At 41.5% G+C, this 72,089-nt stretch overlaps 1 protein-coding gene and 1 pseudogene across 1 annotated transcript; one reads left to right on the forward strand and one right to left on the reverse strand.

Moving 5' to 3' along the window:
- Positions 1-16,797: 16,797 nt before the first annotated feature.
- On the reverse strand, positions 16,798-17,223 carry LOC149024256 (protein LYK5 pseudogene; annotated as a pseudogene).
- Positions 17,224-19,810: 2,587 nt separating this feature from the next.
- Positions 19,811-21,782, forward strand: LOC149024257 (7-deoxyloganetic acid glucosyltransferase-like). The gene is made up of 2 exons (XM_089142918.1): positions 19,811-20,443; positions 20,530-21,782. Exons 1-2 carry the CDS (start codon positions 19,933-19,935, stop codon positions 21,450-21,452), a joined length of 1,434 nt encoding a protein of 477 aa, XP_088999044.1. The 5' UTR covers positions 19,811-19,932; the 3' UTR covers positions 21,453-21,782.
- Positions 21,783-72,089: the final 50,307 nt, after the last annotated feature.

The raw sequence follows: 72,089 nt of genomic DNA on the forward strand, positions 1-72,089 counted from the left end.
TAAAACAATAAGAATACTGAAGAAAAATGCATCTACGAAGACAGATTTTGGAGAATAATACTTACCGATTCAGGAATTTGGTCTTCTCCATCTTGTCGTCATAATCAAGCATTGTTGCCGGTTGCAATCATTTGCCGAAGTCTTCGTCCACTTCGACCGGTGTGGGATCTTCGATTCAGAGATAGAAGAAGATGAGGTCGAGCGATTCAGGTTTTCAATCAAATGATTCATAGTAGAAAAATGTACCATGCTACAAAAATCTCTAATGTTCTTCTAATGTTCTTCAATAGATCTTATCATTAAGAGAGAGAGAGAGAGAGAGAGAGAGGAAACCATGGATGAGAATTGGTGTTGATAGGGAAAGAGAGAGAAAGGTAAAGGAAAATTAGAAAATAGTGAACAAAGAAGACGTTGCAGGGTTTTTGAGTTTTTTTTTTTTTTTATGAGTAACCCGGCTTGTTTTCCAATTTGGTTCATTCATCTGAACCAAATTGTTTAACCGGTTTAATAGGAAAACAAAAGAAGATTAAATCAACGTTCCTGCTTCCTTGGTGACATGTGGTGGCCATCCAAGGAGCGGCCGCTAGATGGCCGCTCCTTGGTGGCCGCAGAGGATTAGATCCCCTCTAAATCACCACTATCTTTGACGACCTCTCAATCTCAGTCTCTCGATCTCCATATACCTCTCCCTCTCGAACTTGCTCTGAATCCCTCTCGATCTCTCTGAATCTATGTATTTGTTTTCTCATTGCAGAAATATCCCTATATCCCTCTCGAACTCGCTCTGAATCCCTCTCGATCTATCTGAATCTATGTATTTGTTCACTCATTGCAGAGAAGCCGAACAATGGTGAGAAGAAGGATGATGGGGGAAGAAGGAAGATGGATCGATAATGGTTTCTGATTTCTGATAGTGATGGTTCTTCGTCATGCATTGCGAAGGATGTACCAAGAAAATAAAGCGGGCTGTCAAGTATTTTCAAGGTATTAATCTCTCTCAATCTCTCTCCCAATCTCTCTCAATCTCTTCTTAGGTGAATGTATCATATATTTTAGGGTTTTTTATTTCTAATAGTGATAGTTCTTCCTTTTGCAACCGATTCACGAACCTTAGAGAAGCAATGGTTCTTTGTCACCCTTCTCCATACCAGATGCAGCAAATGTCACAGACATAGTTTGGAATGGATAATTGTCACCCTCCCCCTGGTTCTTTCTCCTAAACGAAATCTTTTGCAAATGCAGAATTTGCAAAATTGTGGATCTTTTGCAAAGATGGAACATCTCTCCTTTACTGTGAACCCTAACTTGTGAGGTAAAATTTGAACCTTGCGTGCAACTGCAAATCTTCATCTACTTCGCTAGAATCTCTGCAGCAACTCTTCCCAAAAGGTTTGTAGCCTTTTTGTTTTCAGGTATTTTTCCCTTTTGGTTTTGGATTTTTCATTTCCTAAAGAGTTTGTATGTTGTGGACTGCAAATCTTTCATCTTCTTCAAGAGTTCGTATGTTCGTAGAAGCTTTTTTTTTTTGGCTGCTTTGTCTCTCTCTCTCTCTCTCTCATTCTGAAGTTAACTTGTTCTCTTCTCTTAAGATGATGGAAACCCTAATTTCATGGATGGGTTATTTTGAGTTAGGGTTTATCTCTGCTCTGCTTCTCTTAATGGATTAGAAATTAAAATCCTTTCCGGGAAACAGAAGCTTTGACAGTAGATACTTTGAATTTAATTTCCAATTTGCCTATCTCTGGTTCTATGCAGTTCCAGTTTTATCTATTTGACGTTTTATAAGAGACAAGATTTTAGATGTTTACACGAAAAAATGTATTTCCACTGTTATTTTCATTTTCTTAATGATAAGAAAAGGTTTCAGTACTTCTTGGTTTGTCTTAATGGAAGTAAAAGGCCAAGAGATTGAAAATAATTACAGAGGTTTTGTTCATTCAGTCTTGGTCCTCAGGTCTGTATGGTTCATGGGTTTGAGGGTAATCAAACTCTTGCAAATGGCTTGATAATGTTGAAAGTCTTGAAGACATTGTAAACAATTATTTACAATTATTTCATCCATCAAAGACCTCCAAAATATATTAGGGTATCACACATTTTTAAACTAGATATTTAGAGAAGAAACAGAGCTGAATGTAGAGGGAGAGTGGGTGCTTAGAAGATCATTTGTACAAAACGTTCGGGGGAAGAAACTCCATCTCCACTAAACGCTCCAAATTTAATGGGTTTAAGTACTACCATTTGTACCACATTTTGTCTGAGATTTCTGGTTTTGTTGAATTATGTTTCATGTCATTGCTTACATGTCACTTGATAATACTAGAGCCCACAAGTCTAAATATTAGAGAGAAGAAAAGGAGAAGAGAATCAAATTAGAAATTAATGGGATGCTATTGATTAGAAGGGAGGAAAATGAATAGGGAACCCAAACCCCAAGATGAAAAAGTAGTATTTACAAGCTGAGAAGAGTTGAAATACAGGGATAAGATACTGATGCGTCCAAAATCTGCTCAGCCCTTAGATCTCCTCGTGATGACCTGCAAAACGAAAGCATCAGATGTGGCCCGACCGCGGGGGTCGGGAGTCCACCTCCGAAGGCTAAGTCAGTTGATGAACTTAATCACAAACGGCTCTGCTAGAAGCACATAGCTAAGGAATGAAGAACTGGGAAAGGTGATCTAGATCGTAAGCCGCTGATAGTTTAAGTCTATCAGTATGTATCTGAACCTGAGTCTCAGATTGTGTGTTTTCGATCCTCCTTACCTCGTATAGTAGTGAGGTTTATATAGAGTGTACCTTCAAATCTCCTTCGTTGGATGCACTTGAGCCTTCTTCGGGTAGTCGTTGGATCTTAACAGATAGATCCGTTGAGCAACAAACTTCTACTAGTTTGGACTAGTAGAGGACTCCTGAGATAACTCTGTAGGTTATGCGATGATTATCCCTTCGATAATGATTAGCCGCAGCCATTAATTTGAGTCTGCCATCATTAGGGTAATTACCCTAATCCATAAGTAGGATTAGGGCGTGCTTGTAGCTGAATCAGTTTTCTTCTTCAGCAAGCCATCTTCTGGATCCGGTTCGCTCGGGAGCGAGTCGGTTCCCTCTGCCTCGGCCGGGGTCAAGGGTCGAACCAGGTATGAACCCAGTTTGATCATAATTTCTCCGTATCACGAGCCCCCCAGACCAAGCGTTCGGTCGATCCCGAGGGCTTGGTTTTTAACTGGGTTCTTCGTCAGGCGATAGACTCTGCGTGCTCCATTAAATGTCATATCACATTTAATGCGGTGGTCACTTTTCCTCAACCGTTGTGAGGGTAAGGCCATGTGTCACCTTGCAGTTGATCTGTCGTGGCTCACGTAATCCAAGCGACGGTTTCCGAAAGCCTGTTTCGGATTCGTGAGTTCAAATTTTCCAAACGTCTTTCAATCTCAATCGTCGATTTTGAATCAATCTCGATCGTTCAAATTCTCGAACACTCGTGCGGGTGTTTTAAAAGCGGTTCGTTGTCTTCGTAGGTTTCATTCTTCCTGTCTGGAATTTGAAACTTTGTTGTCTGCTTCGTGCCCTCTTGCTCTCAAGCTTCTGCTCACTGAATCAGTAAGTTTACTGGTCTTTTTCTTTTTGTAGTCTACTGAAACAAGTAATGGTAGATAATGGGGCTTCTCTGGTACCCGGTGTTGGTAATAGTAGTGAAGCTTTTGCTTCTCCTGCTTCCGAACAGTCGGATAGTGATAACAAAACCCTAACTGGCCTCTCGCGCGAGTTTGCTGAAGTTTCTCAAAAAGGTTTAGAGAGAAAAACCGAAACTCCTCCTGCCTTCCTAGAGTCTGGATCTTCCAAGATTGTCGAGTCTTCTAGGTAGCCTCAAACTTCTAGGTCCGATGGTGGACCTGGCTCTGTTCCCTCCATTTATAATGTGGAACCCCTTCTTTCAGCCATCCAAAATTTTGATTTTCCTTCCTCTTATCAGGTTAGGGCTCCCCTTTCTGATGAGAGGGTTGATTCAACCCTTTCGAGTGAATTTTCTCTGTACATAGATGCACTGGAAAGCGGGGTTCGCTTTCCCTTTTTTAATCCTTTGTTCTCCGCAGTTCTGAATCATTGGGACATTTGTCCCGGAATGCTCCTTCCCAATAGCCGGCGTCTCATCGCCGGCTTCTTGGGTTTGTGTTTTGAACTTGGCATTACGCCATCTCTTTCTCTCTTTGTACATTTTCATGTTCTTTCTATCTCTCATCCTCCCGGATGGGTTTTTCTGTCCAAACGCAATAAGGCTGAACTTGATTGGAGGGGCAGCATCCTTGCCAAAGGAACTTGCCCTTCTAACCACAAAAGATGGCGCGAATGATACTTTTTCTGTCGAGCGCCTCCATCGGATCATAACTTCCCAACCGCCTGGAGGCGGTGTACTTCTTCTTCCGAGAATAACCGAGGCCTCCCCTTATCCAAAGAAGACGAGGCGGCCGTCAGGAAGATCAAATCCATTCCATGGTATCAAGAAATACATGGACTTGAGGTGGAGTATAACTCCATTCTTCAGTACTGGGGCTTGGCTCATTGTGAGCTTCTAACCATCATCCTTTAATTTTACTGAAGTGATATGTCTTTAATTCTGACCCTTGTTCTTCTTTGCAATGCCTCCAAGAATGAACCCCGAGAACTTGCGAGTGAAGGCCGCTAGGGCCGTTGCGACTGCCGAGCAACGATCACCCAGAGCCTTGACCGTAGATCAAGAGGCTTCTGTTCCCTCTCTCGACCCCTCTTATAGGGGTATCAGGGATATCAGGCCCGTGACTGATGCTTCGGGTAAAGGGAAGAAGCCAATGGTGGAGAGGTCTAATGTTTCCTCCTCCCCCCGAACCAAAAGGAGGCATGATATAATTGATGGTTCCTCCCATAAAAAATCCAAAGCTTCAACGGATTGTGAGGAGGTCTTCACACCCCAGTGGACCCTGAAGTTGACCGACAGGGTGACTCGGGACCCTGAGAAAGCTGCAGAGTGGAGCTCCCTCAGTCTTGTTCCTTCTGATCGCCAGGAATTTGAAGGCCTAGATGACGTTGCCCTTGTTAGTCAATCCACAAGGTACCGGTCTTCTTGCTTACTTATTTTTTCATAATTTCTTATGACTTCTTCTGATATTTTCCGCCTTCCCATGAATGTTGTGTTGAGCTTCTATCAACACATGGAAGCATTGAGCCGGGTTGGCCGCAACAGCTCTTTGCTGCAAACCTGTGAAGAGAACTTGGCCAAGGCCAATTCTAAGATAGACCGGCTGACTGCAGCTGCTGAGGAGCTGCAGAGAAAGCATGAGGAAGAAGTGATCTCCCTCAAGGATGCCCTTGATGCTTTGAAGGCTCGTGCCACTACTGCCGAGCGCGAGGCCAGGAAGCAAAAAGAAGCTGCCACGTTGTTCGGTGACAGGCTTGAATTTTAATGTACGAAGAACGAAGAATATCTGAAGTGGGCGGTCCCTAGCAAGCCCGATCATATCAAGCCAGAGCTTCGGAAGGAGTGTGTTCAGAAATACCTGAACAACGTATCTTTCTCCGAGCTGCTAGGTGCCTACAACATTCAAGCTTATCACTTGGGGCAGAACGACGTTTGGGAGCGAATTCTCGCATCAATCCCTTCCTTCAATACTGCTCCCTTTCGTGAGGTGTGTCATAGAGAGGTCTTCGGGAAATTAGGCATGGATCTCCCGGACTGGGCTCGGGAAGAAGATGATCCTTTTCTAGCTGACCCTCAATATGAGTCATACTTGGCGGATGAGCCGGCGCTTCCAGAGGAGAAATCACAAGCCGAGTCTCAAGCTGCTGCTATAGAGGACTCAGTCAATGTCATTCTTGAGGAAGGCTCTTCTCAAGATCCTGAGAAAAGTCCTCCCGACCAGGGTCCCTCGGGCAACAATGAAGAAGAGGCTTAGGGAGTTATCTTTTTTTTTTTTTTTTTTTTTGTAAAGATTGACCTCCTTGTTAATGAATAGACATTTCTTTTTCAGGTTGGCCTTTCCATTTCCCTGTCTCCTGCCGAAATCTTGTCTTGAACATCAAAGTATAAATGATAAAACTTATCACTCAACTTCACATTCTTCGACGAATAATAATCTTGTAGAAATATTGTGAAGATGCGTTTCGGAAAGATGCATTAATCTTCCCCACTACTTCATTTATTGCAAAGTCCACACGTTTCCCTTCTACGAAATCCAAACGTTTTCTTGCTTTTGTATACCATTCACTGTTTCCAATGAAACGGAAATACTCCCATTATTATAATGGTGGTGTGACGATTGGAGGTATCTCTGCATCGGTGCTCGCTTCCACATGTTTCCATGTGGCATCCCTCCGACCGTTGATCTTGCTTTCTGCGGATTTCGAAGCGTCATTTCGATTTGGGTCGTTGGTTGTCCTTAGTCTTCAACCGTCGTCTTAATACCTGAGGCTATTTAAAGCCTTCATGGGTACTCTCCATCTATCCTGCTATCTGCAAGTTAGATTTGCTAAAGCGCTAAAGCGACATTCCGTCCTTCTGCCTGCTTCTGTATTCCTCGTACTCCAACAATAGCTCTATCAACTTCTGAACAAGTGAGTTTTTTTTTTTTTTTCTGGTTACTCATCTCTTTCCCCACTTCCCCCCTGAGTAAACTGCACAGTAGTAGTACTTGGGGTTTAGTTCGGGTTTTTCTGAAGTGATAATGAACTAGGGTTTTCCCCTTTTTTTTGTCTTTGGATATCTGTACTGATACGGCTTTTCTGTTTGCATAGTGGCTCTCAAGATCAACCCGAACTTTATCAGAGCGAAATCTAGCAAGAAAATCGTTCCGTCGGTGGTGGTTGGGGCCAGTGAGGTGGTTTCAGCTAGTGAATCCTCCAAGCGTAAGGCGACTGCTGTTGGTGAATCTTCAAGTCAGATTCCCACAGTTTCTATTGATGCCGCCCATACGCCTCTTTTGCCCGAAGTGATCGCTCGTCTTTCCTAGGAAGATCTTGATCACTCCGTTGTTGATGGCGCTGCTGACGCCCCTGCTGCAGAGACCGTTGGTGTACCCCCGAAGGAGACTCTTCGGGCATCTGAGGCAACTATGTTGGTGTCTGATGAAGGTGTGGTCCCAGCAGGCGCTGCTCCTATTTCCAATTCTAGTGCTTGTTTGGCATCCTCCTCCTCTCCTTTGGAGTTGGAGGATTTTGCCACCAGGAAGCGTCGTCGGGTGACAGGTGATGCAGCTCATCCTTCTCTTGATGTAGCTCATCCTTCTCATCCTTCGCCCGAATTAGTGTCAAACGAGTTTGACAGAGCGTTGGAATGGTGCACTGCTGCTCGAATGACTTCTGAGAGCGCAGTTCTTTCCAAACTTCCAGATGAAGTCTTTACGAAGTCACTGGTGATGTAAATCTTTCTTCATTATCTTTTGATTCTGAATATTACTCTTCTGCTCCTTTTTAACTCGGAAGTTGTTTGCAGGAGTCTTACTGGTAACTTCCACAACCAAGTGGAAGCAGCCTCTAGACTCAATAGGTTAAGCAATGAAGTTTCCAGGCTTCGGGAATCTCTGAAGCTAAAGATGCTTGAGATTGCTTGCCTTAGGAAACTAGCTTGGGAGGTTGCAGGAGAAAAGAATTCGTTGATCGGTCGTCTTCGATCGGAATTGGATGATGCCAGGGAGAAGATCCGGCAACTGGAGCGAGCAGTTGGAAAGTCAGGAGCCAAAGGATCTGAAGCGTTACCACAAAGGCAAGCTGTCGTTCTTTTGCCCGAATCCCTTCCAACTGATGTTCGTAGAGCCTGCGTCTTCAAGTATTTACACAGTAAGCCCTTTGTTGATATGCTAAATGCTTATAACTTGCAGGCGTACCGGGATGGTGAGAACAAAGTATGGGAATCAATATTAAGGAAGGATCCTTATTTTGATACGACTCCCTACAGTGCTGTTTGTCATCCTGAAGTATTTACCGACCTGGGTATTCCTCCTCCTGACTGGACCAAAGATAATATTGATCCTCCACCTTCCGATCCAGATATTATGCATTATCTGGAAGATTCTCCTGTTTATTCTCCCCTGGAAGAAGTCAATTATGACGAGCTGGTCTTGAATGCAAGTTTGGTCGAGGACCATACTTCTCTTGGACAAGCTAGACAAAGAATATGAAATTGTGGAGGATTTTATGCATACCGAAATATTTTTTGTAATCCTCATTTCTCCTCTTCTTTTCCTTGAATCCACACCAATGGTTGACTCATATGTTTGTTCTAGCAATGTCGTGTCGATCTTGTATAACTTCTTAACAGTCACCGATGATGACTTTCTTTTTTGACCGAAGATTGTATCCAGCTCTTGTAATTCTTTCAATCTTTTGAAGAAATAAGAAATTAACTTCATCTTGAGCTTTGCTAGCCACTTGAATCGCTGTTGAATTAGGTCTTAGTTGTTTGAAACAATGCCTTTACTTAAAGATTTCGGGAGAAATACAATAAGTCTGAGAAGGAACTCACTCGGGTTTTAAACCGATGCCTTTACTTAAAGATTATTTTAAATTCAATAAGTCTTGAAGGAACTTACTCAGGTTTCAAACCGACACCTTGCAAAAGGAACTCACTCGGATTTTCATTCGATGCCTCGACTTAAGAAGATCCGAAAAAATTCCATAAGTGTTGAAGGACCCACACGAATTTTCATCCGATGCCTTATAGTTGGATCTTGTTCTTGAATGTGGTGTATGATGCCCCCCAATCAAAAAATAATTTGTTGAAAGCCAAAAATTGCATTGATTGAGTTGAAAATGTTTACATCGCGAACAAAATTTAAATCATTATTAAGGATAAAACTTTTTGAGATGCTTGGCATTCGACGACCGATCCAACTCTTTCTGGGTGTTGATGTTCTTCAGCCTGTAAGCTCCTGAACCAACTGGTTTTACAACCATATAAGGTCCTTCCCAGGAAGGGTCCAACTTTCTTTGGTGACGCGGGTCGGAAGCTAGGGTGTTTCTCAACACCAAATCTCCGGCTAAGTACCAGCGATTCTTCACTCGAGTATTATAATGAGACGCTATCCTTCTTTGATAATGTTGAGTTCGTGCTCTTGCCTTTGCCCGAACTTCGTCCAACAGATCAAGACTATCAAGCAGTCCTTGTTCATTTGCTTTTTCCTCAAACTCACGATCCCGTAATGTCCCCGCCATTATCTCCACTGGTGCCAATGCTTCGGATCCATATGCCAACCTGAATGGGGTTTCTCCTGTGGGTGTTCGAACCGTAGTTCTATAGGCCCACAGTACATTATGAAGTTCTTCGACCCAAGAAGCTTTGTCAGCTTCGAGTCTTCTCTTTATTCCTTCCAGTAGCGTTCGGTTAGTAACCTCTACCTGTTCATTGCTCTGGGGGTATGCCACTGAGGACATACGATGCTCGATCATATATGTTCCGCAAAATTGCTCAAATTGCGGACAGTCGAACTGAGTACCATGGTCAGTGACGATAATCTTTGGAATCCCAAAGCGATATATGATTGATTCAAGCACGAATTTCTCCACTTTTTTCTCAGTAATTGCTGCCAGTGCACTGGCTTCAACCCATTTCGTGAAGTAATCAATTGCTACTATCAGATATTCCCGTCCGCCTGACGCCTTGGTGAATTTGCCCATGATATCAATTCCCCACATCGCAAAGGGAATGGGATCGAGAATTGAAGTCATGGTTTCCGCCGGGCGCTTCGATACTGTAGCATGAATTTGACAGTTACCACACCGACGAACATTTTCCACAGCAGCCTCTTGGACCTTAGGCCAATATAACCCAAGTCTCAGAATTTTTTGAGCCAGGGCTCGTCCACCCATGTGAGCTCCACAAATTCCTTCATGAACCTCAGCCAAAGCTGATTTTGCTCCTTCGGGGCCTATACATCTCATAAGGGGTCCAGAATAAGATCTTTTGTATAATCTCCCATTCTGAATGATAAATCTAGCTGATCGTATCTTGATCAACTTTGTCTCTTTCGGATCCTCAGGTAATTTGTCATCTCTCAGATACTCGATTATCGGATCCGTCCAGCAACGCTCTGCTTGAATATAAGAAATTTCTTTCTCATGATAACTTGGAAAAGTTATTTCTTCAATATAGACCGAAGGGTCTAGATTCTTTTCTTTGGCATTGGCTAGTCGGGATAGCTCATTTGCCGGATAGCTCATTTGCCACTGAATTTTCATTCCTCGAAATCTGAGATATCTTCAAATTCCGAAATTGGTTTTGAAATGCCTGCACTATCTCTTGATATTTCTGCAAGCGTGGTTCTTTAATACCATACTCCCCCTGGACTTGGTTGACTATAAGTTGAGAGTCACTATAAATAGTAACATCTGCAATAGACAACGCTTTTGACAACCGAAGTCCAGCTATCAGAGCCTCATATTCTGCTTCGTTATTACTTGCTTCAAATGCAAATCTCAAAGCATATCGAATAATAAATCTTGCTGGACTTTTTAATAGAATTCCAGCTCCTGCTCCATCTTTATTACTCGAACCATCCACATATACCTCCCAAGTGGTTGGTATAATGGGATCCTCGATGGTGGATTCCACCGGTGCTGTAGTTTCTACTACAAAATCGGCTAATGCCTGAGCCTTGATTGCAGTTCTGGGCTTAAAGGTCACTTGGAACTCACTGAGTTCAATTGATCAGGACACCATCCTTCCAGACAAATCAAGTTTATTAAGAACTTTACTAAGAGGAAAAGTTGTAAATACCTCAATTGGATGAGCCTGAAAATATGGCCTTAGCTTCCTGGCGGCCATCATGAGAGCCAGAGCCTGCTTCTCAATCTGCGAATATCTTGTCTCCGCATCTAGCAACACGTGGTTTACATAGTAAATCGGCCACTGTTTTTTATCTTTTTCATGAACAAGTACCGCACTGACCGTTGAAAGGGACGTCGCTAAATATAGCTGTAATATTTCCCCATTTTCTGGTCTGGACAAGATCGGTGGTTGTCCAAGTGCTTCTTTTAACTCCTCGAAAGCTTTCTGGCACTCTTCAGTCCATTTTGCTTCCTTGCTGCCCTTCAAGTATTTAAGTGCCTTGAAGAAAGGCAAACATTTTTCTCCAGACTTGGAGATGAATCGATTCAAAGCAGCAACTCTCCCTATTAAACACTGCACATCACGAACAGTTTTGGGAGCCTCCATATCAACCAGAGCTTGTATTTTGGCAGGATTAGCCTCAATTCCCCTCTGTGATACCATGAAGCCCAAAAATTTGCCCGAGGAGACTCCAAAGGCGCACTTTTCTAGGTTTAGCTTCATTTGATACTTTCGCAGTACTGAAAATACCTCAGTCAAATCTGCAATATGATTTGCTTTTGTAAAGCTTTTCACTAGCATGTCGTCAACATAAGCTTCAACATTCTTTCCTATCAGCTCTGTGAAAATCTTGTTGACGGCCCTCTGATATGTTGCTCCTGCGTTCTTCAGGCCAAAAGGCATGACCTTATAATAATAGCTTTCACGATCAGTCATGAAAGTCAGTAACTTCTCATCCTCCTTATTCATAAGGATCTGATTATACCCTGAGTAGGCATCCATGAAACTTAGAGTTTCATATTCTGCAGTCGCATCTATCAAGAGGTCAATCCGAGGCAACGGATAGCAATCTTTAGGGCAAGCCTTGTTAAGATCTGTGTAGTCTGTACACATCCTCCACTTCCCATTCGCCTTTTTTACCATTACCACGTTGGCCAACCAAGTTGGGCATTCAATTGGTTCTATGAAACCAGAATTCTTAAGTTTTTCAACTTCGCTACGAACGGCTTCATACTTTTCAATGGAGAAATTTCTCCTTTTCTGTATCACTGGTTTCGCCTTAGGATCTATCCAGAGTTTATGCTCTGCGACAGCCCGATCGATTCCTCGGCATGTCTTCAGCAGACCATGCAAATACATCTTTATTCTGTTGAAGAAATAACTTCAACTTATCTTTAAATTCTTCCAGCTGTTCAGACCCGATATAAATAATCTTTTTCTCATCCTCGGTACATAGCTGGATTTGTTCCAGCTTCTCCACTGGTTCGGGTCTTTGCATCTCTGCTTCTTCCCGATCGTCTCGAACTTCTATAGGTAGGGCAGTTACCTTCCTCGGGCCCTCCTTGTCTTTTAAATAGGCAACGTAACATTGCCGAAAGAACCTCTGGTCAGAGGAGACTTGACCAATTCCCATATCAGTCGGGAATTTTATCTTCAGGTGTTTTGTCAAAACAATAGCACCTATCTTGGATAAAGATGGTCGCCCGAGGATAATATTATAAGCTGGCAGTTCCCGAACCACCAAAAAATTGATTCGGACGGTTGTTTCCTTAGGAAAACTTCCAATAGATAAGTCCAACTAGACCGATCCTTCCGCCACTGCAGATGACCCTACAAAACCATATAGATGTGTGGATGAAGGTTTCATCAAGTCCTGATCCACCTTCAATTTTTGATACACTTCGTAAGAAATTAGGTCAGCTGCAGACCCTGTATCAACCAAAACTCTATGCACTTCCCGACGTGCAATCTCTACCTTGATGACTATGGCATCATCATGAGGTAAACAAACGTCTCTTTCGTCCTCCTCGCTAAAGGTGATAGAATCTTCACCATTCAGCTTTTTTCGCTTCTGTGTCACTCCAGTTCCAACAAATTTGGATTTTGTTTTCAGACTCCGGAGTGATTCGGGCTCTGGTCCCCCAAAGATGGTAAGGATCGGTGACTGAGTAGCTTCAATCACCTCCTTGCCCTTCTTAGACTTCGGGGCCTCCCTTGATCATTCTGAACTAACCGAACGATCTCTTTTAGGAGCAACCGCATGTGGCTCACGTGGCTGCTCCCTTCTTCTGCTAACAAAACTGGACAAATGTCCTCGAGATATTAATCTCTCAATATCTGCTTTCAGATGACGACAGTCATTTGTATAATGACCATAGTCCTTGTGGAATCGGCAATACTTTTCTCGATCCTGCTGCTCTCCGGGTTTCAAAAGAATTTTAGGCGGCCACTTCAAGATATTTTTTCTTTTGATGATATTTAAAATATCAGCCCGAGGAACATTCAATGGAGTATACTCACTTTTACCGGGAAACCTTTGGCGCCAAGCCTGAGATTTTCCAACCCGATCACGGACATTTTTCTTTGGCTTCTGCTTCTGCTCAGAAGCCTTCTGTTCCTTATTGGAGACTTTATTATCTCCTTGGTGCGCGTCTAGAGTCTCCATGACTTCAACCTGCTTCTGGCATCTCTGTACCAACTCAGCATAAGTCGCAGGCATATCCTGTAGTAATAACTCCAGGAGTTTCCGATTAGTGAATCCCGTGAATAGAGCAGTTTTGGCTACTTACTCATCCAAATTTTCTATCTCCATCGTTACTTTGTTGAATCTTTTTAGAAACTCTCTGATTGATTCGTTCTTTCCTTGTCTGACAGTAAACAAGGTTTCTTCCGTTTTCTTGACCTGTATTCCACTCTGGAATCGCCCTATGAATTTGCGGGCCAATTCATCAAAGTTTACGATCCTTCCAGAGGGGAGGTTTGAAAACCACTTTTGTGCTGCTCCAGTTAAAGATGAACCAAAAACCCTGCAAATTTCATCAGAATTACCTAAAACTGCCATGGTCTATTGGTAATAGCCAATGTGAGCTGTTGGATATCCGGAGCCATCGAATGTAGAAAAGGTAGGCAAACGGAAGTTATGGGGAAACAGATATCCCGCAATTGGCTCAGCAAATGGGGTGTTCCGAATGACTGAGTAAATATCCTTAGCTATCCTGCCCTTAGCCAACTGCCCTAATTTCTCATTGATGTTGGCCAATTCCTAACCAATTTGGGTCGGGTGATCTTCAGCAATATGATCACGACCTCAATTAACACGATCATCCCGTGCTATCCGATCATCACGAACAACCCGTCCTTCCTGAACATTCCGCTCGTCGCGAACTACTCGATCATCGCAAACGGTTCTTCTAACAGTTGGTGAGTGAGTTCTTACCCCTGTATCCAACCTTGTATTTGAATCAGTTGTACTCTCTTGCGGTCTGTCGAACCGATTGTCTTGCCTAGGTTGATCATCAATCCTCCTAGGTCCTCTGTCTCCTTCACGAAAATTCTGACCGATATTCCGGTCTTCAGCCAATCTTTGACCACGTGGTAACGCACGTCTCTCTGAATCGCGTTGATCAGGTTCTTGTGGTAAAACCACTCGTCTGGTGAGCAGGCGGAGTGCTTGGCTCACCTCCAAAAGTTGAATCTTTACCTGATCCAATTGATCTTGGAATGTATCAGGAGGATTACGTCCTCTCTGACCATCATCTACCTCGATAGGATTTTGGCTTCCCTGGGGAATATCTGGATTATTCGCTCCAGGGATCTGAACACCGGAATTACGTTGTGCGCAGCTGCTGATCTAGTCACCATGGCTTTTCAAGTCTTTCCCACAGACGGCGCCAAATGATGCGTCCAAAATCTGCTCAGCCCTTAGATCTCCTCGTGATGACCTGCAAAACGGAAGCGTCAGATGTGACCCGACCGCGGGGGTCGGGAGTCCACCTCCGAAGGCTAAGTCAGTTGATGAACTTAATCACAAACGGCTCTGCTAGAAGCACAGAGCTAAGGAATGAAGAACTGGGAAAGGTGATCTAGATCGTAAGCCGCTAATAGTTTCAGTCTATCAAGATGTATCTGAACCTGAGTCTCAGATTGTGTGTTTTCGATCCTCCTTACCTCGTATGGTAGTGAGGTTTATATAGAGTGTACCTTCGAATCTCCTTCGTTGGATGCACTTGAGCCTTCTTCGGGTAGTCGTTGGATCTTAACAGATAGATCCGTTGAGCAATAGACTTCTACTAGTTTGGACTAGTAGAGGACTCCTGAGATAACTCTTTAGGTTATGCGATGATTATCCCTTCGATAATGATTAGCCGCAGCTGTCAATTCGAGTCTGCCATCATTAGGGTAATTACCCTAATCCATAAGTAGGATTAGGGCGTGCTTGTAGCTGAATCAATTTTCTTTTTCAGCAAGCCATTTTCTGGATCCGGTTCGCTCGGGAGCGAGTCGGTTCCCTCTGCCTCGGCCGGGGTCGAGGGTCGAACTAGGTATGAACCCGGTTTGATCATAATTTCTCCGTATCAGATACAATAGTGGAGGAACAAAAACTCAGCAAATAATAAGAAATTTAAAAAGAGAAAACAGTTGGGATTTCTGCCAATTTATGAGGTACAGAGAAAAAGAAGTCATTAATAGTCCAAAAAGAGAAGATGTCACATACAAATAGCACCCACGTGAGCCTTCAATTTCCTTTGGTGCTGTCTCTCTTGATATGCTATGTTTGTACCAAACAAAACCAACCGAACTTGTCTCTCTTACAGTCCTTTCTTGAGGCTTACGATAAAAACAGCTTTGAAGGGAGAGTTGGTATTGTTAAGCTCAGAGACAAATTATTACTCACATTTCATTCACTTGAAATTATGGATTTATGAAATTCTAGAGGCTATCTTTTTCATATATTAGCACATTTCCTTGTTAGTAGGATAATAATGCTGGACTGCTTTCTTACTATCTTACTGCTTCGGTTCTTAAAAGAGCAAATGACACTAATAAAAGCTCAAGCAGCGTTGTTTTTCTTTTCAAACTATTTTACTTTTAAGGGATTTGCTTATACTATAGAAAGCTATTCAGAAGTTGTGGTTCTGAAAGCTAAACGTATGGGAGAAGAGTGGATATAATACTGTTGAATGGGTTCGATATATTACCAAAGCTGGGTCTTATGAAGTTAGATGTTAGAGATGTGTTGACTCCAAATGCTTCTTTTGAAGAGTTGTTGGGTAAGCATTAGTGAACGTATGACAGCCAAGCTCACCATGTTCAAAGTTATGCTGTTTTTTGCATAAAATGGAGTCCACTGCCTCTGTTTTCTTGTATTGCGGAGATTGGCTTATGTCGCTGCAATATAATTATGTTCATATATTGATTATTGAAGTGGAAGTCTGGTCCATTCATGGTTTTGTAAAGGCGAATGCTCATCATTATTTGTATGGCTCTTTTTTGCTGTTATATAACTACCTTGATTTGATTATATGCAATTTTTTAATTCTTCAATCTTTCTGTGCTCTTCTCCACTTGTCAAAACTCATGCATTTCCGGCTTGATAATCCAAATGATTTGAAGAGAGAGATCTTTTCCATGATGAAATCTCAGAATCTCTCATCTACAGACTACAGCTATCGATAGGAGACAATATGACTACATTTCTTAAATGACAGTTTAGTGGACCTCTGCAGCTTATGCGATTGCATGGTCTTCAAAAGGATGAACCTATTGCATTTATTGAATTGTTTACATACACAAGAAGATAGAAGTGTATGCTGTCAAAGAATCCAGAGTAAAGAAGTTCTACAACTTCAGAACTGTGAGAGTTCTGAGCAATTAATAGGTATGCAATGATGACTTAACTTGATTGTGGATTAAACATGGCAAAATTTAAGGCTGCAATGACACGATTTGATAGTCCAAACCTATCTGCTACGGTCCCTAGGAGCTGCTGTTGAAACTCTGGTTACCCAGGAGAGATGATTCCCAAGTGAGTGAAGCAGCCATGATTACTGAGAGAAACTGCACAATGTCATCCATACGTGGACTAGCTGGATCCTTCCTCAAACAACTCTCTGTTAGTCCGGCCAGAGAGAGAGAGCTAGGTCCAAAGGATAATTTGCTCCTAGAGAAGGATCTAATATTTCTCCTAGCTTTTGTTGCTTTAGTTCCCTCCTGGAGTAAAGCTTTTAACAATCAGAAAAGATCAAATCTTCCCCTCGCAATGAAACAACATCTTTTCCGCTTAATAGTTCCAACATCAAAACCCCAAACGCATACACATCCAGCTTCGGAGAGACCAAACCATTCTCTAAATACTCAGGTGCCAAATAACCTATTGTCCCAACAATGTGCTTCGTCAAGGTGAAATCATCACCTTCCTTCCCTTCGGTAGACCTTGCTAAACCAAAATTGGCTATCTTAGCCCTGTAATCGCTGTCCAGAAGAATATTGCTGCTTTCTATATCTTTGTGGATATGAGAAGGGTTGGTATAGATATGAAGATAATTAAGCCCCATGGACACATCCAATGCAATATGTACCCGTTGTGTCCAGCTTAAAACCTTTGTGTTGCTCATGTTGCCTCGGAGCCAATTACTTAGAGGTCCATTCATGGCATACTCATAAACAAAATACCAATGCCCCTCTCTGAAACACACACCCGAAAGCCTGATAATATTGATATGGTTGATCTTGGAGAGTAAATTAATTTCTTTAAAGACATCCATTGATATTTTTAGTAGCAGCTAGGTCTCCATTAATGGTTCCACGATAGGCAGATCCTAAAAGAATTCTAATTGTCCGATTATATTAATTTTTCACATAATGCCACATGAGACTATACTACAGACAATATAAATCAATTTGAAATTGATGAGATCAGAATATGGAAGATGTGAGATTTTCAATGTCTTGCAAAACAAGACCATGACATGAGATTTTTCAACTGTACCAATGAGTGTAACATGTGCTTCAATGATGCAGACATCATTCACCAGGTAACCATTCGATTGATCTTTAAAACTACTTAAAGCCATGTATTTTGTCCAAACCCAAATCTTAGCTAAATTGCTAAACCAACACTTCTTCCCTACGTGAAAAAAATTAAATAGACGCTAACAAAGGTAGGAAAAAAATGAACAAACCAACTATTAAAGAAATGATTCAAGACATCAAAATCCTTTCTTTACACGACATTAGCAGTGCAGTACTGGGATGGAAAGAGTTGCAAGAGTTTGATTTAAAAATGGGTGTATGCACCAATAAAAAGATCCTACAAGAATTCTAATCGTCCGATTATATTAATTTTTCACATGATACCACATGAGACTATATTGCAGACAATATAAATCAATTTTAGATGGAGTTAATACTTTGAAGTGGCGGAAAATAAACTCGCTTTATGAGAAAGTGTATTATGACCCACCATTAAATTCCTTGTGTTTAAGTTAACATAGAAATGAAAACATATTAAAAATAAGACACTGCCTTAATGTCTTGGATAAGCTTGTGTTCAACTTATGGATACCGATGTCCTTTGATACATAATAAACTACTAATAAGGTAATGAAATCTTTACAATTTTAAGTTTTAACCTAAACTAAGCTTTTGAATCACTAGAGTACAACATTGCTACATACTTTAATTTATAATATTCAATACTAAGAAGTAAAATAATTTTTAATTAAAAGCATGTAAATATCTATAATGGAGGGAAATAGATTCATCTCAATCCTGTCCTACGAGAATATCTTGAAAAAAAAAAAAAAAACAGAGTCTAATATAGAAACACAATGGGTTGAAGATTCTTAATATGAACACAACTCATAATAGAACTCAAACAATAGTATTATATAAGAAAGCTACGACCATGGAAGAAGAGCAGTATTTAATTTCTTGAGTAGAGTTTAAGCTTCGACAAATTTGAAGACAGAAAAATTTAAAGACGAAAGGGATTTTCGGATTAAGGTATGAATCCATTCGTTCCACCTTACGCATTCATGCAATTTACGATTCTCATGTTGAAATTTAGCATATACAACACAATAAGTGACGTGCATTTGCACGTGCACATTTTTACTAGTATATATATATAATCATGGCAGGATCGCAACAAGGTTCAGGCACAATTCATGCACGATTAAAACAAATATTTATATAAAATAACATTAATAAATTTTAAACATATTTACAACATTTGATTCCTCTGCGGGACCATTTACTTCCATAGCTCTTGACAGAGGCCCATGCTAAAACAAATTTTGTTCAAGAGAATGACAAGCTTGAACACATGCCATCCTGATAACTTGAGGTTTATTGTTTGAATAAATTTTACATAATCAAAAAAGAATATTCCTCATAATGTAGATAGATTTTGCTTAGGTTTGGCGCTATCCATTCAGCCGAAATTTTTGGCGTCGGATTGAGATCTTTGTCGAAAATTTGAACAAAACTTTTAAAAAAATAATGGTTGAAATCCAAATCTTGACCAAAGTCTAAATCTGACGGCCCATAGTGTTAGTGAAAACCCAAATAAAATTCAATGTATATATATCTCATACAAATAAAATTCAATGTAGATATATCTTATACAAATAATATTAAACTAACCAAATAATTCCAATAACAATGGCAGTGAATTTCACAAGGATGTGTCATGTTCATTCAAACGTGCATCCTTAGGGCCATGACAAGTGGTTATTTTTATTACTTTAGAAGTACAAACACTAGCTTATTAGGAAAGAGAGATTTTGCTTGGGTTTATTTATTTATTTTTATTTGGAGAGCTCGCACGTTACTATTATGGGGTGGGCAATATTACTAATATATGTGCGGCCGGCTGGGTGACAACCCAAGACCTCCCCATAAGAGTTGGGTTGTTAACCATTTGACTATCCTACCATTGGCATTTTAATTGGGTTTATTGCATTGAAGCATTCACCAAGACATCATGTATTGTTGGATGGAGATTTTGGTTGAAATTTTATTTCAATAGTTGAAAAAAAAGTAAAATGCGCGGTCCAATCCCCCTAAAATCTCAATGAATGGTTCGGGGCATTTTCTAAAGCAAAATCTAGAAAACAATGATTTTGTGTGGGTTCAGCAAAATCATTCGGTGAGACATCGTGAGCTGTCGGATCAAAATTTTGTTCAGTTAAAAAAACGATTGGATGAGATCGAAATCCAGATCCGAATGCAATTAGTCTTTGACAGAAACCGAAACCCAGGAGACGACAAGAGAAATCGCTCTGTTATATTTACTCATCTGATCTCGGATTGCTTCTGTGCCTCAACCATCAGAGAGAAAGAAAAGAAAAAACGAAATGGACGGAGAAGCAATAGTACCTCATGTGCTTATCTTCCCCTTCCCAGCTCAAGGTCACATGAACTGCATGCTCAAACTAGCAGAGCTTCTCTGCCCAGCTGACTTCTACATCACCTTCCTAAACTCTGATCATAACCACAAACGTCTCCTTAGCTTCACCGATGCCCAAACTCGATTCAGTCACTGGCCCAAATTCCGCTTCGAATCCATCACTGATGGCTTACCGGACGACGACTACCGTAACGCCGAACGCAGTTTGGATATGTTCAAAACCCTGGAATCCATCACCAAACCTCTCTTCCGAGATTTGATTATCTCCCTATCTCGTCAACAACAACAAATTCCACCATTGAGCTGCATGATTGCAGATGGAATCTTACCTTTCACGGTTGATGTTGCAGAGGAGCTCAACATTCCAATCATTTCTTTTCGCACCATCAGCGCTTGCTCCTTATGGACTTACTTCTGTGCTCCCAAATTAATTGCTGCCGGCGAACTTCCCTTCCGAGGTATGTAAACTACAAGAAAAGATATTCTTGGCGATCCTTCTTTCCTGACAGTTATAAAAATCCGTATCCAAAATCATATTTTGCAGGGGACATGGATGCGCTCATAAAGTCCGTGCCAGGGATGGAGGGTTTCCTGCGCTGTCGAGATCTACCCAGTTTTTTCAGGGAAGAATACCTGAAGGCTCATGTGTTTGAATCGGTTATAGGGTCGACTCAGAAGTCGATACGGACATCAGCACTTATACTCAACACCTTCGAAGATCTTGAAGGCCCCGTACTCTCTGAAATCCGTTCTCTAATCCCAAATGTCTACACCATCGGACCACTTCACGCCCACTGCAAAACTCGGCAGCTTGAACAAGCCTCAGTTTCTCAGCTTTCTTCGAATAGCATCTGGGAAGTGGACAGAAACTGCATGAAGTGGCTTGATTCTCAGCCACCAAAATCGGTGGTGTATGTCAGCTTCGGCAGTCTAGCAGTGGTCGGGAGGGAGGCAAAATTGGAGTTTTGGTATGGTTTAGTTCGAAGTGGGAAATTCTTTCTATGGGTTGTAAGGCCTGATTTGGTGACCGGAGGAGAAGACGAGGAGATTCCAGAAGAGTTAGTGAAGGGTACGAAGGAGCGAGGGTGTATGGTGGGGTGGGCCCCACAAGAGGAGGTGCTGAGCCACCCATCGGTGGGAGCGTTTCTCACCCACAGCGGTTGGAATTCGACGTTGGAGAGCATATACGCCGGAGTGCCCATGATTTGTTGGCCATATTTTGCAGATCAGCAGATCAACAGTAGGTTTGTGAGCGAGGTTTGGAAGGTGGGTGTGGACATGAAGGACACATCGGACAGAGTAATCGTGCAAAAGATGGTGAGGGATGTGATTGAGCACAGGGAGAAGCTTGACAGTTCGGTGGAAAAGCTGGCGAAGTTGGCTAGGGGTTGCATTAGCCATGGTGGGTCTTCTCGTTCCAATATGGACAAGCTGATCCAACACATCCGATCCTTGTCTCGACCATAGACACAACCTTGAGTGGGGGACTCTATTTGGAAGTTGTGGCCTATGTTAATGCCCCTCTATTTTTACGAATAAAACAAGAAGTCATCTCTTCCACTTCTTATAGGGTAAGCGATGTGGACGTAGGGTCGACCGGAGCCACTCCCTCTAATTTTCGGTTTTCTATTGGAATTGCAATTTATTGGCTTGTTATCCTTGAAGTTTGGTTTTCGCAATCATTATATCAAGATGAATATGGCTTATTTTCTTCAAAGGTAAACCATGTGCTACGATGATTCCATCCCGTTGGATTTAACTATGATGTTTTTGTTACCAATCATTTATATCTTTTCTTGCATGGGTTAACAAGTTTTATATGATGAATCATATGGCACATTTACTGCAAGGTTTTTTTTTTTTTTTTGGTAATCTTTACTGCAAGGTTTTAAAGTGCTCAACTATGCTCCTAAAAGGCTAAAATCAAACACCTTTAGGCAAATATTAAATACACCGTGAATGAGTTTCTAGTATAATGGTGGCAATTTCATAGGTAGACATAGTAAGTTCAAGAAAGTCTTACAATTTATTGCAATTCTTCTTTAGTTGCAGAGGCATTTTCTCTTAAATTAGTTTGTCATTTTGGTTTTCATAATTTGGTGATGGAAATGGATCGTTTGGATTTACTAAAGATGATCATGAGATTCTCCCCCATCAACAGAAGTTCTGGTAGTTCTCGAAGACAATTTGGGTATTGTTAATGATCAGAACTATCATTATCTTCTGACCGGTCCGATCATCAAGTTTAGAGAAGTTGGACCAACCTAGTCCGACCATCCGATCAAGGGTCGGTCCGACCATACGGTCAAGAAAGCTCCATCAAGGTAGTCTTCTACTATGTATTAACTATCTAGAAAGAGGAGACAGGTAAATAATTGTTCTGATAGTTGGAGTCCAAGTCTAACTCTATCGTCTTAAACTATATAAACACCACAAGCAGGCATAAGAAACTAAGTATTGATATTATGTGTGATCAGTTACTTGATTTTCTTATTAAGTAATTGAGATCATATCTCCTTGGTACTGACTTGCTTGTTGGAGATGTCTTTCGACCCCCCAAGGTTGAGCACGTGTTTTGTAGGAACTTGGCAGGGAAGGACGAGCAGGATTTCGTATCAATAATTGGCGTCGTCTATGGGAAGGCATAAAAAAGCTAGGGTGCGAACCAATTCAATGGTGCCCTACTTTCACTGTGTTTGATGGAACAAGATGCCCAGGACACCATATCACGCATTATAAATCTATCATGTCCTTGTATAAACACAGTGAAACAGCTATGTGTAGGATTTTCCCTGCCTCTCTGATCGAAGCTGCTTCAGAGTGGTTTTTGGGACTCCCAAACCGTTCTATTGAAAAGTTTGACCATCTTGGTCACGTTTTCCTGTCACGATTTCAGAGCGGAGTAAGCACCAAAAAGAGAGAAGACACTTTGTTTGCCGTTAAACAAGATCGAATAGAATCTATAAGAAGCTTAATTTCTTCAAAGGTTCGACAATTTGACCATTGAGATCGAAAATTTAGATGAGAAGATTGCATTCCATGCATTGTATCAGGGACTTAATCATGAAGGCTTGCTCAAACGACTCCTGCTAGATATGCCAGAAACATATGTTGATCTGCTTGAGAGATGTCACAAACAAGCAGAGATATCAGAAACCCTAGAATTCCGAAAGAAGGAGCCGAACTCAGAAGTGAAAAATGGCAAAGAAAAACTTCAACCGACCAGGATGCTAGGATTGGGTTCGGTCAATCATTGTCGGGTGGAACCAATCAAATATCATGAGGGTACCATCCACCCCTCAATGCTAGGATGTCAGAAATCTTGATGCAAATAAAAGGCCAAGGGCTACTTAAGTGGTCGTGTAAAATTTATGCCCGACCAGAAAATTGTGACAAAAGCAAGTACTGTGAATTCCACAAAGATCATGGTCATTAGACTGATGATTGTAGAAATTCGAAAATGGAAATTGAGAAATTGATTTCTCAAGGGCAACTGAAGAAATATGTCAAAACCAAGCAAGGAGCTTGACCACAAGTTAAGGCAAGTTGGAAATGAGAAAGATCGGATAATTGTGAGGAATGAAGGAGCTTGACCAAATGCCGAACAGAGGATAAAGATAACCGAGGAAAAAGATCACTCGTGTACACTGTGTTCGGTGACCAACAGAGGAGTCAAATCGAAAAGCAAAAAGAAAGGCTCGATATATTGGAAATACTGAAACTATGAGGTCCAATACAAAGATATCATCAGAACCTATCATCTTTTCCTCTGAAGACATGCAAAGTGTCAAGATTCATCACGATGATGCACTGGTGATAAAGGTTATGTTAGCAGGGACAGAGGTTCACAGAGTCCTGGTGGACATTGAATCTTCAGCGGATATATTATCATTGAAGGCTTTTAAAAAGTTAAAGTTGAGTGAAGATATGCTTGTTCCATGTGGAACTCAACTCTATGGATTCACATGATCATCCACCTGAGTAGAAGGAACTATCAGATTGGAGAATATCCAAGGATAGGGTCATACAATCCAATTTTATGGTTGTTCAAGACCTATCAGCATATAATATTATTTTTGGACGACCAACTCTCTGTGCTCTCAAAGCAGTGGTGTCCACATTACATTTGGAAATGAAGTTTTCGAGTAGTCAAGGGATTGGAGAGTGTACTGCAGACCAAAAATCAAGCCAGCAAAGCTAGAACAGTGAAATCCAATCCAACCCAAACTGTGAAACCCAGCCCTAACCTAACCCTGACCTTGACCCGGTAACCCGGTTGTTTTTAGATCCGAGACCCGGAGTAAAGAAAGAAGCCAACTATGGGCCATCTCAGTAGAAGACATGCTGTTTGACTCTGAACCCATGGATGTTGTTGATGGAGTTCCATACTTGGATGTTTGTGTAGATTTGGAAAGGAAGCTGCAGTTGTCTGAAGATGAGATTAGTTGAAGGACTTGGAGTATTATCTGACTTGGTTTGAAGGTAATTCTTCACACTTGACTTGTTACTTGATGTGTATGCAAAAGCCCATAAGGTTTAAAGCCCATTTGATCCTCCAAATCCCTGATTATTCCTTACTGTCTGCCTTGGTCGACTGACTTGTCGAGTGGGCCACTTGACCAAAGGAAGGTGAAATCTGAGAAATTCTAATTTTAGGGTTTTTCACTCTTATTTAAACCCTACTTCGTATTTCTTTGTTACGGCTGCCTTCTAAACACTTTGTGAACGTGAGAACACCTCTCCGAAACTCTCTCTGGTGATTTCGAAGATTCCTCTGCAGATCTGAAGCCTCTCTTCTCTGTTCTTACAATTCAAGGTTAGTATCTCTTCTGAATTATTAATTTTCTTTTCTTGATCTTGTTCTTGATTCAGATCAGGAAGTTGATGCTGCATCCTTGCAACCATCCCTTCGTGATCTCCTTCGTTTTTTTGAGATCTATGATCATCATCATGATCTCAACCCTAGCCGAAGATTTTCCTGAAACCCTAACCCTTGCTTGAGTTCTGGAAACTCTTGTTAACCTCCCATGCGAGGGAAACCTCATGGGTAATGTTTCTGTTAACCTAAATTAGTTTTTCCTATGATTTTCTTATTGCCTTTGGCCAATTATTTAATTTTCTTTCATTCTGTGATCTCAACCTTTTTATGGGAACCATAAGGTTGAAACCCTAAATTCTTGGGTTAAATCAAGAACCCAAAATTTAACCATAACATGATGTTTTTATCTTCCTATATGACTCTAATACATCCTAGGAAGTTCCCCTTCAAATTTCGGATCATTCCGACTTCAAACAAGGAAGTTATGGCCAAAGCAGTCTGTACAATTCCGTACTGACTTGCTTGGTCGATTGCTTGGTCGACCGGGCCAGTCTACCAAGCACTCGACCAAAGGAGTCAGTAGCTTCGTTTTTCGCCCGATTTGATTCGTTTGCTCTTTGATCTTTTAGGCATCTTCCCTAATGTTGTATCTATGATTGTTAGGAGTCTATTTGCTAAGTTTGGAGTTGCTCTCTTTGATCTTTGGATCATCTTCTTCGATAATCAAGGTAAGGACAGTTAATTCCTTAACTACATAGATTGCTTGTTCTCTGGTTTCTACCTTATGAAACTATGAGATTACTTACTGTTATTGTAATTTAATTCTGATCTCTTACTGTGAGAACAGTAGCACTTGTTTATATTATCTTTTTCATTATTCATGTTATAAGAATTACCTATTATTGCCTAATCTAATTTTGCTTTTACATTCTCTTGTATATGATGAACTGTTGGTTGTATATGTTATGATTGATCTGAGAATGTGTTTGCTTAAGTTTGGTTTGGGATTGAGAAGTGTCCTTTTGACACTTCTGTCCTTGGACATCGGAGGGAATAGTATGGGATGTTCTCCGAAGATGCCCATCGACGCTTTCCCGAATCAATGGTTGTCATACCTAGGGCTGTCTAGCAGTGTTTGGCTAGGATATACCCCTGTTATATCAGACCCGAATCGGAAGGGTATTGAGACCGAACGACCCATGGTAGCAATGGGGATTCGTGGGCGCTCAAGACCGGTAACCAATCCGTGAGAGGACATGGATCAGATTGTGGATACTCGAAAGAGGCCATTTATTGGAGGGTTGCATATGGCTAGACTTGGGCTCATGGGCGCTCAAGACCGGTAACCAACCCGTGAGAGGACATGAGAGCTTCCCATTTACCATATGTGGATAACCAATAGGGTTGATGAGTCCGTAGTCCGGGACTATTAGGACTCTAGTGGAAAGGATACCGGAAAGGATCGTCAGGGACGAGGAATGGAAGTATCTGGACCTGAGTTGATGTAACTGAGTAGATGACTTGCATTGGGCTAGGCTTTTCCCTGACATGCGCCAGTACTTATGCCAAATGGTTGTGAGAGAGTGTGTTGACTTAACCCCCTACCATGGTTTGTCCTGAGGGATGAAGGACCCATTACCAACTGGCTGCCCAAGAATACCTTAAATGGGTGAGGGAACCCAAGATATCTTATATGGTTGAGGGTGTGAGCGGACCTTCCCAAAGAAGTACGGTGCTATGACTTAAAGCATGTCTACCATAGAGACCAGCATACATAGAGTTAGATGCATACATTCATTACTTGATTCATACTGCATTGCATCATGTTATGTTTTGCCACATGTTATCTATGATGTTATGGATTAACTACCTTACTGAGTTTCTTCGAAACTCATTCCTTTCGTATATTTCTTTTGTTAGATTATCCTGCAGGTACAGAATATTATGACGAGCAGTATAGTGAAGCGCAAGCCGATGAAGCGTATTTCACGCAAGGTGCTGGCAACGATCAAGCTTGCTCTGATGATCCCTTGGCGGATCAAGCTGCGTACTACCTTTGAAGGCAGCGTAAAGTTAGAACAAATCCATTGGATTGATGAAGTCCATATTTATGAAGACGTTATCTATAAACTTGAAGATGCTTGATCTTAGTTTATTTCTTAGTACATTTGTTTCAGTTGTAATCCCTTTTGATTTTCATACTACGTTCCGCTATTTTTGGTAAAGTGAGTTTCCGCCTCACTTTACTCCTTTTGGATATCATTGGATATCTGGTATCTTTCCGCACTCTGATTATACTGATTGTTCATTTCTTGTTTTGAACCTTGTTTATAATATTAAAACTTGATTTATTTCCTGTTTATGATTATGTTATTGTATATGTGGGAGGATGATTTCCTCAATACTTGATCTTCGGGGCTGTGGGTCACACTCCAGGGTATGCCAGTTAGGGTACCAGCTGGGGGGATGTGACAGAGTGGTATCAGAGCCCAAAGTTCAAGGAAATCCTAACCACAGAAAACAGTAACAAAACATTCATGAGTCATAGATTCAGAAGTGACTCATCTACTCTTAGAAGTGAATAATAGAACACTTGGATTAGAAACTTGTTTAATGAAGCATAACTGAATACTTCTGAATAATGCACAATAATTATATTTGAACAAATATCATATAAGCAATAAAAGAAAAGTTCATAATGCACAATAATAAAGTGAAACAAAAAAAGAACTTCATTAACTTTAAGAAAAGTTTACATCTGAAAAGCATAAAGGGAAATCCTAAGTACAATCTATCTAGGTGATCTCCTTTAATCTCTGTATGCTCTGAAGTCCTCGGCCATCTGAGTAATCTGTGACTCTATCCTATCTTGCCGTGACTCCATCCTCTCATATATCTGCTCCTGTCTGACCTCCATCCTCTCTAGCATGGAAGTCATATATCTCATCTGAGCACATAAATCAGTAGTCTCTGGAACTGTATGTGAAGGGCCTCCTGTCTCGAAGTGTGGTGATCTGGGAATCTCATGATGCTCAGGAACAACCTCATGCATCTCTGTATCCTCTGCCTGATCATCAGAATCTGGATCAGCGCCCTCATCTGTTGGAGCCTCCACCTCATCCTCATCCTCATCTGTATCCTCCTCACCATCTGGACCTGGGGATCTCACAGTTTGAGTGAGCCTCATTGGCCTGATTGTCCTAGTCCCAATGGCATATCCCACTGATCTAGTAAGCTCCACTGTATCCTCCAAACTAACCCCGAAGTGTCGGAAGATCAATGTCAATAATCTCCCGAAGCAAAGGTTCATCATACCAGGACGTTCCACCCGATCTATCATGACCTGCTGGATGATGTAGGACAGGTCTATCTGAAAGCCTGTGTAGATGCGATAGATGATTACGGCCTCCATCACTGAAACCTGATCGTGATGTCCAGCCTTCGGCATGATGTTTCGGCCGACAATGCGACCGATGATCCTAGCTGAATCTGTCATCTGTCCACTGCGTCTCGGAAGAAAGCACCCTATGTCATCCCAGAGAGTGGCGCATATCTCATGAAGCTCGTATGGCATCAAGAATCGGTCTATCTCTGCCCCGATGGGTATCCATAAGCACTGTCGTGGATAGTATGGTACATGGAGAATGTGTGCCAGATCCCTAGTAGAGAAGCGGATCTGTGTATCTCTGACCCTACTCTCGATAATGAGTCTGAAAGGACGACCCTGTCCTCTAGCCTCCTCGACGGATGTAAGGTTGCTGAAGAACAGCCTCACTAGCTCAGGATAGACGGGTAAGTCTGCCGTGAATAGATGAGTCCATGCCTGAGTGTGAAATCGCTGTCGGATCCGGAAGACCCGAAGCTCTCGCTAGTGAAGAAGTCTCCTGTACTCTATCTTGCAGTATTCGAAGTAAGCCTCGTACAGGAACGCTGCCTGGGTCACATCCACCCAGCCGGTACCCTATCTGGCATACTCGGGATGTGATCCACAGCCCCCAGATCCATAGTTCAGGGACCACATAATCCACATCAACGATAATACAATCATGAACAGATAATAATCATAGACTAACAATGAATGATCATGGAATCCAAAAATAAGGTGTCAGACATAATCAGAGTGCGGAAATAAATATCAAATCAGATAACTTAAGAAGGCAGTGGGCGGAATCCACTCCTTCACCAAACGGAAGTGAGGTCAAAATTAAGTTAAGTACAAGTCTCAAGTTATGAAGATAAATTAAAGTTATTACAATTCTTCTAGGTTTAACTATCACAAAAAGAAGTAGTAACTACTCATAAGTCTCCTCCACAATGGATATGTCCTCCTCAAAAGTGAGGACCATGGAGATCCAACATGACTGCTCCCATACAACTCCAGGGCTAACCCTGGTATGCCGGGTGATCTTCTTCGGTATGGTCACCGAAGTCTTCAGTGTAGCTAGCCTCCGGATAGTAGTATGAGGTATCCGGGTCCGTCTCAGGGAGGGCACCATCGGAGTAATCACCTGTAGAGTAGCCTAACAAAATATTGCAACAGAAAAGGAATGAGTTCAAAAGAACTCAGCAAGGAAGTTATCCCTCCACATATAAACCAAAAGATAATCATAAAATGATGCAGATGATATGAGGCATATAATGCAATATGACATTATTCTAAGTATGCTGGTCATCTATGGTAGACATGCTTTAAGTCATAGCACCATACTTCTTTGGGTAGTCTCGGTCACTCATCACCGGGGTGACTTGGGTCCGCGCATCCCTCTCGGACAAATCCATGGTTGGGGGTGTCGGTCACCGCTCTCTCACATCACCGTTTGGTCTAAGTATTGGCGCATGTCGGGGTATAGCCTAGCCCAATGCAAGTCATCTACTTAATCATATCATGCCGTTCCGGATACTTCCATTCCTCCCCTCTCGGGATCCTTTCCGGTATCCTTCACCCTAGAGTCACGGATATTACTCACCGGACTCATCAACCCTATTGGTCATCCACAAATGGTAAACGGGAAGCTCTCACGTCCCTCTCACGGATCATTTCACCGGTCTTGAGTGCCCGTGAGCCCAAGTCTAGCCATTTGTAACCCTACCAATAAATGGCCCCTTTCGGGTAACCGTAATGCAATTTATGTCCTCTCACGGGGTGGATACCGGTCTTGAGCGCCCACAAATCCACACTACTACCACGGGTTGTTCGGTCTCAATGCCCTTCCGAATCGGGTCTGATATGATAGGGACGTCCTAGCCATACATCTAGACAAATCCTATGCATGTCATTCAATAACCCGGAAAGCGTCAATGGACACCTTCGGAGAACATCCCATACTATTCCCTCCGATGTCCAAGGACAGAAGCACCAGTAGGGTACCCCTCAATCCCAAGTTATACTTAAGCAATCACATGCCCAAGTTCATCATATCAGTTCACAAGATACAACGTCATAGTAAACATTCGATTCATGACATGAAGTCATCATATATTGAAATTGATAAACATGATACAACATTGAAGTAATACAATGTAAACACCAAGCTACTTGTTAAAATACATATGTAGCAAGTCTAACATGATAAGGATATGAATTAGAAACTATATTTACTAGGATAGGAATACCAAGTCAAGATTTCCATATCCTAGGTAATTACATCGATAACTATCCTTACCTTGAATCGGAGAAGAGAATGGTCCAAGATCACAAGCAGTGGCCCAAATAGTCTTAAAGTCCTACTAAACAAGCATATATGAAAGGTTAGAGAAGAAATCAGAACAATCGGAGATCAAACGAATCGAAGCGGGCAAAAGTTGTTGACAAGAACTCTATTGGTCGATACATTTGGTCGATAGTATCGACCAATAGTATCGACCAATTCAATTCCCCGGACAGCAAGCTGGCTTTCCGGATTCTTGCCCGATTTGGTCTTCCCGGTCTCGGATTGACATGAAACTTGGAGGATAGTCTAGGCACAACATGGGGACACTAATTATCAAGAAACTTTCATAATCCAATGGTCCATTTGGAAATCCCCAAATTGACATATTAAGGTTAAGAGTTGTAGATCATAGCATTGGCTACAACTCAATGCAAATTAGGGAAAACATGGGGGATTAGGTAGGGAATCATTTAGAAGCAACATGGAGCACATATGCAAGGTATAGATTAAGTAAAACACGAGCTCCATCTCAGTTTTGGTAAATAAAGCAAGTTGGTAAGCAATAAATCATGGAAATGTGTAGTCAATGATCAAGAGGTGAATCAATCATAGTCACATCGGTGAAAACATCATTGTGTGGGGTTTAGAAGGTTCATGACAAGGTGTATGCAAGGTTGCAGCACCTTGACCATGGTCCCAACAGTAAAATAGAGAAAAGATGAGTGAGAAAGTGATTAGGAGAGAGAGTCATACCTTTAAAGTGGAACAAGAAGGTAGGAATAAGTGGTTGGCAATGATTGATGAAGAAGATACTTCACCACTACCAAGGAGGAGTTCTTGGGAGGCTCTCTCACGTTCCCAAATGTTAAAGACGCGAGGATAGGGCTCTAGTCTCGAGGAATAAATAAATAGAAAAGAATATTCTAAGAATCTTTAAATCTGGGCTCAGCAGACTTGTTGGTCGATACCTTTGGTCGATGGTATCGACCAATAGTATCGACCAATTCAAACTCTGCAGAATTTTACAGAATAGTACAGCAACTTTAGGTGCGGACTTGGAGGGCTATACAAGGTCAAATTGCATGGGGTTTTCTCCTACAGTTCACTCAAGAGGTCTAGTTTCAGGGAGTACCTTCGGATTATGCACCGGAGTCCATTTGCTATTTCAACTGTCTCGCTCTCCATCAGTGCGCAGATTCTAACTTAACACTGGTAATGTGCTCAAGGAAGGAGCAGCATCATCAATGTCCATAAAATGGAATCCCGACATTACGTCATCAACCAGTAGGGCCCATAAGTCCCTCCTACCACCACTTCGGGTCTTTGGACCTACAAACATAACAATGACCGGGTCGGGTCAGGGTTAGGTAAAAGCTGGATTTTACATTCTTCCCCCCTTAAAAGAATTTCGTCCTCGAAATTGAAAGCGTACCTGTGCTACCAAAAAGATGAGGAAATTTCTCCTTCATTTCTTCTTCCTTTTCCCATGAAGCCTCTTCCGGGGTATGGTTCTTCCACCGAATCTTCACCAAAGGAATGGTGCGATTCCGCAGCTGCTTGTCCTTTTTATCTAGGATTTCAACCGGTCCTTCATCGTAAGAAAGATCAGCACTAAGTCCTTCGGGTGCTTGTTGTAGTATGTGTTCCGGGTTCTCTATGTACTTCCGAAGCATCGAAACATGGAACACATTGTGAACTCCAGCAAGAGATGGAGGCAAGGCCAAGCGATAAGCAACAGGTCCAACCCTTTCTAAGATTTCAAAAGGTCCGATGAAGCGGGGGCTAAGCTTCCCTCTCACATTGAATCTCATCACACCTTTCATAGGTGATACCTTAAGGAAAACTTTCTCTCCAATAGGAAACTCCAGATCGGTCCTTCTCTTGTCGGCATAGGATTTCTGTCTTGACTGAGCAGACTTAATCCTCTCTCTAATCATGTCGACCATAGCACTTGTAGCTTCAATCATTTCCGGGCCTAAGACTTTTCTTTCACCTGTCTCAGTCCAATACGAGGCGTTCTACAAGTGTTACCGTACAAAGTTTTAAAAGGAGCCATGCCTATTGTTGATTGATAACTGTTGTTATAGGCAAACTCCACTAAAGCTAAGTGATCATCCCAATTTCCACCCATGTCTACCACACAAGATCTAAGCATATCTTCTAAAATTTGAATCGTCCGCTCAGATTGTCCATCAGACTGGGGATGATGAGCTGTACTCAGGTTTAATTGGGTTCCCAGGGCTTTCTGCAATCCATTCCAAAACCTTGAGGTGAACCTAGGATCACGGTCAGACACAATACTCATCGGCACACCGTGTAGACGAACCACGTTGTCCACATAGAGTCTAGCTAGCTTGTCCAAAGTGTAGGTGATCTTCATAGGTATGAAATGGGCTGATTTAGTCAACCTATCTACAACCACCCATACAGTGTCATTTCCTTTACTCGTCCGCGGCAAGCTAGTCACGAAGTCCATGGATATATCTTCCCACTTCCAACTAGGAACGGGAAGGGGCTGAAGTAGTCCGGACGGAGGCTGGCGAACGGCTTTAACACGCTGACAAGTCTCGCACTTGGCAACAAAGTCTTCCACATCCGCCTTCAAGCTATTCCACCAAAAATGTTCCCTTAAGTCTTTATACATTTTGGTACCCCCAGGGTGTATTGTAAAGATCGACTGGTGTGCTTCTTTCAATATTTCCTTCTTGATTTCATCAACAGCAGGCACACAAAGTCTACCTCTAAACAATAAGGCACCATCTAAAGATGTACTAAAAGCAGGGTCCATCTCTGAATTCGTGGCAACCTTCCCAACCTTCTCTCTCAGTTCAGGATCAGAATTTTGCAAAGCGACGATCCGGTCCCTAAGGGTGGATCTTGCCGTTATGGCAAAAAGAATACAATCCGAACCCTCAGGCACCACTTCTAAGCCAAACCTTTCCATTGACAGCAATAAAGGTCGACTCAAAGCACACAAATTCAGATCCTTCTTCTGACTCTTCCTACTAAGAGCATCTGCAACTACATTTGCTTTACCTGGGTGATATTGGATGTCACAATCATAGTCAGAAACCAACTCCAGCCATCTTCTTTGTCTCATATTCAGCTCTTTCTGGGTGAAGAAGTATTTCAAACTCTTATGATCTGTGAAGATAGCGATTTTCTCACCGTATAGGTAATGCCTCCAAATCTTTAAAGCAAAAACAACGGCGGCAAGCTCTAAGTCGTGAGTGGGATAATTCCGCTCATAGTCTTTCAATTGCCGAGAAGCATAAGCCACAACTTTTCCGTGTTGCATCAACACACAACCCAATCCGATCATGGAAGCATCGGTGTAGGCTATCAACCCACCGGAACTATCAGGTATAGTCAAAACCGGGGCACTTGTCAATCTAACTTTCAGCTCTTCAAAATTCCTCTCGCAAGACTCGGTCCAAACGAACTTCTCTTCCTTTCTAGTTAGCTTAGTCATAGGGGCAGCCAACCTAGAAAAATTCTCGATAAATCTCCGATAGTATCCTGCCAATCCAAGGAAACTTCTTATCTCGATTCACGGTCTTCGGTCTTTCCCAATCGGTAACGGTTTGCACTTTTTCCGGGTCGACACGAATACCTTCGGCTGAAACAACATGGCCAAGAAACACTACCCTTGAGAGCCAAAAGTCACACTTGCTAAACTTAGCAAAAAGTTTCTTTTCTCTCAACCTTTGCAAAGTGAAGTTCAGATGTTCCGCATGCTCTTCTTCATTCTTCGAGTAAATCAAGATGTCATCAATGAATACGATCACAAACTTATCGAGCACATCCTGAAATACCCAGTTCATGAGGTCCATGAACACGGCAGGAGCATTTGTTAAGCCAAAAGGCATAACTTTGAATTCGTAGTGCCCATACCTTGTTCGGAACGCCGTCTTGAAGATATCACTTGACTTCACCTTCAACTGGTGATACCCTGATCTTAAGTCAATCTTCGAGAAAACAGACGCACCCTTCAAGCTGGTCAAACAGTCGTCAATCCGAGGCAACGGGTATCTGTTCTTGATCGTTAACTTGTTCAAATCTCTGTAGTCAATGCATAGGCGCATACTACCATCTTTCTTTTTAACGAACAAGACCGGAGCTCCCCAGGGTGACACACTTGGCTGCACAAAACCTCTATCCAGGAGTTCGTTCAACTGAGCTTGCAACTCCTCTAGCTCGGTAGGCGCCATCCTGTAAGGAGCTTTAGATACCGGAGACGCTCCAGGAGTTAAGTCTATGGAAAACTCAACCTCTCTATCAGGGGGCAGTCCCGATAATTCGTGCTGGGAACACATCCGCGAAGTTACAAACTACACCGATATCTTCGGGTCTCTTCTTTTCCTTAACCTTGCTTCCAGATGAAACATCCTCCACTAGGGAGTGGACTTGCATTAAGGCGGTCAAGGTCTTCTTGCTCACTCTTCCCTTCCTTCCTTGGAACTCCAAAACTGAATTCCCTTCCAATCGGAATTGGATCTTCTTTAAAGAGCACAAGATCACAGCGTCGTAGGATGTCAACCAATCAATTCCCAAGATCACGTCGAAATCTCTCATATCGAACAACACTAACCTTGCCTTCAAGTTCAAACCACAAACACAAACGGGACATTCCTCTAACACTTTATCTAGTTTAACAATGAGACCCAACGGGGTACAAATTGATAAATAGCTAGACAAACATTTGGGTGTTAGGTTAGTCTTCACAACAAAAGTAGATGAAATGAATGAATGAGATGCACCCGTATCAAATAATACAAATGCTTGGTAAAGAAGCGACTAACAATGTACCTGTAACAACATCATGACAAGCTTCTTGGTCAGTACCAGATATACTGAAGACTCTGCCGGCAGGAGGGGCAGGGACACTCTTCTGAACAGGAGCACCGGGCTGAACAGACTTCTTGGGGCAGAGGCGGGCAAAATGGCCGGGCTGCTTGCAAAAGAAGCAAACATTATCCTTCGGTCCAACAGAGGTAGCTGCCACTGGAGGTCTCTGAAATGCGGGCCTGGGGTGTACCATTCCAGGTAGAGAAGGCTGAACAATTCCTGCAGGTCGGGTCCCACTAGTCTGGCCATACTGGCCTACATGAGCGGCACTGGGACTCGGCCCAACACTCCGGGGCTGATAGGTGGGAGTGGGGTATGGTGCAGGCTTCACAAAACGACGGTCAGTACGATCAACAAATCCAGAAGATCTGGATTGCCAAGGTTTCTGTGCTCGCACATTCTCCTTCTCAGTTTCCTCAATTTTCTTCGCATTCTCCACGGCCTGAGCATAGTCTCCAAGAGGTAAGGCAGTGAGGTGGACTTTGATCGAAGGTCGCAGCCCTTTGAAAAATTTCTTCGCCTTGGCAACATCGGAACTCAAGGAATCAGGGGCGAAGAAAAAGAGTTCTTCAAACTTCTGCTGGTATTCCAACACAGAAAGGGTACCTTGAACCAATGCCATAAATTCCGCCTCTTTGGCATCCTTCACCGACTCAGGGAAATAGTTCCTACAAAACGCTTCCTTGAACAACTCCCACGTAACCACACCAGCATGAAGGTTCTCGAGAATAGGCCTGGTGGAGGTCCACCATGCATCAGCTTCATGTTGGAGCTTCTGTTCTGCAAACAACACCTTCTGATTATCTGAACATTGCAGGTGTCTAAATGCCTTTTCCAATTCTCTCAACCATCGATTAGGAAAGAGGGTGTCCTTGGTCATTCCGGTAAAAGATGGCACTTGGAGTTTAAGAAAACTTTCCATCAGCTTGGTATGCGGGATCTCAGTGGACCTCTCCACATACGGAGCTGCACGGCCAGGGTTTCTTGAACCACTTGCTCGGTTCTCTTCTCGCATAGCCAAAAATCCGGTCATCATTTGATTGAACTGCGCCGCTTGTTGCTTGCATCATGTTGGTCATAATGCTAGCAATGTCTCTCGAAGCTTCCGATTTCGGGAGCATCGGGAACTCCATTAGGGGCGGGGTGCTCTCCTTGTCTTTGCTGGTCTGGGGTCCCAGCAGGCACATCTTCAACTCCGGAATTATCAGAATCAATCAAACGATTCCTCAGAAGTACCATTCTGCAAACATCGGAAATTCACAACATCGAAAATCAACTTGTCAAAATCACTTGATCAAAAGAAAGGAATGCCCAAATCATGCTTAAAATCATCAACATAGCAAGATTATAGTCCAACATTGACAAGAAACAAATCACAAATCAGATTTCCACAAAAGCCCAAAAGCAGAAAATTTTCCCTATTGGTCGATACATTTGGTCGATGGCATCGACCAATAGTATCGACCAAAAAGCATTCTGCGCGAAAAACAGAATAAATGGCCCACTCGTTTCATTTCCAAAACATTTCCATTTCAAACTTGCCTCTGGGGAAAACTTCTCCTTAAGGTCTCTAAGGGTTTTAGGGGTGATTTGAGACTTCCAACACTCTTGCAAGCTTGCATTGATCAACAACACAAGTAAGTCTCAATCTCTTCTTCTCTCTTCTTGCGTTTTCATTTACCAAGATATGATTTTTCTTCAAAACTGCAAAATGGTTGCTGCAAATGGTTAGGATCATGTCTAGGGACGTTTAGAAACATGCTTCCACCATTTTACAAGCCAAACTAAGCATGAAACACAAGATTTCACATCTTAGGATTCAAAAATCACTATTCATCTCAATGTTTCCAACTTTACAAATACTTGCCTCATTTTTAAACCAAAATGAATTTTGACATGAAACCAAGTCCCACATGACTAAATTACCATGGGGAAGGTGTTCCCACATTCGGTTTGCCAAAATTTCAACTTTTGAAAAATCTCAAACATAGCCCAAAGAGGGATTTCTTCCTTTACCTTCTTGCTGAATTTTCACTTCTACACGGCCAAGATGTTAGATTTTCACCAAACGAAACATCCCAGCACGTTTATCCAAGTCTTATACATATGCTAGTACGTTCAAATCGCATTTTCGCAACAATTTCAAATTTTCGAAAAATTACCAAAATGCCTTTCATCCAATAAATGAACAAGGGAATTAATCAAAATGAAATTTCTTTCTTGTCTCCGCAGGTTCATCATGCCCAGAGGAGGACGGAGGGCTGACAGAGGTATAGGACATGCTCCACGGCAGGAGGTGACCGATGAGGACCTCTTCATATCACCTCAGGCAGAGTTCCTGTTCGAGCACTACTTCTATGACATACCGATCGAGTACGGGCGGTTGGTAGTCTTGGATGAGCTAGAGACCTTTCGCATACGGGAGAGGTTAGAGGCGATGGGATGGTCATCTTTGTACACCACACCATATTCAGTCTACCCAGAGCTTGTCAGGTACTTTTATAGTAACCTGACCTACCGATTCGAGGATGACCCGCGAGATGGTCCTCGGATTGTCATCTGCTCCGTGGTCAGAGGCGTTGAGATCACATTTACTACCAGCGAGTTGGCTGGGATCTTGGGAGTGCCGTCTGTACCAGACTTTCGCTTGTGGATTCCTCCTCGCACTGACATTCTGGAGGGTCTCATTCCATACGAGACACACGAGATATGCAAGACTCTGTGGGACGACGAGAACTGCTTCATGCCCAGGAGTGGCACTTCTATGATACCATCTGCCCGAGTCATCGCTCGCTTTGTCGGGCGAAACATTATTCGAAGGCGGGGCATCACAAAGAGGGGTGACGATTATGGAGGCACTAGTCATTTATTGCATTTACACCGGCGTGCGATAGACTTGGCTCACATCATGCAAGCATATCATGATAGACCGAGTTGAGTCTCCCGGGGTCGGGAACTTAGCTTTCGGCCGGGTCTTGACACGCATTTTCCAGTACTTCCGGGTGGATTTAGAGGACACACCGACGATTCCCGATATAGAGATAGGTGAGGACCTCTTGTGCATGGTCGGTCAAGAAAATGGGGCTTGGTAACGTGGTTGGATCGGACAATGAGGCCGGCATCGATGGGGATGCCGAGGATGACGATGTAGATGAACATGGAGACAATGATGATCGGGTGATGCTCCGGTTTGGATGATGATCGGGGTGATGCTCCGGCTTCGGGATGATGATCGGGGGCATCGGGAGATTCCCGCTCCACAATTATCCGAGGATGGAGGTCCATCTCACCGGACTTCGAGGCTCCGGTGTGACTTCTCATCAGTCTCTGATTTATTCCATACTCGAGAGGATCGAGGCTCGACAGATGAGGATGGAAACATATATGCACGCTTTAGGTGAGAGGTTTACATGGTTCGAGGATGAGTTCAGATCGAGGAGGGATCGGACGAGATCGTCGGAGTAGATCACCTAGATAGATAGCATTAGGGGTTTTCCTTTTTATGTTTCCCAGATGTGTACTTTCTTCCGGGACTTGTAAAAATTTTCTTATGTGATTAATGAAATCAAGTTGTTTTGCTTATATTATTGTATCTTATCCCATAATCAGTTAAGTTTCATCTATTCAGTTACTAATTTCGGTTATCTATTATTCAGCTCTAAGAATAGTTGAGTTACCCTTTTTGATCGGTAACTCGGAATGTTCCATCATCGCTTCCGTGGCTAGGGTCTTACTGAACCTGGCTCTGATACCACTCTGTCACATCCACCCAGCCGGTACCCTATCTGGCATACCTGGGATGTGATCCACAGCCCCGCAGATCCATAGTTCAGGGACCACATAATCTACATCAACGATAATACAATCATGAACAGATAATAATCATAGACTAACAATGAATGATCATGGAATCCAAAAATAAGGTGTCGAGACATAATCGAGTGCGGAAATAAATATCAAATCGATAACTTAAGAAGGCAAGGGCGGAATCCACTCCTTCACCAAACGGAAGTGAGGTCAAAATTAAGTTAAGTACAAGTCTCAAGTTATGAAGATAAATTAAAGTTATTACAATTCTTCTAGGTTTAACTATCACAAAAAGAAGTAGTAACTACTCATAAGTCTCCTCCACAATGGATATGTCCTCCTCAAAAGTGAGGACCATGGAGATCCAACATGACTTGCTCCCATACAACTCCGGGGGCTAACCCCGGTATGCCGGGTGATCTTCTTCGGTATGGTCACCGAAGTCTTCAGTGTAGCTAGCCTCCGGATAGTAGTATGAGGTATCCGGGTCCGTCTCAGGGAGGGCACCATCGGAGTAATCACCTGTAGAGTAGCCTAACAAAATATTGCAACGAGAAAAGGAATGAGTTCAAAAGAACTCAGCAAAGGAAGTTATCCCTCCACATATAAACCAAAAGATAATCATAAAATGATGCAGATGATATGAGGCATATAATGCAATATGACATTATTCTAAGTATGCTGGTCATCTATGGTAGACATGCTTTAAGTCATAGCACCATACTTCTTTGGGTAGTCTCGATCACTCATCACCGGGTGTGACTTGGGTCCCGCATCCCTCTCGGACAAATCCATGGTTGGGGGTGTCGGTCACCGCTCTCTCACATCACCGTTTGGTCTAAGTATTGGCGCATGTCGGGGTATAGCCTAGCCCAATGCAAGTCATCTACTTAATCATATCATGCCAGTTCCAGATACTTCCATTCCTCCCCTCTCGGGATCCTTTCCGGTATCCTTCACCCTAGAGTCACGGATATTACTCACCGGACTCATCAACCCTATTGGTCATCCACAAATGGTAAACGGGAAGCTCTCACGTCCCTCTCACGGATCATTTCACCGGTCTTGAGTGCCCGTGAGCCCAAGTCTAGCCATTTGTAACCCTACCAATAAATGGCCCCTTTCGGGTAACCGTAATGCAATTTATGTCCTCTCACGGGGGTGGATACCGGTCTTGAGCGCCCACAAATCCACACTACTACCACGGGTTGTTCGGTCTCAATGCCCTTCCGAATCGGGTCTGATATGATAGGGACGTCCTAGCCATACATCTAGACAAATCCTATGCATGTCATTCAATAACCCGGAAAGCGTCAATGGACACCTTCGGAGAACATCCCATACTATTCCCTCCGATGTCCAAGGACAGAAGCACCAGTAGGGTACCCCTCAATCCCAAGTTATACTTAAGCAATCACATGCCCAAGTTCATCATATCAGTTCACAAGATACAACGTCATAGTAAACATTCGATTCATGACATAAGTCATCATATATTGAAATTGATAAACATGATACAACATTGAAGTAATACAATGTAAACACCAAGCTACTGTTAAAATACATATGTAGCAAGTCTAACATGATAAGGATATGAATTAGAAACTATATTTACTAGGATAGGAATACCAAGTCAAGATTTCCATATCCTAGGTAATTACATCGATAACTATCCTTACCTTGAATCGGAGAAGAGAATGGTCCAAGATCACAAGCAGTGGCCCAAATAGTCTTAAAGTCCTAAACAAGCATATATGAAAGGTTAGAGAAGAAATCAGAACAATCGGAGATCAAACGAATCAGAATCGGGCAAAAGTTGTTGACAAGAACTCTATTGGTCGATATATTTGGTCGATAGTATCGACCAATAGTATCGACCAATTCAATTCCGGACAAGCAAGTGGCTTTCCGGATTCTTGCCCGGATTTGGTCTTCCCGGTCTCGGATTGACATGAAACTTGGAGGATAGTCTAGGCACAACATGGGGACACTAATTATCAAGAAACTTTCATAATCCAATGGTCCATTTGGAAATCCCCAAATTGACATATTAAGGTTAAGAGTTGTAGATCATAGCATTGGCTACAACTCAATGCAAATTAGGGAAAACATGGGGGATTAGGTAGGGAATCGTTTAGAAGCAACATGGAGCACATATGCAAGGTATAGATTAAGTAAAACACGAGCTCCATCTCAGTTTTGGTAAATAAAGCAAGTTGGTAAGCAATAAATCATGGAAATGTGTAGTCAATGATCAAGAGGTGAATCAATCATAGTCACATCGGTGAAAACATCATTGTGTGGGGTTTAGAAGGTTCATGGCAAGGTGTATGCAAGGTTGCAGCACCTTGACCATGGTCCCAACAGTAAAATAGAGAAAAGATGAGTGAGAAAGTGATTAGGAGAGAGAGTCATACCTTTAAAGTGGAACAAGAAGGTAGGAATAAGTGGTTGGCAATGATTGATGAAGAAGATGCTTCACCACTACCAAGGAGGAGTTCTTGGGAGGCTCTCTCACGTTCCCAGATGTTAAAGACGCGAGGATAGGGCTCCAGTCTCGAGGAATAAATAAATAGAAAAGAATATTCTAAGAATCTTTAAATCCGGGCTCACGAGACTTGTTGGTCGATACCTTTGGTCGATGGTATCGACCAATTCAAACTCTGCAGAATTTTACAGAATAGTACAGCAACTTTAGGTGCGGACTTGGAGGGCTATACAAGGTCAAATTGCATGGGGTTTTCTCCTACAGTTCACTCAAGAGGTCTAGTTTCAGGGAGTACCTTCGGATTATGCACCGGAGTCCGTTTGCTATTTCAACTGTCTCGCTCTCCATCAGTGCGCAGATTCTAACTTAACACTGGTAATGTGCTCAAGGAAGGAGCAGCATCATCAATGTCCATAAAATGGAATCCCGACATTACGTCATCAACCCCCCCAGGCCCCCCCCCCCCCCCCCCCCCCCCCCCCCCCCCCCCCCACCCCCCCCCCCACCAACAACCCCCCCCCGCCCGGGTTAATTAAAATTCTATTTTTTTCTCTTTCGTTTTCAAAAAGTCCGTCGTTCCCCCCCCCCCCCCCGCCCGGCCCCCCCCCCCCCCCCCCCCCCCCCCCCCCCCCCCCCCCTCCCCCCCCCCCCCCCCCCCCCCCCCCCCCCCCCCCCCCCCCCCCCCCCCCCCCCGGTTGGGCGCTTTTAAAAAAAAAGGGGAAGTTCCTTTTTTTTTTATTTTTTTATTTTTCCCCTAGAAGGGCATTTTCGTAATTTTCATCAAAATTGGAAATTTGGAGAAAATGTAAATTGAGCATACTAGCATGTGCGCAATACTTGGAATTGCATGTCTATGAAAGTTATTTGAAGAAAATTGATCAAAATCTCAGTCTAAAGTTGAAAATTCAGCAAGAAGGAATTTGGGGATTTTGCATTCTAGGTCAAATTGGATTTTTGAAAATTTTGAAATTGGTAAGATCAAAGTACATGTTCATATTCTCAGTATCATTTTGAGTGTGTAGCAATTGATCTTGTGCGAAAACTCCAAGCGGTTTGAAAGAAATCGAAGTTTTTCTAAAGTTAACGATTTCGGTACGAAAGCGATGTGAGAAGTGCAAGATTGTTGTAGAACTTGTTGTTTAAGCATAGTATTGTGCTAAAAACCTAGGGAACATGTTTCTAAGTGTTCCTAAGCATGATTCCTAGCATTAGACACAAGCAACACATGGTTTTTGAATAAATTTCAAGTTTGAGAAGATGAAAATGAGATGGGAATGAAGATTTACCTTGTGTGAAGTTGTTGAGTGTTGTAGTGTTGTTGTTGAAGCACCAAACTACTTGGAAAACACTTAGGAATGCCTTGGTACCTCTCCTCTAGAGTCCCCTCTCAAGCGTGCAAGGTTTGAAATGAGTTGTTTGGGTTTTTGGCACTTAAAACCCTGATTTTCGCGTGCTGTGAGCTTTGGTCGACTGACTGGTCAACCTGGCACTGGACCAAGCACTCGACCAAAGGACCCAGTAGCCCAAAGTGCTGTTGGATTTTGGAAAAATGTGATTTTTGTCCTATGATTGATTGTTTGATGACTAAATGGATGTATTTAAGCATGATTTAAGATTCTTAATCATTTGGACTTGTGGATTATATCGAAACTTCGAAATTCGTGTTTTTGACATTTCGGTTTTTGCAAAATGGTTACATTAAGAAGTGGTCATGGTGAATCCAGTGGTCATGGAAGTGGTGAGATACCAATTGGTGGTCATGATCAACAGACTAACACTGATGACCAAGGTACTCGTGATGTTCCCGATGCTCCGAATGTCGGAAGTTTTTGTGATATTGCAAATATTATGGGTAATATGATGCAACAGCAAGCAGCTCAGTTCAACAAGATGTTGACCAGTTTCATGACTCTGCACAATGAGACTCGTGCTGGTGTCAATGGAAATCCTCATGCCGCAGTTCTGAATGCGGGTGGATTAGCTGGAACTCCTCATACTCGTTTGATGGAGAGTTTTCTGAAGATACAAGTTCCTAACTTCACTGGAGTATCCAAAGATATATTGTTTCTTAACAAGTGGCTGCGTGAGTTGGAGAAAACTTTCCGTCATTTGCAATGTACGAAAGCCCAGAAGATTTTGTTTGCTGAGCATAAGTTGCAACATGAAGCTGACGCTTGGTGGACTTCCACCCGGCCTGTTTTGGAAGGTTTACATGCTGGCGTTATGTCGTGGGATTTGTTCAAGGAAGCTTTTTGCAAGAACTACTTTCCGGAAGCTGAAAGAAACGGAGAAAGAGAATGCTAGAGTGCAAAGACCCTGAAAGCCAAGGAATCATGGATTTGTGGATCGAACTGATCGACGTTTTGTGAGACCTACGCCTTACCCTACTCCTGCTCTTCAGTCTAGGAGTGTAGGTCAGAGACCTGGATTTCAGCAACCAGGCCAGTCCGGTCAGTTTGGTGGGAATCGGCAGCCGTCAAATGTGAATGCTAGGCCCGTGAATGCTATTCCTAGGCCTTTGGATCAGAAGCCTCCGGTTGCACCTGTTTCTGTTGGACCCAGCAATCCTGTTTGCTTTTTCTGTAAGCAGCCTGGTCATTTTGCTCGCGAATGTCCGAAGCGGTCTGTTCAGCCGTCTGCTCCTGTAGTGAAGAATGCTCTTGTTCCTCCTTCTGGAAGAGTGTTCAGTATTACTGGTACTGAACAGGATGCGAATCATGAAGTGGTTACATGTACTTTATTTGTTGCTTCTATTCCTACATTTCTGTTATTTGATACGGGTGCATCTCATTCTTTCATATCGTCTGCATTTATCAAGAAGATCGATTTGGAACCTAAGATTTTATCTAGTTGTTTATCAATTTGTACTCCTACTGGACTTGTTGTGAAAATAGGTAAAGGATTAGTTAAGTGTCCTATTTTGGTTGAAGGGAAGAATTTGGAAGCCAATTTGGTACTTTTGGATATGAAGGATTTTGATGTCATTTTGGGTATTGATTGGTTGACTACCCATAATGCGGTAATTTTGTGTTCTTCGAAGAGAATTCAATTTCGGATTAGTGGAAGTTCAATGTTTGAATTCCAAGGTGAGAAAGGAAGAATTTGTAAGAAGACGTTGTCTGCACTGATGCAAGTCTATGCATTAGTTGAGGGTTTGCCATCTGAAGGAAAGTTTAAGAAAGGAAAGAAAGTAGAAGAAGTTGGCGTTGTATGTGACTTCGTCGATGTTTCTCCTGAAGATCTGTCAGGCGTACCACCTGATAGAGAAGTGGAATTTTCTATTGATCTAATCCCTGGTGCTGCCCCAGGTATCAAGGCTCCATATAGAATGGCTCCCATTGAGTTGGTTGAATTGCAAAAGCAGTTGAATGAACTCTTGGATAGAGGTTTCATCCGACCTAGTGTTTCACCTTGGGGAGCTCCTGTCTTGTTTGTTAAGAAGAAGGACGGTAGTATGCGTCTGTGCATTGATTACCGTGAGTTGAACAAGTTGACCATTAAGAATAGATACCCGCTGCCCCGAATTGATGATCTCTTTGATCAGTTGAAGGGTGCAGCTGTCACGCCCTCCCAGCCGGTACCCTATCTGGCATACCCGAGAGTGTGATCCACAGCCCGAAGATCAGGTATCGAGTGATCAACCTCCCACATAAACAATAACATAATCATGAACAATCATAATAAAAGTGCGGAAGATAAACCATAGATCCAATAAAGAAAGAATGAATCATAAATGAATCAGAATAATAGATATAATCAGAGTGTCAAACAGATAAGTAAAGTGAGGCAAAAATCCCACTTTACAACCAGCGGAAAAGTAGCTCTAAAAGAATAAACTAGACAAAATCTAATCCCAGTAGCATGTACATTGGGTAACTAAATTGTTCTCCACTTTATAGACAACATCCTTATAAGTGTAAATCTCATAAATGGCACAAGGACGCTTCCACTCAATGGTCGGACTAAGCATCGTTCGGAGCATAACCACTCGCGGGATCTTCAGAGTAATTGTGGTAACCGCAATCACCTTCCTGGAGATATGCCTCTTCGCCTTGCGCTTCTTCATAGGGACCGTCATAATACTCAGTACCTGCAGGATAGCCTAACAAACATTGTACAATAAAGGAATGAGTTTCAAAGAAACTCAGTAAGGCAGTTAAAAATCCATAATAACATAAATGGCAGGATTCCAGAACAATCATAAATGCAATATGATATGAGACAAGCAATGAATGAATGAATCTAACTCTATGTATGCTGGTCTCTATTGGCAGACATGCTTTAAGTCATAGCACCGTACTTTTTTAGGAAAGTCCACTCACATCCTCAACCATTTAAGATATCTTGGATTCTCTCACGGATCATTTCACCGGTCTTGAGCAGCCGATTGGTAATGGGTCCTTCATCCCTCAGGACAAACCTTGGCAGGGGGTTAAGTCAACACACTCTCTCACAACCATTTGGTATAAGTACTGGCGCATGTCAGGGTAAAACCTAGCCAAATGCAAGTCTTCTACTTAGTTACATCAAGTCAGATCCAGATACTTCCATTCCTCGTCCCTGACGATCCTTTCCGGTATCCTTCACACTAGAGTCCTCATAGTCCCTGACTACGGACTCATCAACCCTATTGATCATCCACATATGGTAAACGGGAAGCTCTCACGTCCTCTCACGGGTTGGTTACCGGTCTTAAGCGCCCGTGAGCCCAAGTCTAACCATATGCAACCCTACCAATAAATGGCCCCCACAATGTGATTCCTGGCCTCTCACGGGTTGGTTACCGGTCTTGAGCGCCCATGAATCCCCATTGCTACCACGGGTCGTTCGGTCTCAATACCCCTCCGATTAGGGTCTGACATAACAGGACATCCTAGCCAAACACTACTAGACAATCCTAGATATGTCATCCAACAGTTTAGGAAGGTGTCCAGAGGGCATCTCCTGAAACATCCCATAATATTCCCGTAGTAGTCCAAGGACAGAAGTGTCAAAAGGACACCTCTCCTTTCCAAACCATACTTAAGCATACACATGCATCAATTGATATCATCACATATATGGTAACTTCATATATGGAAAGAAATCAATAATTACAATCACTTGTATAACATTGGTAAGTAAATCATACATGAATCAATTCAATATGAACAAGTAATGCTACTGTAATCAAAGTTATGCAACAGTAGTATATCATTGTAAGAATCTACTTTAGGAATCATATCTATGATATTCAAATATAGAAACTAGATTCATGCTATCTATGTAATTAAGGAAATAACCATCCTTACCTTTTATAACTCGCAAAGGAATCCTAAGAAATCAAGTAAGATCTTGGCAAACTTGAGAAGAATGTCCTAAACAAGTATATACAACATATTAGGAAAGATCCCTAACAGAAAAGATACCAAAACATCCAACACAGACCAATTCTGGAGTTGCTGTACTCATTGGTCGAGTGGATTGGTCGACTGGTCCAGTCGACCAATCAGTCGACCAATGCAGATACGAGAGCCTAGAAAAACAGAGTTTTAAGATATGAAATCCGAATTTGGTGGTTCAAAAGGGTACTAATCAAGGGGTAAACTACATCAGCAGTATTCCAACATATAGGGGACTTCAAAACACCAATCAAATCAAAACATCAATATCCAAATTAGGAAACAAAAAGTTACCATAATTAGATCAACCATGGATCTTGATGAATTCGAAATAGAAATCAAAGACAAGAACAATAGGAGGATGGATCATTGCTTCAGGTAAAGGTATCATGAAAACATACTTAGATCTTCAAGGAACAAGGCTTAGAAGCATAAATCTAAATTAGGAAATAAAACCTACCATATATGTAACTACCATGCTTCATGAAGAACACATAGTATGGTAGAAGAGAACAACTAGAGATTGATAGATCATGGATCATGGAAAGAAAACACAGTAACTAACTACTAACATGATCAACATAGAAGATCCAAAGAGATCAGAATTCAAATCAGATGTTTAACAAGATTAGATCATGGTTTGATCATGATTCCTTCAAAAGCTTGCAATGATCATGGTTAAGATCATTGTTTTAGCCTCAAATCCTTAGGATGATCATGAGAACATGTTCAGAGATGTTTGCAACAGAGAATGCAGCATCTCTTCTACTGTCTCAACTCAAAAAGGAAAGAAAAACAAAGATGGAGGAGAAGAAGAGAGAGTAGACATACCTTTTGATGCAAAAAGAAGAGTTTCGACGAAGATCTGTCAAGAAAACACCAAGGATGCAAGGGAGATGACTTGCAGAGGTCTTTGGTTCGTTCTAGAGAGTTTGGAGGCAGCAAATACGAAGTGGACTCGAGATTGGACTTAAATAGAGCAAGAACAACCTAATTGCCAAAGACAGCACTCATTGGTCGAGTGGATTGGTCGACTGGCCCATCGACCAATCAGTCGACCAATGCTGACAGCAAGACCAAAACAGGGAATTGAAGGCCCAGATCAAATCCAATCCTAAAGGGGTTTTGCACACAAGTCAAGTGACTTACCTAATAGGTAGAAATGCCTTCAAACCAAGATAGAGAGCACTCCAAGTCCATCAACTAATCCGATCTCCATCAAGATTCAGTTTCCATAAATAGAACTTCCTCATCAACTTTCATGGATTCAAAGCCAGACACCAAGTCCTCTACTGGGATGGCCCAAAGCTGACTTCTTACTTTACTTCGGGTCACTGGACCTACAAATAACAAGGTTTCCGGGTCAAGGTTAGGGCTGGGTTTTACAGCAGCAGTGTTCTCGAAGATTGATTTAAGGTCTGGATATCACCAGTTGAAAGTGAAGTCAAGTGATATTTTCAAGACAGCTTTTAGAACAAGGTATGGTCATTTTGAGTTTCGAGTTATGCCTTTCGGATTTACTAATGCTCCTGCTGTGTTCATGGATCTCATGAATCGAGTCTTTCACGATGTGCTCGATAAGTTTGTGATAGTCTCCATTGACGATATCCTGATTTATTTGAAGAGTGAAGAAGAGCATGCAAGGCATCTAGATTTCACTTTGCGAAGACTAAGAGAAAAGAAGCTTTACTCTAAGTTTAGCAAATGTGATTTCTGGCTCAAGAGTGTAGTATTCCTCGGCCATGTGGTTTCTGCTGAAGGTATTCGTGTTGATCCCGAAAAGGTTCAAGCAGTTACTGATTGGGAAAGACCGAAGACTATAACGAAAATAAGAAGTTTTCTTGGTTTGGCAGGCTACTACAGAAGGTTTATTGAGAATTTTTCTAGGTTGGCTGCTCCTATGACTAAGCTGACTAGAAAGGAAGAGAAGTTTGTTTGGTCTGACGCTTGTGAGAAGAATTTCCAAGAATTGAAGGTTAGATTGACAAGTGCTCCGGTTTTAACTATACCTGATAATTCCGGTGGTTTGACAGTCTACACTGATGCGTCGAAGATTGGTTTGGGTTGCGTTTCTGATGCAACATGGTAAGGTCGTAGCCTATGCTTCCAGGCAATTGAAGGATTATGAGCGGAATCACCCCACTCATGACTTAGAACTTGCCGCTGTTGTCTTTGCTTTGAAGATTTGGAGACATTACCTTTATGGTGAGAAGATCGCTATTATCACGGATCATAAAATTTTGAAGTACTTCTTTACCCAAAAGGAGTTAAATATGAGACAAAGAAGATGGTTGGAATTGGTCTCTAATTATGACTGTGACATTCAGTATCACCCTGGTAAAGCGAATGTGGTTGCGGACGCTCTTAGCAGGAAAAGTCGGAAGTAAGTACTGGACTTGAATGCTCTGAGTCAACCTCTGATGTCTTCAATTTTGAATTTTGGTTTGGAAGTTGTCCCTGAAGGTTCGGAAGTTGTTTTGTCTGCTATGACGGCGAGATCCACCATTAGAGATCGAATTGTTGCTCTGCAAGGTTTTAATTTGGATTTTAAGGAAAAGATCGAGAAGATTTCTTTGAATCCTGATTCGGATTCTGACTTTGGTATATCTATGGATGGTGCCTTATTGTTTAGAGGAAGACTTTGTGTGCTTGCTGATGAAGGAATCAAGAAAGAAATTTTAAAGGAAGCGCACCAGTCGATCTTCACAATACACCCTGGAAGCACCAAGATGTATAAAGACTTAAGAGAACATTTTTGGTGGATTGGATTGAAGGCCGATGTTGATGATTTTGTTGCCAAGTGTGAGACTTGCCAGCGTGTGAAAGCCCTTCATCAACCTCCATCTGGATTACTTCAGCCACTTCCTATTCCTAGTTGGAAGTGGGAAGACATCTCTATGGACTTTGTGACTAGTTTACCTCGGACAAGTAAAGTTAATGACACTGTGTGGGTGATTGTCGATAGGTTGACCAAATCAGCCCATTTCATCCCTATGAAGATCACTCATACTCTGGATAAGCTTGCTCGACTATATGTGGATAATGTAGTTCGTTTGCACGGTGTGCCTTTGAGTATTGTGTCTGATCGTGATCCTAGGTTCACCTCAAGGTTTTGGAACAATTTGCAGAAAGCATTGGGAACCCAATTGAACTTGAGTACAGCTCATCATCCACAGTCTGATGGACAATCTGGGCGGACGATTCAAACTTTGGAAGATATGCTAAAATCTTGTGTAGTGGATATGGGTGGAAATTGGGATGAACACTTTGCTTTGGTTGAGTTTGCCTATAACAACAGTTATCAAGCAACTATAGGCATGGCTCCATTTAAGGCTTTGTACGGTAACACATGTAGGACACCCTTGTACTGGACTGAGACTGGAGAGTGAAAAGTCTTAGGTCCGGAGATGATTGAAGCTACTAGCGCAATGGTCGATATGATAAGAGAAAGGATTAAGTCTGCTCAGTCAAGACAGAAATCTTATGCTGATAAGAGAAGGACCGATTTGGAATTTCAGGTTGGGGAGAAAGTTTTCTTGAAAGTTTCACCTATGAAGGGTGTGATGAGATTCAATGTTAAAGGAAAGCTTAGCCCTCGTTACATTGGACCTTTTGAGATTTTGGAAAAAGTTGGATCTGTTGCTTATCGATTGGCATTACCTCCGTCTATTGCTTCTGTGCACAATGTGTTTCATGTTTCGATGCTTCGGAAATACATTGAGAATCAGAACATCTTCTACAGCAAGCCCCCGAAGGACTTAGTTGATCTGACCTATGAAGAAGAGCCAGCTGAAATTTTGGATAAGAAGGATAAGCAATTGCGGAATCGCACCATCCCTTTGGTAAAGATTCGTTGGAAGAACCATACCCCTGAAGAAGCTTCTTGGAAGAAGGAAGAAGATATGAAGGAGAAATTTCCTCAACTTTTTGGAAGTTCAGGTACACTCTCAATTTCGAGGACGAAATTTCTTTTAAGGGGGGGAGAATGTGAAACCCAGACCTAACCTAACCCTGACCTTGACCCGGAGTAAAGAAAGAAGCCAACTATGGGCCATCTTAGTAGAAGACATGGTGTTAGACTCTGAACCCATGGATGTTGTTGATGGAGTTCCATACTTGGATGTTTGTGTAGATTTGGAAAGGAAGCTGCAGTTGTCTGAAGATGAGATTAGTTGAAAGGACTTGGAGTATTATCTGACTTGGTTAGAAGGTAATTCTTCACACTTGACTTGTTAGTTGATGTGTATGCAAAAGCCCATAAGGTTTAAAGCCCATTTGATCCTCCAAATCCTTGATTATTCCTTACTGTCTGCCTTGGTCGACTGACTGGTCGAGTGGGCCACTCGACCAAGCACTCAACCAAAGGAAGGTGAAATCCGAGAAATTGTAATTTTAGGGTTTTTCACTCTTATTTTAACCCTACTTCGTATTTCTTTGTTACGGCTGCCTCCTAAACACTTTGTGAACGTGAGAACACCTCTCCAAAACTCTCTCTGGTGATTTCGAAGATTCCTCTGCAGATCTGAAGCCTCTCTTCTCTGTTCTTACAATTCAAGGTTAGTATCTCTTCTGAATTATTAATTTTCTTTTCTTGATCTTGTTCTTGATTGAGATCAGGAAGTTCATGCTGCATCCTTGCAACCATCCCTTCGTGATCTCCTTCGTTTCTTTGAGATCTATGATCATCATCATGATCTCAACCCTAGCCGAAGATTTTCTTGAAACCCTAACCCTTGCTTGAGTTCTAGAAACTCTTGTTAACCTCCCATGAGAGGGAAACCTCATGGGTAATGTTTCTGTTAACCTAAATTAGGTTTTCCTATGATTTTCTTATTGCCTTTGGCCAATTATTTAATTTTCTTTCATTCTGTGATCTCAACCTTTTTATGGGAACCATAAGGTTGAAACCCTAAATTCTTGGGTTAAATCAAGAACCCAAAATTTAACCATGACTTGATGTTTTTATCTTCCTATATGACTCTAATACATCCTAGGAAGTTCCCCTTCGAATTTCGGATCATTCCGACTTCAAACGAGGAAGTTATGGCCAAAGCAGTCTGTACAATTCCGTACTGACTTGCTTGGTCGACTGGGCCAGTCTACCAAGCACTCGACCAAAGAAGTCAGTAGCTTCGTTTTTCGCCCGATTTGATTCGTTTGCTCTCTGATCTTTTAGGCATCTTCCCTAATGTTGTATCTATGATTGTTAGGAGTCTATTTGCTAAGTTTGGAGTTGCTCTCTTTGATCTTTGGATCATCTTCTTCGATAATCAAGGTAAGGATAGTTAATTCCTTAACTACATAGATTGCTTGTTCTCTGGTTTCTACCTTATGAAACTATGAGATTACTTACTGTTATTGTAATTTAATTCTGATCTCTTACTGTGAGAACAGTGGCACTTGTTTATATTATCTTTTTCATTATTCATGTTATATGAATTACCTATTATTGCCTAATCTGATTTTGCTTTTACATTCTCTTGTATATGATGAACTGTTGGTTGTATATGTTATGACTGATCTGAGAATGTGTTTGCTTAAGTTTGGTTTGGGATTGAGAAGTGTCCTTTTGACACTTCTGTCCTTGGACATCGGAGGGAATAGTATGGGATGTTCTCCGAAGATGCCCATCGACGCTTTCCCGAATCAATGGTTGTCATACCTAGGGCTGTCTAGCAGTGTTTGGCTAGGATATACCCCTGTTATATCAGACCCGAATCGGAAGGGTATTGAGACCGAACGACCCGTGGTAGCAATGGGGATTCGTGGGCGCTCAAGACCGGTAACCAATCAGTGAGAGGACATGGATCACATTGTGGATACTCGAAAGAGGCCATTTATTGGAGGGTTGCATATGGCTAGACTTGGGCTCATGGGCGCTCAAGACCGGTAACCAACCCGTGAGAGGACATGAGAGCTTCCCGTTTACCATATGTGGATAACCAATAGGGTTGATGAGCCCGTAGTCCGGGACTATTAGGACTCTAGTGGAAAGGATACCGGAAAGGATCGTCAGGGACGAGGAATGGAAGTATCTGGACCTGAGTTGATGTAACTGAGTTGATGACTTGCATTGGGCTAGGCTTTTCCCTGACATGCGCCAGTACTTATGCCAAATGGTTGTGAGAGAGTGTGTTGACTTAACCCCCTGCCATGGTTTGTCCTGAGGGATGAAGGACCCATTACCAACCGGCTGCCCAAGAATTCCTTAAATGGGTGAGGGAACCCAAGATATCTTATATGGTTGAGGGTGTGAGCGGACCTTCCCAAAGAAGTACGGTGCTATGACTTAAAGCATGTCTACCATAGAGACCAACATACATAGAGTTAGATGCATACATTCATTACTTGTTTCATACTGCATTGCATCATGTTATGTTTTGCCACATGTTATCTATGATGTTATGGATTAACTACCTTACTGAGTTTCGAAGAAACTCATTCCTTTTGTATATTTCTTTTGTTAGATTATCCTGTAGGTACAGAATATTATGACGAGCAGTATAGTGAAGCGCAAGCCGATGAAGCGTATTTCACGCAAGGTGTTGGCAACGATCAAGCTTACTTTGATGATCCCTCGGCGGATCAAGCTGCGTACTACCTTTGAAGGCAGCGTAGAGTTAGAACAAATCCGTTGGATTGATGAAGTCCATACTTATGAAAACGTTATCTATATACTTGAAGACGCTTGATCTTAGTTTATTTCTTAGTACATTTGTTTCAGTTGTAATCCCTTTTGATCTTCATACTACGTTCCGCAATTTTTGGTAAAGTGAGTTTCCGCCTCACTTTACTCCTTTTTGATATCATTGGATATCTGGTATCTTTCCGCACTATGATTATACTGATTGTTCATTTCTTGTTTTGAACCTTGTTTATAATATTAAAACTTGATTTATTTCCTGTTTATGATTATGTTATTGTATATGTGGGAAGATTATTTCCTCGATACTTGATCTTCGGGGCTGTGGATCACACTCCCGGGTATGCCAGTTAGGGTACCGGCTGGGGGGATGTGACACAAACCCTGACCTGGACACCCTGTCTGTTTTGGATGAAGAAGAGCTTAATTGATGTTTGACCTTGAAGTTGGACCTTGAGTACAATGTTGATATCTTTGGAGATCCTAGGTAGTTTGGTCAGACCTCTCCCTTAGTGTAGATCTGAAGTCCCAAAGTGAAGGATGAAGACTTTGTGGTCCATCTCAATTGAAGACATGGTGTTTGAACCAAAACCCATGGAGATTGATGATGGAGTTCCGTATTTGGAACCTAATTTGTTTTGGAGTTGAATTGCATCTTGATGTTGAAGAGCTTGGTTGATGGACTTGAGGCCTAGATGTACATGTTTTGGAAGGTCCCTCAATGCTAGGTAAGTTGGTTGTTGAGTTGGGAGAAGCCCCATCGAAAATCTTGAGGTTTAGAGCTTGAACTCCATGAATTTGGGCTTGTTGTCAGCCTGGGTCGACTGGGCCAAGCTACCCAACCAGCCTACCCAGTGACAAGGGCTTATGTGTAATTTCCAGATTTTTAGGGTTTTTGAAGCTCTATTTATTATAATTTTGTGGTGATCGACCCCATTATATTGCTAAGCCTCTGGAGAATGTGGGAAGGACCTTAGAACCTCCTCTTCGAAGCCAAGGAAGATCCCCAAGCACCAGTTAGAGTTTCTCCATCAAATCTTCATCTTCAAGGTTAGTAATCGATCTGTTTCTCTCTAGATTTACTCTCTCTTCTATTTCTTCTAATTGTTTTGATTATGAGGAAGGTATTACACTACTGTAATGGTCTATTCTCTGATCCTCATAGTCTAAGAGTAAATCCCCATTCACTATGTTTCCTTGAAGCCATATGGTGAGTTTCCTATATTTTGATATTCCATGAGACCATAAGTTACTCTCTCTTTGTCTTCTATATACCTCTGTGATTGTGAGGAAGGTCTCATGACATTGCTTTTGACTTCTCCTTATATCCCCATAATTTTTTGGTGAATCCCTTTTCCCTTTGTGAATCTACTATGGGTTTATTTTGGAGGAAATTTTAGGGTAACCTTCAAGAAGGGTATCCATTCGAAGACCTTGTTGTCTTTTACTTGTTAGACCCTTCCCAATGCCAATTCTTGATTTTAAAATACTATTATTTCTTTCCTAAAGTGAAACCCCATTCTCTCTAGTCTTCTCGTGAGATACAAAGACTCTCTTCGGTAAAACCCTAATTGCTATGGTTCAATTAGAACTCTATTCCATTGACTATGTTTGATGCTTAGACCTTCATAGATAGTCTTATTATGTTTCTGGGGAACTCCCCTTCAAATTTCGGATTAATTGGACTTCAAACGAAGAAGTTATGGCCAATTAAGGGTTTTTTATTCCGTATTGTTCACTGGGTCGATTACCCCAAGCTGCCCAGCCAATCGACCCACAAAGTTAGTAACTCCAATTTTTCTATGTTTTGCTTCAGTTGCATCTCTGATCATTAGGGTTTGTTCCTTATGTTCAATACATGTTTGTTTAGGCTTATTTTGGTGATCCTGGACTTGCCCATTGATCTCTTTCTTGAAGTTTATGATGTCGAATTCAAGGTGAGTACTCCACTCACAATATGCATATTTACATACCTTGTTATGATATGATTCGAATGCATGAGTTAGCTACTGTTGTTTTACTTTCTTTACATTATATTACTTCTATAACTACAGTAGCATGTTCATATTGAGATTTACATAATAGAGTTGATTATGGAGTAATGTGAATGTGATTTGGACTATGATGTGAATGTGAATGTGATATATATATGAAATTATGATATGATGTGAATGCCTAGGTTGTAGTTGCGGAATGAGGATTGCCCTTTTTGCGTTCCTGTCTTTGGACACTAGTGGAGGTGGTATGGGACGCTTTCCTATAGTGCCCTTTGACGCTTTCCTTGACTACTGGTTGACATACCTAGGATTGGTCTAGAAGTGTTTGGCTAGGAAACCTGTGTCATATCTGACCTTATTGGAAGAGGAATTGAGACCGAGTGACCCATGGCAGCAATGGGTATTTGTGGGCACTTAAGACCGGTAACCAATCCGTGAGAGGACATGAATCACATTGTGGGGGCCATTCATTGGTAGGGTTACATGTGGTAGACTTGGGCTCGTGGGCACTCGAGATTGCGGGAAGCATGAGAGGACATGAGAGCTTCCCGTTTACTATGTGTGGATGACCAATAGGGTTAAAAGTCTACGTAGCCGGGAAGGAGACGGTGACTTTAGTGGGAAAGGTACTGGAAAGGATCGCGAGAAGTGAGGAATAAACGTATCTAACCCTGAGTAGATGTGACTCAGTAGATGACTTGCATTGGGATAAGATTAACTTTATACACGTGCCAATACTCAAACCAATGGTGATGTGAGAGAGTGTTGACCTAAACCCCAGCCAAGGTATGTCTGGGAAGGTTTCAGGACCCAATTACCAAATGAAAAACCCAAGATGCCGAGAAGGCTGAGGAAGAGTGATTTGAGACCCATCCAAAGGAGTATGGTGCTATGACTTAAAGCGTGTCTGCCAATAGAGACTATCATATTTAGAGTTAGAAGCATACTTGCATACATTGTTTCATCTCATTGCATTTATTTTGCCTTGGATTGTGTGTGAAGATGTTTATTGTGATTGGACTACTTGCTAAGTTCTTTTTGAGCTTACCCTTCGGGGGACGTGTTTTTAGATGCTTTTGCAGGAACGGAAGAGAACCCGTGCTATGGTGTCGAAGACCCTTCCTTACATGGTGCAGCTTTGAAAGTCCTTGAAGAAGGTCATGACCAATGGTGTGACCAACACATAGGTTTGGACTACACTGACCGCTCCAAGTGACGGCAGCCAACATTGTCTTATTTGCCGATGGGATTGTGAACTAGATGCTGACTCAAAAGTTACAAGTACACAAACCTACGGTGAAGAAGATGAAGACCGAAGAAGAAGAAGAGCTAACAAAAGATTTTAACTAGTTTACTTTGTTCTTCTAGACATATATTTTAATTCTGATAGCTTTAGACTTTGCTTAGTTTTTTCATCTACCTTTTGTGTTTGTTTGTGGGAGTATATTTCCGCTATATTCTACAATTATCTTTTGATTAGTACCTTGTTATCCACACTTTGATGTTCTTTTGTGATCCTTTTGAGATCATTTTTTATTTTATTATTAAATTACTTGAAGACAATGATTTTTCTTGCTTTTGATTATGTTATTGTGCTAAGTGGATATGATCATTCCTAAACTTGATCTTCGGGGCTGTGGGTCACACCTCCGGGTAATCCAAATAGGGTACCGGCTAGAGGGATGTGACAATAACAATTATATGCTAAAAAGGGCAAAAACAAACTCAGCAACATCTGTCAAGTCCAGAGATGATCGAGTTGAAGAGGCACTACAAAGAGCCGAACCAGTGGAAAAGCTAGAAAGGATCTGTTTAAACCCTAATCAAGAAACGCAAGGAACCATGATTGGATCAGAGCAAGAGACAGATTTCAAAACCAAACTAACTCACTTATCTTAGACATGAAGCCAAAGGAACATCAGAGAAGTCCAGTGCTTAATTGGTCGGATAGCAACATTAAATAGATTCATCTCCAGGTCAGGTGAAAAATGCTTACCCTTCTTTAAATCTTTGAAACAAATAGCTAGTTAGAAAAACGAATTTGGAATCAAGAGTGCCAGGGCGCTTTTGAAGAGCTTAAGGAAAAACTATCACATCCTCCATTGTTCATGAGGCCGATCAGTAAAAAGGAGTTACAATTATACTTGGCTACATCATCAGTTGCAGTAAGTGTATTCGTTCAAGAAGAAGGTAATATACAAAATCCAATCTATTATATATTCATGTCTTGAATGATGTAGAGACTTGTTACCCAGAGGTGGATAACCGATTATGGAACGCAATTCGACAACCCCCAATTCAAGCAATTCTACAACACTTACATGATCGAGCATCGAATGTCCTCAGTAGCATATCCCCAGAGCAACGGCCAAGTAGAGGTAACCAATCAAACCATGTTAGACGGAATGAAGAAGAGACTTGAATTAGACAAAGCTTTACGGGTCGAGGAACTCCCAAATGTTCTTTGGGCTTACCAAACTACGGTTTGAACACCCAGGGTGAGACACCATTCAAGATAACTTATGGATCAAAAGCCTGCCCCAGTAGAGGTGAAGGCCAGAGCCCTCAAAGAATGAGAATTTGAAGAGAAAGCAAACGAGCAAGGATTACTGGATAGCTTACACCTGTTGGACGAGATCCAGGCAAGAGTTATCGTCCTAACTCATCACTATCTGTCACATCCACCCAGCCGGTACCCTACCTGGCATACCCGGGTATGTGATCCATAGCCCTGAAGACCAAGTATCGAGGAACCATTCCACATACGCGATAACACAATCATGAATAATATAATCAAAGTAATGTCATACAAACCATAAGATCAAGACAAGATTAAAAGAGATAATATAATTAGACTACGGAAGTAAAAGATACCAAGGTATATATAATAAAAAGAGAGAGTGAGCGAAAATCATTCCCTAAGTTGCAGCAGAAAGTAGTTCAAATATCAAAAGGGTTACAAATCCAAGTCTTAAAAGATAACATAAATAGTTAAACGTTTAAACTAAGGTTTCTTTAGTTTTATACAAGATGTCCTCATAAGTGTAAATAAAAGACACTAGGCACGGCCGCTCCCTGTTGGAATTTTAAATTATAAGATTCAAAATATTTTTTGTGTTCTACTATGAAGGGTTAGAGGTAATGTTCTTCCCTATTTAGATACCTAAATAGCCAATGGGTAGTCTATGGAAGTCTTGTTTGAATGGCTAACAAACAAGACTTAAGGGAAAAGACATGATCTGGGAGGTATGTTTTAGAGATACCCTTTATAGGTGTCTCTTCCTCTTCTATATAAAGAGAGGAGTTGATCCCTAGTAACTCTAACAATTTTAACACGAATATTAGTATCTTGATTTTCTATTAAGGTGTGAGTGTTTTTTATGAGTTTGTGAGTACTACCTTCGGACGTTCTTTGCAAGTAGATTCCATTGGGGTGCATGCCATTGGAACTAAGGAGTTGTTGTATCTTGGAGGTGAGGATGCCATGGTCAAACCCAGTCTGCACTATAGGGGGCGTTCAAATACCTTAAGGAAAAGTACTGATATGTACGCCTCAACTCACCGTGATCGAGTTCTTTTTAGTGTTATCATATTGTTTCCTCGATGACATACGGATGCTTAGTGATGTTATCGATTTCTTCTTCACTTCAACAAAGACTTGGATATCTCTTCGAATCAGATAAGTTCTATTTCATCAATTCTATAGTCTTATACTTGCTACCCATTTAATGATGTCTAACACTCCCACTCCAGGCTAGAGCTAATCCTGGAACGTAGCATAATCACCCGCGGGATCTTCAGGGTAATCTTCATAGTAGCCAACACCCGGAGGGTAGTATGCTTTATCAGTGGTCTCCTCATAGTGGGGGCCATCATGTTCTTCGACACTTGTAGGAAAGTCTAACAAAACATTGCACAGAAGGAGCGAGTTCTAAAGAACTCAGCAAGGCAAGTTATTCCATAATACATAGATACATGATAAAAAGCATAACATGATGCAAGATGATATGAAACAGATGATGTAAATATGAATTTAGCTCTATGTATGCTAGTCTCTATGGTAGACATGCTTTAAGTCATAGCACCATACTTTTCTTGGGTGGGTCCGATCACTCGGCTCCGGTAGGCAATGGGTCCTGCATCCCTCAGGACAATCCATGGCTAGGGTTTAAGTCACCGCACTCTCACATAACCATTTGGTATAAGTATTGGCATGTCATGGTAAAGCCTAGCCCAATGCAAGTCACCTACTCAGTCGTATCAAGTCAGATCCAGATACTTCCATTCCTCGCGCTTGGAGATCCTTTCTGGTATCCTTCACACTAGAGTTAGCATAGTCCCTGACTACGGACTCATCAACCCTATTGGTCATCCACAAATAATAGACGGGAAGCTATCACGTCCTCTCATGGGTTGGTTACCAGTCTTGAGCGCCCGTGAGCGCAGGTCTAGATATTTGCAACCCTACCAATAAATGTCCTCTAACGAGTATGTGATCTATGTCCTCTCATGGGTTGGTTACTGGTCTTGAGCATCCACAAATCCATATTACTACCACGGGTCATCCGGTCTCAATGCCCTTCCGATTCGGGTCTGATACAACAAGGACATCCTAGCCAACACCACTAGACAAGTCCTATGTATGTCATCCAATAATTCGGGAAAGCCTCAATGGGCACCTTTGGGAACATCCCATACTATTTCCTCCGATGTCCAAGGACAGAAATGTCAATAGGACATTCCCCAATCCCAAATCATACTTATCCAATCACATTCTCAATTTCATCATATCATACACAAATGATGTTTTATCGTATAGAAAGATATGTATCATAACATGATCAATCATATATGTAATTAACAAGAATGAACAATCATGATAATCAAAAGGACATATAACATGGTACTATTGTCTTGAAGTACATACAGCAGTCATAAGATGATAAGAATACCATAAATAATGTAAATATACTAAGTTTCCAACATCGAAGTAATATTCACGTATCCTATGTAATTATGGTTAACAACCATCCTTATCTTGAATCGAGATGAAGATAGTCCAAAGATCAAAAGAGAAAGGTTCCAAAGATAGTACTTAGACCCTAGACAAACATAGATGCAATATTAGAAGAGAAATCAAGAAAATCAGAGGTCGAACGGATCAAATCGGACAATTACACAATGTTGTATTCCATTGGTTGACTGACTTGGTCGACTGACCCAGTCGACCAAGTGAACAGTGTCTGGCTGAAATAGTGATTATTGATCCAAAAAAATCTATCTTCTGGAGCTCGGATCACTCCGAAATTTAGAGGGATTGTTAGGAACAGTAAATGAACACTATCAAGCAAAGAATTAACATCAAACAATGGTCTAATTAGGAATCCCCAATTTGAAACCCTAATCTCTAAATGCTAGAATCATAGTTTTCAAAGAAATCAAATGCAAATGCAAAGAGGATATAGGGGTTCAAGCAATGAAATGATGGACAATATATTATGTTGTTCCATTGGCTTAAAATGAAAATGTTGTCATTGTTGGCAACTTAAGTGGGCTTTGATATGGTACAGCAACACACAAAAAGGTTCCGAGAGAAAGAATCCAATTCAAATAAAGAAAACTCAAGAATCCCGTTTTTGAGGGTCTCTGTCCAATTTTTGATCAACCTCTCGGTTTGATCAACCTCTCCATCGGATGGTCATCCAGTGTCCGATTGATCCGATTTGGAGGAGAGCTTCACGAGTTCTTGATCTTCAAATCCAACGGTGGGATTGTTCATTGGAGATCTCAAAGTTAGTCCGATTTGTACATTAAAACACTCCTTGTTTAAGTCAGATAGGAACTCTGAGTTTGATTCAAACTCTGAGTTAAATTAATCTATAAAAGGAGAGCAAACTCCAGCAGAAGAGTAAGGACGTTTTTGAGGAGCTTGGGAAGAGCGTGGAGGTCGAACCAGAAGACGTTGGTTGGCTTTGGAGATCTGAAGCTTGGGAATAAGAAGTCTTTTGTTTTGCTGAACAAGAAAGAAAGTGAAAGAGAAGGAAGAAGAAGCAGCAGAAGAAAAGAAGGGAACATGGTTGTATGGTTTTTTTAAAGAGAAACTGAAAAAGATTGAAAAGAGAAAAAAAAGAGTTGGAGAAAAAGAGAAACAAGTATTGTTACCATGCATTTTACACAAGTTGAGGTAACCCGTATTCACAAGTTATTGTCTATTATTTTCTAGGTTATGTTTAATGATGAAGAACCTAGATCATGAATGTAGTTTGGGGAACTTGAATTATTGGTTTACATTGTGACCTAGCAAGTTGGAGCTTGTCTAGGGGGTTGGGGTTGGTGCCCTTGTGCGAATTGCATTTGGGACTATAGCGAGATTGGTGTTCCTGGACTGTTGTAGCAGTCAAAATATCTAGGAGTGTATTGAGTAATATACGAAACCCTAGGTAGGGTATTACTCCGTGGATGTAGGCAATTTGGCCGAACCACGTAAACTCTGGTGCATTGCGTTTTTTGTTTATTTTTCTTTGTTGCACATATTGGAGTGCCTTGATTGCAGAGTGGTGGTACACTATCTGGTAGACCCAGCCACATTGTGGTGTGTGGTGGACGTGTCCTTGTGCAGTTGATAGCTACGAGTGGTACACTGTCTGGTAGACCCAGCCACATTGTGGTAAATTTTTGAAGACACTGATTCACCCCCTCTCGGTGTCAATCTGGGAATAACAATTGGTATCAGAGCCAGGTTCCCATGAAGAGAAGTATAACCACTTCGGGATTTGATCAGAGAGTTTGTAAGAATGGCCACAAGTGAAGGTAGCTCCAAAGACTTTGGGAAAATTCCTATTTTTGATGGTACAGGATATGTTTTTTGGAAAAGAAGAATGCAGATATACATTGGATCTCTAGGGTATGATGTATGGCAGTCTGTGATTAATGGCTATGAGGAATCAGTAGCTCTGCTTATAGACAATGAGGCAAAAAGGGCTTATGCACACAATCTCAGGGCGTTAAATGCTATCATGTCTGGGCTGAATGAAGAAGTCATGGCTAAAGTAATGGACTGTGATACAACTAAAGAAGTCTGGGACAGGTTGATAAGCATCTATGAAGGGGACATCAAAGTTAAGAAAGCCAAACTACAAATCTTCAGAGCACAATTTGAAAGTCTTGAGATGACTGAAGAAGAAGACATAGACAGCTACATGGTCAAAGTAAATGAGGTTGTAAACTCCATCAAAGGAGTTGGAGAAAAAATTGAAAATTCTGTGATATGTCAGAAGATTCTCCGATCTGTGCTTCCCAAATATGACTCCAAAGTCTCGGCCATTGAAGAAGGCAAAGATTTGGATACAATCACTCTTGATGAAGTACATGGAACACTTAAAACCTATGAGATGAGAACTGAAAAGGGCAAGATCACAGAGAAGGAAGCAGCATTCAAAGCAATGAAGAAGCTAAGGGTCAAAGAAGAAAAAGAATATGAAGACTCTGATGATGAACTTATAGCTTACTTAGCTAGAAAGTTTAAGAAAGGAACAGGTAAACACAAGGGAAAAGCACCTTTTAAGTGCTTCAGTTGTGGTGGAATAGGACACTTTGCCTTTAAATGTCCTAAGAGAGGAAACATAGATGAAGAGGAAGATGAAGAGGAAGAGAGAAATGATAGGAAGGGAAAGAAAAAATTCTTACCAAAGAAAAAGAAAAGCCATTTCAAAAGGAGAAGTCTTTTGACTAAGAATGAATGCTACTCCTCTGAAGAAGAATCAGATGAAGACAATGACTCAACTGATGAGGTGTTATTTATGGCTATTGAAGATGATGAATCACCTCAAACTAAAGAAATGTCTGATGATAATGAAGACACTGAAGGTGAAATTGATTATGTTGGTGAGTTGTACTCTGCCTTGCTTGATCTCAAAAAGGAAAAGAAGAAAAATAGAGAAATGAAGAATCAACTTGAAAATTATGAGACAACAATCAAGGAGTTGATTGTCACAATTAGTGAATTGGAACATGTTATAAATGACTCATCATCTTACCTCTCTCTCAAGTGTGAAGAGTGTGAAGAACTTGAGAAAGAAGTTGAAAGGTTAAGATCAGAACTTGAAGGAGAAAAAAAGATGAGTTATTTAGAAGCTACCACATCATCCACTCCAGTTACATTGAACTTTAAGGACAAGACAGTTGAAAATCAAGTGACAAGGACTACTCACTTTACTTCTACTTGGGGAAGAGATAAGGTACTAGATGAGATCTTGAGTGTTCAGAGGTCACCTCATATTAAAACTGGTCTTGGATACTCAAAGGGGGAATGCTCAAATATAAATAAGACCAATGGAAATAGAAATACAACAAATCCAATGAGTCTTGATGAGGAGCACCAAAAGAATCCATATATTGGGAAGACCAAGCCAAAGATGAGTAAAGAAGGCAATACTGGAGCTTATCATAAAACATTTAATGGTTAAGGCTTTAATGGGTATTGTTATGGATGCAATAACTTTGGACATAAAGTGGCAAACTGTAGAAGACAAAACAAGGTTGTGGCATTCAACAACATAAACAGATTTGCTCCATTGGATAAGGTTAAAATAGAATGCTTCAGGTGTTTCAAGTTGGGACATATTGCAAGGTATTGTTGGACTGCTCTTCCTTCACAAAAGGAGATAAACCTTCCCCAAAAGCTAGCTCAAAGACATACACAAACAATTCAAAGAAAACCGAGGGAACCTATTGATGTATCAGATAAAGCAGTTTGGGTTGAGAAAGGACAAAAAGGAAAAATGATAAATTCCTTGGTAGTTCAAACAGCTTTCAAGGCTCATAGTAGTGAGGCACCTTGGATTCTTGATAGTGGGTGTTCCACACATATGACAGGTGACAAGAATAGGTTCTCAAGCCTTGATGTAGTGAAAGGTGGTTCAGTGAGATTTGGCAACAATGATGGGGCCAAGATTGAAGGTAGAGGCTCAGTTAAGCTGGATGAAGGAAAGTTAAAATCCAATAATGTTCTATATGTGAGTGGGCTCAAACACAAATCTTCTTAGTGTGAGCCAAATCTGTGATGGTGGATATGAAGTTCTTTTCACTAAAGAAGGTTGTGAAATCAAGAATTAAAAAAATGGCAAAGCAGTGGCTTTAGGAACCAGAACAACCGGAAACTTATATGTCTTATCAAACACTAGTGAAGACAAGGGCATGGTGAGTCAAGAGGACGAAAGCATTATATGGTTTGAAACAAGCTCCAAGAGCTTGGTATTCACGACTTGACACTTACTTGCTACAATTAGGTTTAAGGAAAGGAACCGTGGACAGCAACCTTTATGTCATGGCTGAAAATTGTAGTAAATTGGTAGTTGTTGTGTATGTGGATGACATCATCTTTGGAGGTCACTGTGATGAAGTCTGTCAAAGTTTTGCAAGGAAGATGAGTATAGAATTTGAAATGTCCATGCTTGGAGAGTTATCCTACTTCTTGGGTTTACAAGTAAATCAAATGGCAAGTGGCATATTCATATCTCAAATAAAGTATGTTAAGGAAATGTTAAAGAAATTCATGATGGAAGATTGCAAACCAGTGGGAACTCCTATGGTAGTTGGATGCAAGTTGAGCTCAAGTGATGAGTCCCCCTCAGTTGATCAAACTCACTATAGATCTATGATTGGGAGTCTCTTATATCTAACAGCATCAAGACTAGACATTTTACAAGCAGTGTGTCTTGTGTCAAGGTTTCAAGCAAACCCAAAAGGAGACTCATCAACAAGAAGTGAAAAGGATTTTCAGGTACTTAAAAGAGTCTATGGAATATGGGTTATGGTATCCTAAGTCTAAAGACTTCACACTTGCAGCCTTCTCAGATGCAGATTGGGCCGGAAGCATTGATGACAGAAAGAGCCCACTAGTGGAGGTGCATTCTACTTGGGGAGAAGTTTGGTTGCTTGGCATAGTAAGAAGCAAGATTCTATATCTTTGTCTACAGCAGAAGCTGAATATATAGCAGCTGCAACCAGCTGTACTCAAGTGATTTGGATGAAGAAACAAATTTCTAATTTTGGCATCAAATGTGATAAAGCTATAGCTATCAAGTGTGATAACATGAGTGCTATCAATATCTCCAAGAATCCAGTGCAACATTCTAGGACCAAGCATATTGATATAAGATATCACTTTTTGAAAGAAAAAGTGATAAAAGGTGAAGTGAGCTTGGAGTTTGTTCCCAAAGAAAATCAAGTGGCTGATATCTTCACAAAACCACTGTCCAAACATAGTTTTGAGAGATTAAGAGTAAAGCTTGGGGTTGTGGCTCCAAGGGGGAGTAAGTGAGAAAATACATAGAACCTTATCTCTCCATAGGATACGAAGGTGCGGTGGGCACTACTATGGAAGAGTCTATGTAGGGGGAGCACAAAGCACCCTTTGTACTTGTTGTCAAAGGGGGAGAGAAAAGAGAAAAGGAGGTTGAGTTGCCAACAATTCCAAAGGGGGAGATTGTTGTTCCATTGGCTTAAAATGAAGATGTTGTCATTGTTGGCAACTTAAGTGGGCTTTGATATGGTACAGCTGTCACACCCTCCCAGCCGGTACCCTATCTGGCATACCCGAGAGTGTGATCCACAGCCCGAAGATCAGGTATCGAGTGATCAACCTCCCACATAAACAATAACATAATCATGAACAATCATAACAAGAGTGCGGAAGATAAATCATAGATCCAATAAGGAAGAATGAATCATAAATGAATCAGAATAATAGATATAATCAGAGTATCAAACAGATAAATAAAGTGAAGCAAAAATCCCACTTTACAACCAGCGGAAAAGTAGCTCTAAAAGAATAAACTAGACAAAATCTAATCCCAGTAACAAGTACATTGGGTAACTAAATTATTCTCCACTTTATAGACAACATCCTTGTAAGTGTAAATCTCATAAATAGCACAAGGACGCTTCCACTCAATGGTCGGACTAAGCATCGTACGGAGCATAACCACCCGCGGGATCTTCAGAGTAATTGTGGTAACCGCAATCACCTTCCTGGAGATATGCCTCTTCGCCTTGCGCTTCTTCATAGGGACCGTCATAGTACTCGGTACACGGGATAGTCTAACAACATTGTACAATAAAGGAATGAGTTTCGAAGAAACTCGGTAAAAGCGATTAAAATCCATAATAACATAAATGGCGGATTCCAGGAACAAACATAAATGCAATATGACATGAGACAAACAATGAATGAATGAATCTAACTCTATGTATGCTGGTCTCTATTGGCGGACATGCTTTAAGTCATAGCACCGTACTTCTTTAGGAAAGTCCACTCACATCCTCAACCATTTAAGATATCTTGGATTCTCTCACGGATCATTTCACCGGTCTTGAGCAGCCGTTTGGTAATGGGTCCTTCATCCCTCGGGACAAACCTTGGCGGGGGGTTAAGTCAACACACTCTCTCACAACCATTTGGTATAAGTCTTGGCGCATGTCGGGGGTAAAACCTGGCCAAATGCAAGTCTTCTACTTGGTTACATCAAGTCGATCCAGATACTTCCATTCCTCGTCCACGACGATCCTTTCCGGTATCCTTCACACTAGAGTCGGCGTATCCTATGGCACCGACCAACTCGGACTACGGACTCATCAACCCTATTGATCATCCACATATGGTAAACGGGAAGCTCTCACGTCCTCTCACGGGTTGGTTACCGGTCTTAAGCGCCCGTGAGCCCAAGTCTAACCATATGCAACCCTACCAATAAATGGCCCCCACAATGTGATTCCCGTCCTCTCACGGGTTGGTTACCGGTCTTGAGCGCCCATGAATCCCCATTGCTACCACGGGTCGTTCGGTCTCAATACCCCTCCGATTAGGGTCGACATAACAGGACATCCTAGCCAAACACTACTAGACAATCCTAGATATGTCATCCAACGGTTTAGGAAGGTGTCCAGAGGGCATCTCCGGAAACATCCCATAATATTCCCGTAGTAGTCCAAGGACGAAGTGTCGAAAGGACACCTCTCCTTTCCAATCCATACGTAAGCATACACATGCATCAATTCATATCATCACATATATGGTAACTTCATATATGGAAAGAAATCAGTAATTACAATCACTTGTATAACATTGGTAAGTAAATCATACATGAATCAATTTAATATGAATAAGTAATGCTACGTAATCAAAGTTATGCAACATGAGTATATCATTGTAAGAATCTAATTTAGGAAACATATTAATGATATTTAAATATAGAAACTAGATTCATGCTATCTATGTAATTAAGGAAATAACCATCCTTACCTTTTATAACTCGCAAAGGGATCCTAAGAAATCAAGTAAGATCTTGGCAAACTTGAGAAGAAGGTCCTAAACAAGTATATACAACATATTAGGAAAGATCCCTAACAGAAAAGATATCAAAACATCCGAAACAGACCAAATCGGAGTTGCTTGTACTCATTGGTCGAGTGGATTGGTCGAGTGGTCCGATCGACCAATCGATCGACCAATGCGATAAAGAGCCTATAAAATCAGAGTTTTAAGATATGAAATCCGAATTTGGTGGTTCAAAAGGGTACTAATCAAGGGGTAGACTACATCAGTAGTATTCTAACAAATAGGGGACCTCAAAACACCAATCAAATCAAGATATCAAGATCCAAATTAGGAAACAAAAAGTTACCATAATTAACTCAAACATGGATCTTGATGAATTTGAAATAGAAAACAAAGACAAGAACAATAGGAGGATGGATCATTGCTTTCGGTAATGAAAACATGAAAACATACATAGGTCTTCATGGAATAAGGCTTAGAAGCATAAATCTAAATAAGGAAATAAAACCTACCATATATGTAACTATCATGCATCATGAAGAACACATAGTATGGTAGAAGAGAACATCTAGAAATCTAAAGATTATGGATCATGGAAAGAAAACACAGTAATTACTACTAACATGATCAACAAAAGAAGATCCAAAGAGATCAGAATTCAGATTAGAAGTTTAATCAAAGATTAAATCATGGTTTGATCATGAATCCTTCAAAAGCTTGCAATGATCATGGTTAAGATCATTGTTCTAGCCTTAAATCCTTAGGATGATCATGAGAACATGTTCAGAGATGTTTGCAATAGAGAATGCAGCATCTCTTCTACTGTCTCAACTCAAAAAGGAAAGAAAAACAAAGATGGAGGAGAAGAAGAGAGAGTAGACATACCTTTCGATGCAAAAAGAAGAGTTTCGACGAAGATCCGTCAAGAAAACACCAAGGATGCAAGAGAGATGACTTGCAGAGGTCTTTGGTTCGTTCCAGAGGGTTTGGAGGCAGCAAATACGAAGTGGACTCGAGATTGGACTTAAATAGAGCAAGAACAACCTAATTGCCAAAGACAGCACTCATTGGTCGAGTGGATTGGTCGACTGGTCCAGTCGACCAATCAGTCGACCAATGCTGACAGCAAGACCAAAACAGGGAATTGAAGGTCCAGATCAAATCCAATCCTAAAGGGGTTTTGCACACAAGTCAAGTGACTTACCTAATAGGTAGAAATGCCTTCAAACCAAGATAGAGAGCACTCCAAGTCCATCAACTAATTAGATCTTCATCAGGATTCAGTTTCCATAAATAGAACCTCATCATCAACTTTCATGGATTCAAAGCCAGACACCAAGTCCTCTACTGGGATGGCCCAAAGCTGACTTCTTACTTTACTTCGGGTCATCGGACCTACAAATAACAAGGTTTCCGGGTCAAGGTTAGGGCTGGGTTTTACAACAGCAACACACAAAAAGGTTCCGAGAGAAAGAATCCAATTTTCAAATAAAGAAAACTCAAGAATCCCGTTTTTGAGGGTCTCTGTCTAGTTTTGATCAACCTCTTCATCGGATGGTCATCCAGTGTCCGATTGAGCCGATTTTTGGAGGAGAGCTTCAAGACTTCTTGATCTTCAAATCCAACGGTGGGATTGTGCATTGGAGATTTCTAAGTTAGTCCGATTTGTACGTCAAAACACTCCTTGTTTAAGTCAGATAGGAACTCTGAGTTTGATTCAAACTCTGAGTCCAGTTTTGATCAACCTCTTCATCGGATGGTCATCCAGTGTCCGATAGAGCCGATTTTTGGAGGAGAGTTTCACGACTTCTTGATATTCAAATCCAACGGTGGGATTGTTCATTGGAGATCTCGAAGTTAGTCCGATTTGTACGTTAAAACACTCCTTGTTTAAGTCAGATAGGAACTCTGAGTTTGATTCAAACTCTGAGTTAAATTAATCTATAAAAGGAGAGCAAACTCCAGCAGAAGAGTAAGGACGTTTTTGAGGAGCTTGGGAAGAGCGTGGAGGTCGAACCAGAAGACGTTGGTTGGCTTTGGAGATCTGAAGCTTGGGAATAAGAAGTCTTTTGTTTTGCTGAACAAGAAAGAAAGTGAAAGAGAAGGAAGAAGAAGCAGCAGAAGAAAAGAAGGGAACATGGTAGTATGTTTTTTTTAAAGAGAGAAAACTGAAAAAGATTGAAAAGAGAAAAAAAAGAGTTGGAGAAAAAGAGAAACAAGTATTGTTACCATGCATTTTACACAAGTTGAGGTAACCCATATTCACAAGTTATTGTCTATTATTTTCTAGGTTATGTTTAATGATGAAGAACCTAGATCATGAATGTAATTTGGGAACTTGAATTATTGGTTTACATTGTGACCTAGCAAGTTGGAGCTTGTTTAGGGGGTTGGGGTTGGTGCCCTTGTGACCCAGCCACATTGTGGTAAATTTTTGAAGACACTGATTCACCCCCCCTCTCAGTGTCAATGTGGGAATAACAGATTAGGATCAATTACTAACCTAAAATCAGACTTAGCATACTATAGAAATCAGTTTAGGTTAAGAAATCAAGTTGCTATGAACATAATCATGTAAATGTATAGATAAGAATCAAAATGGGGGCATAGCATAGATGGATTGAGAGGGGTTTAAGAAAATGAAAAGGAGAAAGCACATGAAGTGGTGGTTGCAAGGTTGCAGCACCATCTTCATGGCCTCAATAGCAAGGAAGAGAAGAGGTGAGAGTAGATTAGAGAGTGAGTGAGAGAATACATTCCTTGGGGATGATCTTGGGAATGAGAGACAATGATTAATGCAAGAATCCTTTACAACTACCAAGGAGATGTCTTGGGAGGCTCTCTCCACGTTCTCAGGAGGTTCTAACAGTAGAATAGGGTTCTAACTTCGAGGTTCACTTAAGTAGACAATAAAATATCCAAAAATCAGCATTTTCTCAGATTTATAAATCCTTTGGTTGATTGGCTTGGTCGATTGGCCCAGTCGACCAAGCTAGGTCAACAAGCTTTAGTCAGGGAATTGGAAGACCAGATTAAGTCAAAATCACTTGGGCTTTCTCCTACAACTCAATCAACAAGTCTAGGTTAGAGAATTACCTTCGAATCATGTCCGGAAGTGCATTAGGTACTTCAACTAATCTCCTCCTCTTCTAGGTGCAACTTCTCACCGAACATTGATAGTGCATCCAAGTAAGGGGCACCATCATCAATGTCCATGGGTTCGGAATCAAACACCATGTCTTCTACTGAGAGGGCCCACAACTGTCTTCTTCCACCACTTCAGGTCTTTGGACCTACAAACATCAAGGATTCCAGGTCAGGGTCAGGGATAGGATAGGGCTGGATTTCACACTATCAAAGGAGCGTGGCCTCCCACTACAATGCCCAAGTAAAGCATTGACAATATCGATCGGGAGACTTAGTCCTCAAGAGAACTTTAGCGTCTGATCCACATCATCAAAAGAAATTATACCCTTCATGGGAGGGACCATACTTGATCGTGAAGCCAATTGGTTCGGGAGCTTAAAAGCTGAAGAATCCAGTAACCAAACGTGAACTTGATCAATCGTGGAATGCTAAGCATCTTAAGAAGTTTTATCCCTAGATGATATATTAATTTTGCAATGTGATGAATCAAAATTTTAAAATTATCAATACAATTTGCATTTTCAAATACCAAACCTCTTTTGAATGGGAGCCACACAAGAATAAAAGAGCAATATTAGAAACTATCCAAAAGGCTTCAGTTCCAAACTGAGTGAGACCTTCAAAAGCTTTTCTAAGTATAGGGTATCGGTCGAATCCAAGTGAGACCTTCATAAGCTTAAAAAAATTCTAAGGAAATTTTCTAAAGTATAGTGCATCGGTTGAACCCGAGTGAGACCTTTAGAAGCTTAAGAAAATTCTAAGGAAATTTTCTAAAGTATAGGGCATCGGTTAACCTAGACCAAATGAGACTCTTAAAGCTTAGAGGAATTCTCAGGAATTTATTAGGTACAAGGCTTCGGCCATACCCGAATGAGTCCTCTAAAAACTTAAGAAAATTTTCTAAAGTATGCAACGTCTATCATACTCGAACAATCCCAGTATTAGTCGAAGATAAACACAACATAAACACACGACTGAAAAGAAAG

This window comes from Hakea prostrata, chromosome 2 (genome assembly GCF_041222555.1).
Source record: "Hakea prostrata isolate BN-2017 chromosome 2, UWA_Hpros_2, whole genome shotgun sequence".
In the NCBI taxonomy this organism is placed as follows: domain Eukaryota; kingdom Viridiplantae; phylum Streptophyta; class Magnoliopsida; order Proteales; family Proteaceae; genus Hakea; species Hakea prostrata.

Coding starts and splice junctions, on each gene's coding strand:
- LOC149024257 (XM_089142918.1), top strand. CDS start 19,933: ATGGACGGAGAAGCAATAGTACCTCATGTGCTTATCTTCCCCTTCCCA. Junction 20,444..20,529: donor CGGCGAACTTCCCTTCCGAG/GTATGTAAACTA, acceptor CATATTTTGCAG/GGGACATGGATGCGCTCATA.